Consider the following 72,089-nt stretch of genomic DNA (forward strand, 5'->3'; position numbering starts at 1 on the left):
ACTTCGTCAGCATCGTCGTGTACAGCCTCCGGGATCGCGCTTTGGCCGTCGTATTTTGTTTATCATCGCGATTTGGAGTCACTACCTTCTTGTGAGTCGATAGTCCGGCTCGTTTTTTGGCTCGATGCACGGTTGTAGACGATATACCCAGCTTATTTGCGGCATCTCGAAGGTTAGGGTTGGAAATATAATAGGCTTGAAGATGCCCTAGAGACTAGTTGCAAAACAGTTTATAATAATTTGTTTTGAAAGCAAAACAGGTTACTATATCTACATCATTTAGACACTCGCGTATACGAATTATAAAACCAAACTAAATTTAGTGTGTTACTTGGGTAAAATATTCATTCAGATTTTTTCCTTCCAGACCGGAGCACAGGTGTCCTAGAGCGCGAAATCAGGATTACGATTGTCAATTCGTAAACGTTGTTCATCGTGGTGACCATCCCATTTATTTTGTTCACAATCCAGGGAAGAAAATTGCATTCTCCAAGTCACAAATAAGCTACTTGCCTAAGAGCTTTTTCGATGCCTTCCCTGAAATGGAAACCGCTAGCTTGGAGAATATGAAAATGCACTACATAGAAAACAAAGCATTTGAAAATGCTGGTAAATTACAAAATTTGAATGTACGGAAAAACTATTTGCGAGAATTTAAGAAAAATACATTTGAAGGGGCTCAATCGATCAAAAAACTTAATGCAAACGACAATGAAATCGCATCAATTGATCCAGATGCATTAAATATATTGCCAAACCTTCGACAATTAAATATTGCCGAAAATAAACTGGAACAACTGCCTAAACTAAGCAATAATAAAGAGCTACTTAGAGTCGGAGCGTTCACTAATCAAATAAATCGCATAGAAAATGACCAATTCATTAACAACCAGAAGATACAAGAGATCATTCTTAAAGACAATCAAATAACCCATTTTGATCTTCGTCAGCTTAACAATAAACGAGACTTAGCTAAAGTAGATGTGAGCTACAATCGCCTAACAATTTTGTTTATCCCAAACAACATCAAAGTATTGAGTGCCAAAAACAATTCAATCGCCTCAATTACACACCAAGGACAGTCTAACATCGAGGAACTAGATCTATCCAATAATGCACTCGTTGAAGTTCCGCAGCTGACTGCGAATGAACTCCGAATGTTGGATCTTTCCAATAATCGAATTATAAAGCTCGACTTTAAGGTATTCTCCCAAATGCCAAAGCTGACACACCTCAATGTATCCAGCAACTATTTGTTTGAGCTTAAAATGAACCCAAAGCCAATTAGCATTACAGAACTTGACCTATCTAACAACAAACTCAATAGTGCACCAAGTGATTGTAAAAGTTTAGCAAATGTTCGAAAACTTTATCTAAACAATAATGATTTAGTACAATTCTGTGGTTTTGATTCATTGAAAAAACTTAAACATATCAGTTTATCTGGAAATAACTGGGATTGCCTTAAAATAAATCTACCTAGCGGCGTAAGTTTAATCGATGCAGACAATCCCCAAACATGTAAAACTGGAGCTTCTTTGAATGCTCAAAACATTTGCTGTAAGCGCTCATAACCTGAAACTTAAGTAGGTACCCACGTTAAGCACCCGAAGGCAACTCAAGAAAACATGTTCCAGCAATGAATTGGGTGCGAGTAGTAAAGTGAATAAGCTCCAAATGGAAATGGATCAACAAGCGCAAACAAAGTTTTTCAGCAACATATTCAGGAAAATCATCAAAACCAGCTAGAAATCAACAGAATTTTACAGTTCGAAAACAGTCACCTACAAACAAATGAATCTTTGCTTGAAATGGTGATCGATAATCAGCTCACGAAAAAACGGCATAGACAGAAAAGAAATCCACGACCCAGAGCAAACTACGCCGAACAGACTTTGAAATCAGAGTTAAAAACAATGCATGGAAAAAACCGTAAGCAACACTATCAGAATAAAATACGCATGGAATGATTGAATGACTTTTTTTTATTGAAAACAGTTCCGAACTCAAATTATGAATCTTCTTTTCAACTAAGTTCAATAAAGTCAATAAAGCATTTTTCCAATTTATCAGAATGGTATATGATTTTAATCGCCGTGATTTGTATGATTATAATTTTAATGGCATGTGCGGCGGAATGAAAACTAGAGAGAATTTATTTTATAGAAATTTGAAAGAAAGGTGGATAGACAGGCATTAGTGCGCCAATAGAAGAAAGCTTGAAAGGTGTTGAAATTTTAGGCTAGAGGGCATGTTGATGAAAAGCTCCCATGAATTGCTCCAGCCTTTGCTCTACACTAGCTAACTATACATGAGAAACTCAGAAAGAGAATTCCCATGTATAGCGAGCCCAGTGGTTTGAGAGCGTGTTTTTACGCACACTTCAAACGAGCAAAAACGTAGCAATCCATGATCATACAAATTACGGCGATTAAAATCATATAACAAACAATCATTGGCAAAAAGAAAAAATACAACAAGAAAATACGGTGACACTTGGCCAAAAAAGTAAGAACGCGGATTAGATAAAATGTGAAATGCGAAAAAATCGACAAGTAGCAACTATTCGCAGCGAATCTGAAAAGATGGCAACGTCGCTAGAACTGTTCTCGCATAAGGAAAGCTCAGTAGGCCCCAGATGGCTGCAACGTTACACGATTTGTCTATGTATCGTGTGACCAACATCTTTTAAATAAGTGGTCGTGAATCTCGTTTTTAAGCTTTTTTTCCTCAGGTTTGAGCTTTTTTTACCTTGAGAAGATAGGAGACGAAAGCTTAAATCTGAGGAAAAAAGCTTAAATCTGTCAAAACGAGGGGAAACAAAGGGGAAATCTGAGAGATGTGCTCCATACGGTTTGAATAGCGTTGCCGCCGTCTGTATACATGGGAATTCTCTTTCTGAGTTTCTCATGTATAGTTAGCTAGTGTAGAGCAAAGGCGCGAGCAATTCATGGGTGCTTTTCATCAACATGCCCTCTAGCCTTAACTTTCAACACCTTTCAAGCTTTCTTCTATTGGCGCACTAATGCCTGTCTATCCACGTTTCTTTCAAATTTCTACAAAATAAATTCTCTCTAGTTTTCATTCCGCCACACATGCCATTAAAATTATAATCAATTTATCCGAATAATTCGAAAGAAATTGACAACCTTATAAGCACAAAGAGAAAATATTTTGCCACACCCACATATCCGACTCTACTCCAATAACGAACTTCCTTGGAGGTGGAATTATCGGTATAAGATTCTATGCCGGACCGGCATGAACAAGCTTTCTAATGACTAGCATTGTCTTCCTAGCGCAACAGCAACGCATACGTCTGAAAAAAAAAACCAAACAAAACTTATTTCATATCCTATCACAAGACGAAGCAGTATGGAAAAAAATCAACCAGCAAAGATATTGAACCGCGCACTGTGTGTGTATGTAAACCGGTATTGGGAAAAAATGACAATAAACTTTCGTTTGCTAACCGCCTCAGATGGTCCACTGGATAAGATATCGGACTGGCAAGCTGCGATGATATGTTGCCATGGGTTCGATTGGGTTCGGCCCAAGAGTAAACATCGAACACAGTTGTACCGGATAGTTTTTCAATAACGATCCGCCAACTGCAACGTTGATAAAGTCGCGAATGCCATAACGATGGTAAAACGACTATAATCGAAACAAAAAAAAATTTTTTTTAATGAATAATCCTATAAAACAATTTTCTAGTATCACTTTAATGTAGTTGTCATGCTCATGCATCATTTTGCTTGGGAGCTCGAAGCTTTATTCCAGTAGTGCCTTTTCAACCATATCATGTTTGGTACAGTACACTTTTCAGCGCATTTTCGGCACGAAGATTTGCTAAATAAATAGGCATTGGATTTTTGTAACCTCCTTCTATCTAAATATCCCAACAAACATTATCCGCCAATTTTCTGAACATATGCTGTGTTAAAGTGGTGATTGCTTTGTCAGCTTGCTGGCTGAAAAAAAGAAACCCAAGCAACAAAAAGTCCCATATCTACTCAAACGCGTGCCTCTACAGTCCAAATTTTGCTGAGCAAAGGTTCCAAGGGGAGTTGGTAACGAATTCTCTCGAATGCTAGTATGAAAGTTACAAAATGTTCTCCAATAGCCTTTTTTGTGACATGTTAACTGCATCCGCTATTTCATGAATATGCAATTTGAATGATCATCATCTTGTTTTGTTGAAATGCATTATTTTAATTGAAATTTTAACTCAGAACAACTTAAAGCTAACTCGCAAAGGATTATACACATAACACACGACGTATTACAGGACACGACATATAACGATCTTACTTTACGGGAAAAGGATATAACATTACCTTTTTGTCGACCAGTTTCGGGCTCGATGTTGCCCATCTACAAGACGTCAAAAGTTAGCAAGACAGAACAAAATAGAACATAATTCAAAGTTTAATTAGTATGAAATTCCGGAAAAATATTCAGTTAGGCTTCCGCTTTTCCAAATCCGAATTGCCGAGCCTTACGCCTAACCCCTGCCTTCAGATTTTGTACAGCCACCCTGTCCACCTTCTTCGCTGCAGAAAGCCAGTTTGCCTTGAACTGCTGCTCGTCCTTAGCAGGGCGGAGCTCTGGCGTGTTGGAAGGGTTCTTGTCCTTGGGAACAACCTGCACGTTGTTGGCGGCGTACCACTCCATGGCCTTTTTACCGTAATGGCAAGATGCCAAATCCGGCCAAAACAGTACGGAACAACCGTGTTTCTTCAGGAAAGGCAGCAGACGTTTATTCAAACCAGAGGTTGTATTTGGTTGAGAATGAATTGATCAACCTTCTCTCGCTCAACGCTTTACTCGGAAGCAAAGGTTGCTTTGAGGCAGCGAAAACGACAAAACCGATGATGCATACGCTCTCAACATGGCCCGCCTTCACGAAGCAATATAAATTCGAGGCAGCGAATCCAAAAAAACCAAACGAATGGTTCTCACTCATCTCCTGTTACATTATTGAGGGAATCGTATTCAAAAGGTTTTTCTGCTATTGCTATTATTGCACAGCAACCGCACGCAGGCAGCTAGTGTTTTCGTTTCTTTTTCCTCCCCCCTCCTTGCTCCATACGTTGCGGGCCTGGGCAATGCAATAAGTTCGGTTGTTGCCTCAACCTTTGCGGCGAGGTTGAAGATGTTCTCCTCAACGACAGCTATCGGCTTGAGTCCATCAAATTCAATAACGTAAATGAGTATGTGTGCCTCGTCTTCTTCATGCATCATGTAGCAACCGAATGTTGAGAGAATTCGTTCGGGGCAGCAAACGAATAGTGTCTTTCAGAGCAGATCCTCCTCATGGGGGGAGGTTTGAATGAATGTATATGTATCGTCTCCTGTATTGCTATGCGAGGTCTCAAAGCATGTATTTTGAGAGCTTCTGATGAGAAAATTGGTGAAGATTTCAATCACTGATTCAAACACTCTTTCACGTAAATTTCTTGGTTGACAATCCCGGAAGCTATGAAAATGCTGCTTTTCAAGCCACAGGTACAGGGCTTGCCAAACCAGATTTTTCTTCGCGAACTTTGACAGTTTCATGTGCTTGAAAATATCTGCTACCTTTCCCCTTCCTTTTGCCGTATAAAACTCCTGTCCCGGAAGCTGCTTGTAGTCGGCTTTGACGTAGGTTTTGTCGTCCATTACCACGCAGTCAAACTTCGTCAGCATCGTCGTTTACAGCCTCCGGGATCGTGCTTTGGCCGTCGTATTTTGTTTATCATCGCGATTTGGAGTCACTACCTTCTTGTAAGTCGATAGTCCGGCTCGTTTTTTGGCTCGATGCACGGTTGTAGACGATACAACCAGCTTATTTGCGGCATCTCGGAGAGAGAGGTTAGGGTTTCGCTTGAAACTACCGGCAACTCTCTTTGTCGTCTCAGCGGCTTCCGGTTTTCGATTTCCCCCCGATCCAGACTTCCAGGCTGTCGACAAACGTTCCACAAACAGTTTAATTACATTTGTAACGGTTTATTTGGCAACTTTTAGCGATTTTGCCAGCTTTGCCTTTCGAGTAGCTCGGATTTCCGCGATGCGCGAGCAAAATTTTGATACGCTGCACTTCTTCCTTGGACGGCATTTTGACAACTGAAGAGTGAATTCCAAAATCATAATAGGAGCAACATTCTACACACACACACCTTCAAAATGAGGGGTGTTCAGGTTTTTCAAATGCAAAATTGAAAGAAATACGTCAAGTTGATATTGACCAAATTTTGACCGTACAACCCTTTAATAAAACAATATTCAGAACAGACGAAACAAGTTAAAACAAAGTTAGAAATACGTGAGAAGATAAAATAATTCAAAGCAAGATTAAACAAAACTTATATAGGAAAACAAAAATAAAAGATAAAAAAGTAAAATAAATAAAAAAGGTCAAAACTAAAAAACAAGATAAATTTAGGTAAAAAATGCTTTAAAAAAGCAGGTCAATCCAAAATGGTGACTTCCGTTTACATCTAAATGCTATCTTTTTCAATAAAGTTTTTTGCTTATTATATTTTACGCCTTCCAATGTTACATGAACTCTTGTTTGAAATATTCAATTTTGGTCTGGTTTGTTTCTATACTTTTAGTTTGTTTTCTTTTGTGTTGTTATATCTTGTTCAATATTGGATGATTTTATTTTGTCTTGTTTATCTTGCTTTTTTTTGTTTAAGCACATGAGCCAAAATCGAATGTTGCCAAAACCGAATGTCGCCAAAATCGAATGTTGCCATAATAATCGAATGTTGCCGAAAAAATCGAATGTTGCCGGGTTTGTATTGTGGTTTTTATGCAATTTTCAGTCATTTACAGAATCCAAAATTTGGATGAAGCTGCCATCTTGGATTACAGGATGGCGTTTGAGAGAGAAATTAGACTTCTACTCGTATAGCCCTTTAACCCAACACCCATATTTTGAGGATATCGTGAGATTTTCAGTTGTTTTTAAGTTCAGCGAAAGCCGCAATCTTGGATTTTGAAATAGTGTCAGAGAGCGAAAATCTACTTCATCTTGCTTATCCCATTTCACTAATACCCATATTTTAGAGGTTTCATGCGATATTCTATTATTTATAGCATTTTTAAAGTTAATTAAAAGCCGTTGGATGTTTCATGAGATTTTCAGTAATTTACAGCTTCGAAAAGAAAAGCTAAAGCCGCCATCTTAATTTAAGGAAGGCTTCAAATAGCGAAATTTGACTTCTTCTAGTTTAGCCCTTTCACCCAATATTCATTCAGTGGCGAATAAATGCGATTATTTGTCATTTAAAATTAACTGAAAGCCGCCAAATTGAATTTCAAGATGACGTCAGATAGCGTAATTCGACTTCTACTCGGTTAGCCCTTTTACCCTATACCAATATTATTGGGGTTTCATGCGAAATTAAGTCATTTAAATGTGTTTGTGTTTTAAGTTCAGCGGAAGCCGCCATCTTGGATTTTAAGATTAAAATTCGACTTCCACTCGTTGATCTCTTTCAACTAATACCCATAATGTAAAGGTTTTATGCGATTTTCACTCATTTACAGTATCTTCAAGTTGAGTGGTAGCTGCTATCTTGGAATTCAAAATGGCGACGGACAACAAAATTCGACTTCTACTCGTTTAGCTTTTTCACCAAATACCCATATTAAGCATGTTTCATGAGATTTTCAGTAATTTACAGCTTTGAAAATAGAAAGGGAAACCGCCATCTTGGACTAATCATGACGTCAAGCAGCAATTTTTTTCCCTACATACCACTTCCGGTAATTTGAAGTTTTCTATGATTTTTATAATTTTTTTTTTATTTTAACTCAAAACCAACACATATAATTTATCAAAAATGCGTAAAAATGGGAATTGTTATATGATTTTAATCGCCGTAATTTGTATGATTATAATTTTAATGGCATGTGCGGCGGAATGAAAACTAGAGAGAATTTATTTTATAGAATTTGAAAGAAAGGTGGATAGACAGGCATTAGTGCGCCAATAGGAGAAAGCTTGATAGGTGTTGAAATTTTAGGCTAGAGGGCATGTTGATGAAAAGCTCCCATGAATTGCTCCCGCCTTTGCTCTGCATTAGCTAACTATACATGAGAAACCCAGAAAGAGAATTCCCATGTATAGCGAGCCCAATGGTTTGAGAGCGTGTTTTTACGCACACTTCAAACGAGCAAAAACGTAGCAACCCCAGATGGCTGCAACGTTACACGATTTGTCTATGTATCGTGTGACCAACATCTTTTAAATAAGTGGTCGTGAATCTCGTTTTAAAGCTTTTTTTCCTCAGGTTTGAGCTTTTTTTACCTTGAGAAGATAGGAGACGAAAGCTTAAATCTGAGGAAAAAAGCTTAAATCTGTCAAAACGAGGGGAAACAAAGGGGAAATCTGAGAGATGTGCTCCATACGGTTTGAATAGCGTTGCCGCCGTCTGAGCAACCCATGGGCCTACTGAGCTTTCCTTATGCGAGAACAGTTCTATCGACGTTGCCATTATTTCAGATTCTGCGAATAGTTTAAAGCCTAAAATTTCAACACCTATCAAGCTTTCTCCTATTGGCGCACTAATGCCTGTCTATCCACCTTTCTTTCAAATTCTATAAAATAAATTCTCTCTAGTTTTCATTCCGCCGCACATGCCATTAAAATTATAATCAAAAAAATGGGAATTCCAATTCAAATATGTACAATCTAACCCGAGCGTGTCCTGTTTTGGCATCTTGATCGGGAACTGTGACGCAGTTTTAAGGTAGTTTTATAATCAAGCACTGCTGTTATAAAACAAGCAAAAAAGCTTGGAGTAAACTTCTAAGTTTGTGTTTTATTGTAGTTTTGACAGAGCATTCATAACTCTTTCAAAACAACTAAAACAGTATGTTTAGTAGAAGCTTTATAGGCGTTATCGAAATTGTCTGAAAACAAATGGTCGAAAAAAGAATTTAAGCATTTTGCATGACTATAATAAAAGCGTCATAAATTGAGCTACATAAAAAAAATGCTATAATAAAACTTCCTTATGCTAATTGGCCTAATCTGTGTTACTTGGGAGCATCATGGAATCTAGATATGGTGGTCTCACTTTGGCAAAAAGTAGACGAGGGTTGGATGCGGAGGAGGGGGCGAAACGCAGCCGAAATTTGACAGCTGGCTGTTTGGCTGGCTGCTGGCTGGCTGGGTGCCAGGTGTTCTGATTTTTTGTAAAACACGAAGTTTTGCCAATCATCAAGATATTGCTTAGACAAAGATTTCGCCTTGATTTTTGCAAATATAATTCATAGAATCGAATTAAAATCTTCCGACTGAGCTCCGGGCTGGTAAGCAAAGCTGGAAGAGGTTGGACCTATAAACGACGGTGCCAGCTTTGTCGGTAGCGGTGAGTAACATTGATTTTGCATTACTTATGACAAATTTATGCTTATTCAACACTTTTTTTTCAAGAGCTATCTAGAAGCAGCAGAAAGTCATCGAATCGGATGGTAACATGGCGAGGCTTTACATTTCATCGTCCGAGAAGCGGCTGGCCCTCCTGCAGGAACATCCGATCTTCATCGAGATGAAGAAGCAACTTCAGGAGGACCCCCGTCTGTTGCCATCGCTGCTCCAGAAGATCCAATCGAGTAATCCGGATCTGATGAGTAGCATTTTAGAAAACCAGATGAAGTTTTTGGCACTTTTAAACAAGGGAACCGATGAGCTGAAATAGGAAAATAGGCGCAACGTTAGGCGCCTGAGCAGCATGAAGATAAGTCCGATGAGTGGGTTGGGGAATCAGTTCGATCCACTGCCGACTGTTGATTGTCCGGAATGGATTGAGCCCCTGAAGGATTCCTGCAGGTGATGATGTCCAATTGCTAGTCATCCTCGAGTGCAGCAAAGCTCCAGCTCAGCGCTGCTCGTGGGTGGTGGTGAAGGTAGATTAACTGAATATGTTAATATTAAAAAAGGCTTAAGCAGTATTTACATGGTGCAACATTTATTTGAAAATAAAATTTCGAATCATTAAATCGTTTATCATTTAATCATGAAAATTATCAATAGCAGAATTTCTAGCATTCTTTTAGCAGAACCGATTTATTTTTATTTTCATCCAACACTTTTCGATTGAAGGGAAACAAAATAGCTCTTCGGATAAGGTAACAAGAATAAGGGGCAAGCAACATCCGGTTTAGGGTTTTGGTTGTTTGTTTCACCCTTTAAGATCCTTTCTATCATAACGGTCAATGAAAAGGTTTTCTTTTTCGGAACATACGGAAAGACCGAACTGTATTGTAATTTTGTTTAAAAACAAAAGTGTTTAGAATAGGGGAGAATGAGGATACTTGATCCCTGGGGATACTTGATTCCTTAGCTATATCTCGAAACTGGAATGTCTTACAAAGATCAAATGTTCTAGAAAAATGTGCCAAAATGAGCAAAATAACAATGCGTGTAGGTTAAAAATTTTTAACAAAATAATTGTTTGTGTAATTGAACTTTGTTTGAAAAATTTCACAAAATGAAACTTGAAGATCTTTTTTCATCACTTTAAAATGTTCCTTACATGGGAAAATTATGAAAAAAATATTTGTTCCAATGTATCAATCGTTCGAGCGTAAAATGAACTTCGTAATGCCATATTTTCAAAGCAATGGAAAACTCTCAACTTTTTTCAGAAAAAGTTTTCTAAAATGTTGATTATGGGTACAATTGATCCCCTAGAGTTGGGTACAATTGATCCCCCTTCCAAATGGCATATTCTTCTTCTGAAGTGATCGTCATGATTGCTGAATACGAAACTACTAATATTTATGCAAAAACTAATATTTATCAAACAATTGTCTGAAGAAAAGAGCAAAAACAATTAATTTTCTCTTAATTATAAAAAAATAGCGCCTTTAAGTATGCAATGTTATTAGCGCTGAGACAAAGTTATAGAATTTTCTTCTTATAACTGCTATAAATTGTGAAATGAGAACAAACATGACCAAAATAGTCAATTAACATTCTATCTTGGGGTTTTGTTTGATTTTTATACAAGGATTAGGACTTCCTGAATAAAAAATCATGTCTCCTTCAAAAGGGGATCAAGTCTCCCCTAACTTCAGAAAAATCGCAATTTTTTTACTCCCACGAAAATGCTTCTAGTTCATCAACGGGTTCAAGTATCGTTCTAATTTTTGGAGCATAGAAACTTGAAGTTACAAGCTGTCAGAAAACGTCAAAGACGGCGAGTTGCAAATTTTTTTCAAAAAGATATGGTGAAAATAAGAAAAGGGGATCAAGTATCCCCACTCTCCCCTACTAATTAATTCATTGAATATACTCATATCATTGCTTCATTTCCGAAAACTCAATTTAAATATAATATAATAAACTAAACCCCAGTACGGTTTTAAATTCTTTGATCTTTCGTTTACGATTAGCTTGTGCACATACACACACTTTTTTGCCATCTGATTTTTTATTTCTAACACCTGGCACCCCTGGACCCCTTTTTTCGTAAACACTACAGCCAGCTGTCAAAACTTTTTTCAATATGGTTGAATGGTGATTTGGCATTTGAGATCACCATCCAAGATGCATCATGCTTGGGAGAAGAGGTAGGGTAAATGATCTTGAGCGGAACCAATTGGCTCAATTCGTCGCAACTCGGAACAGTTGATCAAGCGGTACGGCTTTGGGTTATATCCCAACAAATATTTTTTTCAGTTCAGCTGATTGGTTTCTGCTTTCTAATGATGATTTTTAGAATATTTTAGAGTGAATCCTTATAACTCTAGAGCTGTTTTACTGAAGTAAGAATTCTGATCTTGAGCGGAACCACGCTGATCTTGAGCGGAACCAAAATATGATCTTGAGCGGAACCATTTTCTTCTGTCAACATCTTTTTTTTTCTTTTTTTTTTTTCTTAGCGGCCCACCACACTCCCCCACACCAAAAAGCTCGATTTGAGCCCCCTGGTAATGGACGCTAACTGTTCTCAGCATGTCTGGCAGCAAAACAAGAAAAAACTTAATATATACTTGAAAACGCGACCAAAGTTTTAATAATGCTGAGAACTTTCCAAATGATTATTTAATGCGAGGAAATGTAATGAAGGAATATAACAATATTTGTTAAAATGAATCTCAGTGGAAGAATATTCCTTTTAAGAGATCCATTATTTATCTAATGAAAAAAAACTAGGATTTAAAAGATTTATTAATATGAAGAGTAACTAAGAATACAACTAAAACTACATAATTTAAATTTAATTTATCGCTAAGAAAATAAAAAAAATAAAAGAAAGGACTGAAATAAGTGGTTGGTTGATCATCGGTTTAGGTTATCTTTGAAGTACTGCATAAGTTTGGTCTTAAAAATATTTCTGTTGGAACTGTTTTTAATTTCTTCAGGAAGGCTGTTGAATTTGGTTGGACCAATGAAGGAAATTCGACGTTGGCCAAAGCTTGTTGAACTTGTACTGCGCATCAAATGGTGAGATTGACGAGTATTGTGATATCGCAAACCCGCATTGAATCTTAAGTTTTGATTATTGTTTGAAGAGTTTAAATTATCAAAAACATAGGTTATAGTTTGATGATCACAAAGTATTGAGAGAGGTAATATATTATGAGAGCGATTAGAATAAATTAAATTGGTTGGATAGAGAAAGGGTAGATTGAATATGGTTTTCAGACAACGGTTTTGAAGGGTTTGTAGACGAGAAACAAGGGATAACGACGCTCTGCCCCATACAGCTATTAAATATTATAAACGGGAGTGTACAAAAGCAAAATAAAATTTAAGTAAAATATGACGTGGAACAAAAGCTTTCACCCTCCATAAGACTCCGCTCAGGGATGAAATTTTTTTATGTAGTTGATCAATGTGGCAGAGCCATAACAGAGTTTCGTCTAGAATTATTCCAAGATATTTGAAGTTGGTAACCCTCTCTTTAGTTGTATTGGATAGATTGAGATCGCAATTAAGTTCGATTTTTTTCCTTGGAGAGTGAAAAATCATGTACTTCGTTTTAGCAAGATTGAGGGTCAGGAGGTTAGCTGAAAAATATTTGTGAAGGAGTTTTAAATCTTCTTCCATGTTGGTTATAACAGCATTTGGACAGTTTTCAGGATAAAATAAGGCTGTATCATCAGCAAATAGACGAGGTACACCACGCAGCGGTAATTTGCTGAGATCATTGATGTATAGTAAGAACAGTAAGGGTCCTATATTGCTGCCTTGTGGGACACCAACTTCCAAGCTCTCTAGAGAGCTCTTTGCCTCACCTAAGATGACAAATTGTTTCCTGTTAGCCAAGTAGCTGCGTATAAGATTGTTGGCTAGGCCTCTTATGCCATAACACTCCAATTTTTTCAGTAATATACCATGATTAAGAGTGTCGAAGGCCTTCTTAAGGTCTAGGAAGAGTCCACCCACGATTTTTTTGGCATCTATTTTTTCAATCACAGAATCTAGCAATTCGCAGATGGCTGTAAGCGTATTTGTTCCAGATTTAAACCCATATTGAAGATTGTAGAAAACATTATTTTCGTTTAGAAAGCTGTTCATTCTGGTTATTAAGAGCTTTTCGAAAACCTATTAAGAATGCTTAAAGATGATATGGGACGGTAGTTATTAACATCGAGAGCATCTCCAGATTTAAATATTGGAATAACTCTAGCTGTCTTGAGACATTCAGGGTAGGTTCCTGTCTCTAAAATCTTGTTGAAGCATTCCGAGAGAATTTTTGCGAAATGTATACTATGATGTTTAAGCACCTGTGATGTAATATTGTCGGGGCCACTGCTTTTTTTGTTATTCAACGATTCAATGATTAAGGTGACCTCACCCACTGACGCGGGCCTCAAAAACAAAGAGTTAGAAATCCGGTCAATATACCGTAGGTGTCAAAACTTGAGTCAACGGTTATGTTATTTGCGAGAGATTTTCCGATACTGGTGAAATAATTGTTAAAGGTCTTACATACTTCATGTTGGTTTTCTAGAATGAAGTTACCCGCTCTTAGGTTAATTTCAGTTTTGTTTTGTGATCTTCCGAGTATTAAGTTTACATTTTTCCATAATTTTGAACCTGGCGTGTTACTCAGAATATTTTCATAGTAGGATCTTTTACAATTCCTTTTGCAAAGGTCTACTTTTTTGGAAATGTGGTTTAGCATTTCTTTTAAATGTAGATTTTCCGTAGCTCTTTAATAGCTCTTATTCCTAATACTTGTGTAACTTTGAAAACTTCAATTAAATTTCATCTTTGAAGATTTTAAAGTTCAAAAATTAATCTTTTTACGTGAAAAAAAAGAAACTTAGCGTTCCAAAGGTGTTCTCAAAATATCCGTTCAAATTTATTTCTTGCTTAAAAAAAGTCCAATTTTCCCTTTGATGCACTGTACCCACTGTAACCAATTTCCAGTTCGAGCTCAAGTGTAAAGTTAAACACAAGGAAATCGGATAGGTTTTCAATACCAGGTCACCAATTGAATCGTGAAGTATTATAAAATAGCTAACCCGGTGTGCTTTGCTACACTTTGTAAAACTAAAATGATGTGTGTAAAAAAACAATTTGAATTTTTGTTTATTAGATAGTATATCGTTTTCAATTGGAATGTGAACATCTGAAACAATCTCTTTAAGAGAAAGCTACTTCATAAAGTACGAATAAGAATGGCAATGAAGATTGATTCTTATTCTGAAATAATGATTTAACTTTATTGGCTTCATTAGTTCTCGAATTATGCCAAAAATTATGTATGAAAGCCTTTCTCCTCCTTCTCGTCGTCCCTCTGAAAGAAAGATTCAAAAACACATTTGGGGGCATCCATAAATTACGTAACGCTCCTAGGGGGGGGAGGGAGTAAGCTCGAGCGTTACGAATTGTGACATAGGGGAGGGGGGGAGGTATGCTCATCGTTACGTAACGATTTTTTCTTTTAAAAATTCAGTTTACTTAATCGCAGCTATTTTAATGTTATGCTATTTTTGACGAATTATAAACAAATCAAAATCAGCTTTGAATTTGTAAGCTTCAACAAGATTAAAACTGATTTGTAACCTTTCCTCTTTAAAGATTCTGAGATAGACTCCTCAAAATGTGTATTGAATATCCGTGAAATAACCATTGGAAAACCAAATATTAGGTACATTTACCCCTAAGAACTCAATCCAATCTGAAACGGAAAGTTTACTAGTTTTTCTCAATTGATTAAAAAAAAATGCATTTTTGATTATTCCGACGAATATTAGTCAGTGGAGTACATTTTGCATAAAAGTTTTGCTCCTTCAACAAAATAAAATAAGCATGGTAGATCATCAGTGAACAATCATAGAGCAACTCGTAATAAGACAATCGATTTATTTTATCAGAGATTTATGTCATCAGAGAGTTATCAATGTGTACTAAGAAGCGATTTGGGCTAGATATCAACTCCGTTTGAAAGAACGTTTAAAAGTATAATTTTAAAATCGTTTTTTGATCTTCGAAAATCAGTATTAAAAAAACATGAGAAGATAGGGCGAGGGGGGGGGGGGGGGTAATTATCAGCATTACGTAATTTTCATAGGGGGTACTTCGAAGCGTTACGATTTGTGACAGACGGGGGGGAGGGGGTCGAAAAAGTGCATTTTTTGCGTTACGTAATTTATGGATGCCGCCTTTCTTGAACCCTAAAAAATTTAACTTTTTGTGTGCCTAGTTTGGTACGCTGTGACGCCAATTAATTAGTTTTTGTTCTATTCGAACTTAATTTTACATTTTGTTAGAATAAGAAATATACAAATGTGCTGCATACATTCAGGGGTATAAACTGCGTGTTAGACATTAGGCATAAGGCAGCGCACCTAGCGGTTTATTTCGGAAGCTAGTAGTTCCGCTCAAGATCGAAGATGGTTCTACTCAAGATCATACTTTACTTTTAAAAACTACGCTATTTATTGATATTCTGATGGAAAACTTGCTACAAAAACCCGAATAATGCTTTTTTATGAGTTTTTCTACCATTTTAATCATTGAGAATTAGTTTACAACGGTCAAGGCTGACATAAATTGACGTTCAAAGTCAGCGTAGATTGATGAAAATTGCAGCGGAAATGCGTATGTTTTTAAATCTTCTAATAACATTATTTGAGTTAATAAATTTTAGCAAAAATGTTAATGCTTGTATGAAAAGATCTTGAAAAAGTGTTTTTTCAACAGTTTGGTAAGATTCATAAACAATCATTGCCTAGAACTTAGAAAAAGTAAATGGTTCCGCTCAAGATCAGATTTTGACTAGTTCCGCTCAACATCATTTACCCTATGAGTTTAATTTGAGCATCTATTGAGAGCGAAAATCTCAGCTTTCTTCGCTCTCGAACTTCAACCCAGCAAAAATGAAATCGCATTATAAATGATAAATCAGTTCATTAATAACGTTACTGCGAATCGTAATTCCAACTAACGCAAATGAAAGGTCTTAAAAATCTTTACTCGAAGTCGGATTAAATGGTTTAAATCGGATTTGATAAAAAGTACGCCGTGTTTGCAGATTTTGTAGACGATTTCGTTCCTTTTTTTTCTTCCGCGTGGGTCAAGTGAGAGAACAGCTTTGTTGTTGTAGCTGGCACACTCTGCTGATGAAGCGAAGTGAGCTGCTGTTTTATGCTGATGCTGTTTTTTTATATATTTTTCACTGTAGTATATGAACGTTTCAGAATAAAAATGCATCAAATAAACTTTTGTGTACTTTCACTTTTAATTTCAAAAAAATTGAATATGGGGGGGGGTTATTTAGCGTTACGTAACTATAGAAGGGGGGTCCTATCAAACGTTACTTATTGTTACATAGGGGGGAGGGGGTCTAAATTCTAGATTTGTTGCGTTACGTAATTTGTGTACGACGCCTAATGATGTTTTTCTTCTTTTCTGAGGCGCAAAGTTCACTAAAACAACTATTATTCTTAGAAACAGAAGGATAAATTGAATCTGAGTGAAATTTTATTTTTTTATGATTCATACAAGTTTTTATGGTAAACCAGTCTACACAGTTTGATAAAACTTCAGCTTTTCGCTTTCCACTTTCGGATGATTATATATATTCTGTAATATTTCATTAGTTTTCCACAAGTGTTGACTTAAATAATAATATCAAAATTGGAGTAGAAAGCGCGCAACATCGCGTGTTTAACGCATAAATTTTGAATGATGTTAACTTTTGAACGAAACATTGAAACTAAATGTCATTCTTTTATTTGCTGACTCTAAAATTATGATAATAATGCATAATTATAACAAATTTCGTCCTTGTTCAAGTTTAAAAAGTCCACCAATTTGTCGCGATATCAGCCGAAAAATTACATTTCGATGCTCAAGAAGGCGTTTTACCTATAAGGATATCAAAAAGTGTATTGAAAATATCAAATTTTTTGATAATTTTAGCAATTACAAACGATTTTCTGTCAAAGTGTGGAAATATAACAAGAATATGTGGAACATGTTTTTTAACCTTTGATTTTTCAATTATTATATTTCGAATAACCATTGTTTCATTTCTGACCAGCTTTTCGGTATGGTGCATTCTGTTCACTAGTTTTGGCATTCTACCTCACGGTGTGCTTACTCTTTGTTTCGGTTTTTTACAAAAATATCATGTAAATCGAGTTTTATCATTTTTTTTTTCGTTCAAGTAAGACGTAAATCAGCTCCCTGAATTGTCTTAAACGTTCATTTTGGTTCTTAAATGATTGGTAGCGTTGCAAATATCTGGATGCTTAACTGGTGCGTTTTGAACAGTTTTTCCCTGCAAAGAAAGATGTTAGATCTCATCTCAGACCTTCAACAGCCTTTAGAGAAGCATTTCCTGTCTCCAAAATTCAATGTGGCTTATTTAAAACAAAAAAAATAATCGTCTTACATCAACCCAGTTGTTCCTCTATACAATTTTACCGATCCTCTTCCAATAATTAGGAAGTTTCCATCATCATCCGGAAGCATTAGAGACCACTTCAAATTATCAAAAAAAAATGAACCGAGAATTGATCTCGCTTATCAAGTGTCGAATTTAATGAAAGTGCAAAAAAACATTTTTCTTCTTTATATTACAGAATCCTGCGACACGTCAGTAAAGCGATTTCTTACTCGAAAGTCTCGGCTCCCGTGGGGAATTCCCAAATATAGCTATCATCCAGAGACTCTAGCTACGAATAAACACATGTTTCCTATGTCTCCCGTACTTCCATCTGACTATGCTCATCAACATTGCCTTTAATCAATTCGCCAACTCGAGACGAGTTCACGATCTTGCCCTGGGGAATCCCCCATTCGTCTGTCCATCGGTTGTACAAAACGCTTAGCTCGTTAAACATTGTTTTTTGATTGCGAGTGGTTGGCAGATTCATTCATGATATGACTACTCTAAGCGGCAATCGTCGCTCTTTCCAAGCTGAAATAGTAATAATTTTACGCTTCCCGGAGCGAACTTCTTCCAAAGACTATGAACGTTTAAACCGTTTCACTCTTATCGCACTCTAGAAGGAGTCGGCGAATGGGAAGCGAAGTCCCGGCGATCGCAGAATGAGCAATGAAACGATTACAGTTCTTTGGCAGCTTTGAAGCTGTCCGGTTCGAAAAAAAAAACATTCTAACGATTGCCAATATGAAGGTGCCCGGTATCATATTCTTAAGGTAAAATAAAGTGCAACAGAATATAGTTTGTGAAAAATTTTAAGGCAACATTTTTTACTTCAGCTGGTGCATTTTGGCGGCGTCCTCGGCAAATGGGTTCGTAAAAATGTGTTTATGAATGTCTATTCAAAATTATAGAAGTTCTTTTACCTAACATTTAAGATATAGCACTCGTAGTAAAGGACAACCCCAGAATGTTTTAGATAATCAACAATCGGGTAATGACATAGACGTTCGAAACCGAACCAGCAATGGGTAAGTTAATAAAAAAAACATTATCGTCCATACTTATGTGCGCACCATTTCACTCACAATCTAGAACAAAACTGAAATTCGTTAAAATTTTACGTAGGAAGGTAGTGCATCTCACATTATCTTAGAACCTTTATTATATATTGAATATCTAGTTGTTTTTCAATATTAGGGGCATAAGGTAACAAACTAATTTCAGACCAATTTACAATTTTTTTCTAAAATTTCTTTCATAAATCAAGATAATCATGAAAAATTAAAAAAATGCAAAATGATCTCATCATCACATAAACCCTCAAGTTTCACTTTCATTTAAGTTTTGGTTTTTTCTCATTAGTTAATGTCAATACTCGTTATTTTCTCTTAAGCTTGTGGCTTGTTGACAAGGGGTAAAAAGAGCACCTTTAGTTTTAGAGGAGGCACTTTCTGCCGTAGAAACCTACATCTTATTCAGCTTGGCAGGTTTTTTGTTTGTTTACTCCATCAGTGCTTGCTTTTTTTCAATGATGGTGCAAACAAAAACAAAGAATACCGAGTAGCCATAGCACAGTGGTTTAAAACTGTAAATACGTGATCGTGGGCTTTTCGAAGTCCTAAATGTCAGAATAGCTTTATGATATGTTCTACAATGTTTCATTATTTTGAAATTATTACCGAGACCGTATTACTAGCCTAACACTCAAAATTCTGGCTTAAGTTATTCGTTAGTGATGATAAAGCTCATATAAAAGATGTTGACAGTATATCTCGAAATGAAAGATCAATTTTCAGAACACAATAAATAACAAATAAGGGATATGCAAGTAGAATAATTTCTTATGTTCAATCGTGAACGCCAAAGATCTAATTTACCTTATTCAGCAATGACTGCTTTCTGCTCGAATCTTGAAGACTCAGCTCTTCGATGTGATCGGTTCGCATGCGTTACCTCCACCTCCTCGGGATACTCGATTGCTCTATCCTGCAGTTAAATTCCAATTGGAAAAGCAGAGTGCATCACTCTACTCACGCATCAGCGCCGAATCAAAACAAAGTGACTTCCTACCCACACCAGCTGCGAGTTAGCAATCTTGCGTATATTTGTTGCACTTGCACTCTTACTCGGTATTGTAGCTCACGAGATGCTTGCTGACAGTGTGAAGTCAGGTTTTCCACACACACTTCTTCCACAGCTTTGCCACGAATACCTCCGTCGTGCACACTTCCCCAAGGTATCACTACACCCTATATTCCGGCTGATCGTGAGAGCTCACGCACACGAATAATGCTTTTCTTGCCACGAGCAAATGCTTTCTCAATACCACCTATCTTCCGTTTGACCTCCCGAATGCTACACTTTCGTAGCTAAGCACTAATTGGCTTCTTTAGACAATTGAACCGGATCAACACAACCGAATCGCACATACGCGCGGCGCACTTTGAACCGCACTCGACTGGCCAGGAGACGTTACCGCGAACGAGGAATAACAGACCGCAACTGATGCTCACCAGCAGGGTTGCCAGGTGTTTTTTAGTAAATTCTGGAAGTTGGCATTAAAAAAGTCTGGATTTTTCTGGATAGTTAAAAATGACATTTTATTTAATTCTTTTTACATAACGGTTGACAACAAGCAATATGGTTTTTTTTTACAATGTATTTATTTCAAACGGCTCATACACTGGGTTTAAAGGAGCCAAAATCAGTTTTTATTACGTTTTATAGTTATTCTCTAGTAAATACTATTGTACATAGCAGATAGAAAAGTAAAAGTATTAAAGACGTAGATCGATAGATTTAAAGAATAGGTAAAGTTCAGACATATATACTAAGTCCATCGCGGCCAACACATCTCTTACCAGTACATAAGGTTGTTTTTCCCGGGCCTTAAGGGAATCAATTAAACTCGTTCTGGCAATAATATGAATCTCACATGACCAAACCACATGTTCGATGTCTTCGTAACCTTGGCCACAGTTACAGAGATTGCTGCTAGCCAGATTTACACGATAGAGTAAAGCGTTCAAGGAACAGTGAATGAACATGAGTCGTGAAAATGTTCGTATAAAATCACGACTCAAGTTCAAACACTTGAACCATGGTTTAAGGCTTACCTGTGGGATAATTGAGTGGAGCCACCGACCCAACTCACCTTCTCTCCATTTGCGCTGCCAGTTGGCGAGAACATTTATGCGGACTAAAGAGAAAAATTCATCGAAGGCAATTTCACGTTGAAAAACTTCACCCTCAAGCGCGCCTATCTTCGCCAAAGCGTCAGCTTTCTCATTTCCAATTATGAAGCAATGTGAAGGGACCCAAACAAAGGTGATGTAAAAGCCACGTCTACATAAATTACTCAAACAATTTTGTATTTTTCCTAGAAAGAATGGAGAGTGTTTCCCTGGTCTTAAAGAACGAATGGCTTCAACAGAACTGAGGCTGTCTGTTACAATATAGTAATGTTCAATGGGACGTAGAGCGACGTTCTCCAGTGCCCAATGAATTGCCCCTAATTCCGCAATATACACTGAGCACGGAGACTGAAGACTATAAGATGCTTTCGAAATTTCATTGAACACTCCAAATCCTGTAGAGTCATTCATCAATGATCTATCAGTATAGTACACTTTTTCAGAGTTGATGTGTCCATACTTAGCACTGAAAATTCTAGAAACAACAATCGGACGAAGTTGATCCGGAATTTCACGAATTTCCTGCTGCATGGACAAATCAAACTGGACAGAGAAATTGTCATAGTCAGGGGAAAAAACACGAGTAGGGGAATACGAAGAAGGATTTAATTGCAAAGACATGAATTCATGATATATAGTCATATATCTCGTTTGAAGATTTTGCTCGAGCAGCTGTTCAAAATTTGCAATCACCAATGGGTTCATGACCTCACACCTAAGCAATATGGTTACATTGTAATTACTTCCGATCATACAGTACGCCATTGTACTTAGATTTAATAGTAGCAGCAATATTCACCAGTCCATTATCCTCAGAGTTAAGCTTAACATAGTTTTAAGTAGCCAATATTCCACGCATGGTCGAAGCGTTCAATTTATTCCTTGATTTGGTCTTATTTATATTATACCTACTCAGAAAACTGTCGCTCTACAGAAGATGGTGAGTGAGGTAAAGCTAGAAGGCTTGGAACAAACTTCCTCAGATGCGGGAAAGCCATTTTTCTAGTACATCTAGTTGTGGTCAAGATCTTGTTCCAAAACAGAACCACACTGGTTGTTTCGCCTGAAGAGTAATCCGAAAAGTCGATGTTCCGCAGCTATCTGCATTCCTGATCAATTTCTTGAATGATATAACGGCTGATAAGGTTTAGGAAACATTCGGTGAGCGGCAGACTCGATTGGTGTGTCAAATTCTTCATGACAGAGTCGTTGAAATTGATCCTCTAGCTAGAGGATTTGATGAGAAAGTGTATATAAAAGCGGATTTGGATTTCAATAGTTTTTTTTTATTAAAACGTTGAGCTTATAGAAATTTCTGGACAAATCTGGATAATTTATGAAAAGTCTGGACCAGACAACATGAGGTCTGTATTTCTGGATGACATCAAAATATCTGGAAGATTCCAGAAAAATCTGGAAGGTTGGCAACGCTGCTCACCAGCGAACGATCGAATCTCGGAATACTGGTGTGCGAGATAGATCGTTGATGATTTGTTTACAGCGGTACATAAAAACCCTCTTCGCGGGCTTTCGTCGTTCCTATGATTATTCCCTCCAACTGCACAGATCTGATTTTGGCTTGCGATCCAATAGGGTGAATCACAGTGTTGAAGGTGATTCTTATCTGGTTTTGTTGCAACGAATAGATGAACCTTGGAATACGGAGATCGTTGTATTGCACAGCTCCTCGCACGCAATTCTGATTGACAAATCAGTTGTCATGCATGCCCGCGAATATTCCAAAGTGTTGTTACTTTGCCGATTCGTTGATTGATCCGTTTTACTTCAATCGGTCAGCCGTTGTTAGGTGGAGTAAACTCTTCCAATATTTCGCTATTGCTACTTTTAATAGTCGATAATCACGTTCTGCTATTTAGACTATCCTGAGCGATGATATGCGGAGATTATTCTTCTTCATCGTAACAGTTTCTAGTTTGTCAATGTGAAATCGGTCAGATTTCAAGATTGTTTCTTGTAGTTTTGCAGCACATGTCACGTCTAATTTTCAAATTTAGACGATCTTATTTGAATTCGTTGTTTCCATTTTGCGAGCATGATAATTCAGGGTTAACCAGTAATAAAATGCGCATATTTTATTGCCGATCAATTATTGATCTATTCACCCATTTCGATAAGGGTTTGGTAAAAAAAGATATTGAGATCCAAAAATAAGCTTCTGATGGATCAATTACAAAAATACATTAATGACCGTTAATCGGCGCTTATATACCCGTTTTTGAGCCTTCTGTTTTATGATAACTTCAATTGAAATGCGTTCTTCAGATGAAATATTGTCATAATTGAAGCTTTAAAACATTCCAATTTAAAGAACAATCGCTTGATAAAGACGAAAATTATTGACGAAAAACTGTTTTTTTTTGTTCATGCCGAACAAAATCCACATAATTCCATACAAACTTCAGATTTGTTGCGCGACCCCTTTCCGTAGTATAATCTGGCTCAAATTTTGCATGGGACCTTGTGCTTGTACATATTTTAATTTGTTTAATTTTGTTATTCAGTGAAAACACTCTTTTGTGGGATTTTATGTTAACATGAGATTCGAGTTGGATTTTGTTTTAGAAACATTCTTTGAGGTGCACTCAGGCAAAATCTTATTATAATTTTCATAAGATACGTCTTATGAACCCCTTTTGTGCGTCCAAACTAAGTTTTCATAAGAGTCTTATGAAATTCTTTCAATTTTCATACGAAGTTCTTAGGAAAAATAGAAGAAACGGCATTATGGAAAAATGATGAACACATTCATTCCATCAGTCATTTTTTAACCGTCAAACGAAGTTGTGGAATTATCAGTTATATTCTTCTTAATGGTAAGTTTGAATTGAAGTTTATTTTTGTAATCGTTAAACATCTTTGTAAAGGTAAACTCTAATTTGTTTTTTGTTTACTTTTCAGCACGATGACCTGGAAAAAACCCAAGGTCAGAAGACCGTATGCGGCCGAACAAATTCTTTAGAACCGAGTGTTGATGTGCTGCTGATGGTGACCATAATGTATGCAATTCCAAACAAATAAGCCGAACAATAAAATAAATTTTTAACATCAATTGTTTTGAATTATTCTCATCAAACGTGACATTTTCTGTTTCCATATGACCCTCTTATGAAAAGCAACAACCTCTCGTTGAAGTAGGTGTTCATCTGAAGAATTCATTAGCGTCATAAGACAATCTTATGAATTTCATTGATTTTTCTTATGGCGCCAGTTCATAAGAGAATCTTATGGCATGCATAATAATTTTTTTCTGAGTGTGGAAATTCTAATACAGGAAAGTTTTTTTTTCATAATTTGATTAGATTTTTTTTTCATGAACATCGTCGAAAGAAAAAGTTAATCGCTATTCATAGCTTTATTTATCACGAATATTCTAAACTGTATTTTATTATTAAAAGCTCAAGCGTTCTAATCGTAAACTCTCAAACTATTGTTTTTGTTTCAGATTGGATGGAGAGAGAACTGATAATGATGTTGGTGGGAAGTAAGTATAATAAAGAATATGCAACTCAATAAAATCCAAGAGCAATTTAATCCACTTCGGGATGAGAATACTGAATTTCGGCTCTAGTATTTTCCAAAGAAGTTTCTGATCAAATTTTTATTTTAAAGGAGGCTAGAGCTCATATTCGAATTCCAGAATTGAGTTATCAAAATTGAATAAATTGATTTTTTTTTCGTTTGTTTTCTTACAGTAATACAGAAGAACAAAATACAGCTTCGGCCGTTTCAGCAGACGAAAGGTAAGTTGTACTTGTAATATATTTTTGTAAATATTGGGAAAAAAAACCTGACAAGCGTCATGTGAGTCTTACGGCTAAACTGGCGCAAATTTTGTGTTTTGGTTGCCGGAAGTGTTTTGTTCATATCGCAGAACCAAGATTTATTTGAAGGGCAGAATTGAGGTTACTCGATTCCTGGGGATACTTGATTTCTTTGCTATATCTCGAAACCGGAATGTCCAGTGTTCGGCATCGCCAATTGAAAAATTAGCGGCGCTAATTAAATCGCTAGCTCATTCAAATTCAGCGATCGCTAATAAAAACCGCTAAATCAGCTGAAAAAGTTATCGCTTCAAGCTTAAAGCGCTGAACGCTAATCGCTAACTATTGACTAACAATAACGTAAACAGCATGGCAACAGCATGGATTATTGTAGCATCTTAATTCGTTTGCTCAAATACTTTACATTTTTTAACCAGGTTTCACTTTTTTTTCAAACTTTCAAAATAGATGATTTATGATAAGAGCATTGCCAAACGTGAATCTATAAAAACTAAATGAAATCAAAATGCAAATTCATTCTTTGGTGATTTTATCGTATCTTTATTTTACCTGATTTGAAATATCAGTGAAAAACTGTATTGTGAAAAGTAAATACCTCATCCACTTAAAACAAGTTGTAGAAAGTGGATTTTTTAGCACGATTCGTACATGTGTCAAACAAGACTTGCCGTTAACGTTGAGATCTATAAAAAAAAACTTGGAAATTTGGAAAAGCCTCTGAAAATCCTTCAAATAACCTAAAAAGCACATTTCAACAAATCACCGCATGTGGACGACCATGCTAAAGTCATGTAAATATTCATCGAGTAGGCCGTGGACTGTACTTTTGCAGGCAATCAAACAGTATCGAAAAGTTGACCTTTTAGCTATATGAATTACATAAAGGATGTTTAAAATAGTTTAATCATGTTTAACTATATTTCTTGAATTCTTTTTCTAAGAATGTTGAGAAAAGAAGTACTAAAAAAGAAAAAAAGTTAATCTGTATGAGGCATTCCTTTCCTGTGTAACCAACGGTTCCCCAGACTGCTCAGCCGAGCAAGAACCCCCCTCTAAGCCTCAGGGTCGGCACACTCGAAGATTCGGAACAAGGAAACACCTTAAATGCGCATTAAAGAATTCCCACCTTTATTTCCTTATCTTGGCTTACAATTATGGCCACTAGCACTTCCCCTAGGAATATTGGGTTGTCCTACCTTGTGGTTGCTTCTTACAGGCGGGATCAGCCAAGGCATGGGCCTCGGAATGTCTTGTCCAAGACGACGGGTGCCGGAAGGACTCTTGAATATTGGTCCCAGGTAAGGTCAACGGTCTCTGCTGGCACTGCTTGCACGGCTTGTCCACCTATGGACGTCTAGGCCGACGATCGTTGCGGGCTGCCTGGTTGCACTACTCCAATTCCGAACACCACGAGGGGGGAATTCTGGTGCAGATGATCGGCTCCCGCGTTTAAGGTACGGGCGGTCTAAGAGCCAGGCCAGGCACAGCACGGATCCCAAGGCGTTCAGCAAATTTGACGGATGCTGGTAATGCGGCCAAACCGGTTAAAGCCCTAGAACGGCCAGCATGGGTAGACGGATGCTGACAAGGCGGTGGGCTGGAATCAAGCCTACAATGGCCGGCACGGGTTGGCGGACGCTGGCAAGGCGGCGGGATGGTTTTCTAAGCCAACAATTCGGGGTCCTGTAGGAACATGATGGGAGAAAGGATTGCACCAGCGTTAAATTCTTGCCTTTTTCGGGGTGGAGTCGGATTGCTACCTGGACGTTCGAACGCTCTTCACGACTGCTAAATGGCGTTCACAGGATTGTGTGGCTTCGTCGAGATCTTCCATCCAAATGAAGCGGATCTTGCATGTGGTCTTTGACCCCGATCTCAGGTCAAAGGCTTTGTGGTACATCCATGGATTCCTCCCATCATGCCCTCTTGTCATTCTTGGTAATGGTGCTACCAAGAAGTACAGCACCATCTATCCGCCAAATACGCTCTCGTTGACCTAATCGCGCTGGTTGTTGGTGCGCTAGGAAATGTCAGGTGGTCCTCCTTCGTTGCTCACTAAGGCGCTTCCTAGCATAGTACGCGCTTTTATCAAAGATCCCTACTAAACTAGGCAGCACAGGTTATGCTGGTTACACCTGAGACCATTCGAAGTAACCACATTCACTTGGAGCACATATTGGTGTAAGAATGATACCCGATGTCCGCTTAACTTGTCAAACGACAAAAAGTTTAGTTAATAATTCGTGAATTTGAAACAAGTAAATGGAAGTTAGCGGTCTTCATTTAGCGGAACCAAAAAATAGCGGAACTTTTTTAATTCGCTAGCTCGATCAAATTTTAGCAGCAAAATTTAACCGCTAACAAAAAGTTATCGGACTAACTAGCGATTAGCGGATTAGCGTTTTTGTGCCGAACACTGGGAATGTCTCACAAATATCAATTGTTCTAGACCATGGGTGGCCAAACCATGGCCCGCAGGCCACATGTGGCCCTCATCCAACTTTTTGTGGCCCGCGAAGCTCTTTTTTCAAAACCATGTTTGTTGGACGTTTATCTTGGTCTGTATGAATCATTTGGATAAATACAAAGATCAGAAAATATCTTTGAATTGATATGAGACAAAAAGCGAAAAGTGTAAAAAACTAATTTCGATAAAACACGCTTTTGAATCGTTGTGTTTGGTAATTTTCCATTCATTTTTCGATCATTTGCCACATTCTTTCGATTGTTAAAGTATGCGAATATAATTGAAAAAATCTGAAAAATCACAAAATATTATTTGAAACATATAATTTAACAAAAAGGCTTACCGTCACTGAATAAAAAAAATAATCCCTATTAAATTTTTTTTATGATCAAAATTGTACGGCATTTGACACATGATAATTTCGGCATACATTTTTCAGTGTTTTAAGGTTGGGTTTTGGTGACTAAAATCATTGATATAAAGAACATTCAAGTGGGCTCTAGTTTTAATATTGAATAGTTTAGATATCCTCAGAGAGATAGTAAGATCGTATCAAAATCGTTTAAACATCGTAAAACAAACACCGAATTTTTATCAATATCATAATTAAAACTATACTTTCAACTTCAACCATTCGTAACTGGAATTCGTGCATCCATCAAAATTCAATAACTTTTGCAAATCATTTAAAATATCAAAAGTTTGCTCTATTAATTTTTCCATTTTTTTTTGCAAAGCTTTAACCGAGAAGGGTAATTTAATGAAAATTAAACCATATCCAAATATATTTAAATTGGCAACGTCTTCTGTATTTATATACATCAATAATGAAAAACTAGATAGAATTTACAGTTGAGTTGTAGAATTCAACTGGAACCGGTTTGGTACTGACAAATCTCTCAGAAGAACGTATTTTTTTAAGCAAAATTTCTACTTAAGAAGGTGCCATGATTGTAAAACAATCAAATTCGTATTAATCCTGTTTATAGGAGTCCACAGTACACTTGTCAAATCGAGAAACTGCAAAAATTGAAAGGAGTTGGATTGAGTTGAGGTCCGTTCTTTTAAATGTCAAAAGCTTGTGAACGTTACTTTTCTTCAGAGTTCTTTTTAATTGTCTATCAAATTTTTCTAAGAAGAACTGTGAACTTGAAAGCTTTGGATAATGGGCGGTCATTTTTTTTATATTCGGAAACCATTAAATTGACCTAATGTCCATTATAGTCACGCAAATAGACATGTTTGGAATGAGTAAACCGTGAAGATTTTTAATCCCTTGAAATGATTTACGTACACATTAGCTGGGAGGAATAATTCATTCCGTATTGCATAATATTTCTACTATTTTTCCATTGAAGCAAATTTGTAAAAAAATATGCATGTAACAAAAACAACTTATAAAGATAAATCGATACACAATATGACAAAAGGCAAATGGTTTTAATAGCGTTCTTAAAAATCTGTTATTATTTGTTTTCTTTGAAAACTCCAGAACAATTTGCTTTTTTGGCCCGCCAGTCAATCTCATTTTCGAAATTTGGCCCGCCTGTTGAAAATGTTGGCCACCCATGTTCTAGACTAATGTGCCCTAAAGTATGCAATGACTTTATGGTAGTAGAAAAACTTTTAGAATTCACTTTGTCTGATACTTACAAACTGTGCAATGAGAACTTATATGGCAAAAAATAGTCAATTGACCTTTTATCTTTGGATTTTGTCAAATTTTTGCCTAGAGTCAGGGCAACCTGAATTAACAATCAAGTCTTCTTGAGTAAAGGAGCAAGAATCCTTTAACTTCAAAAATATCAAAAAAATTTCGTTCCTCGAAAATGCTTTTTATTCATCTACGCGTTCATGTATCGTTCTATCTTTTGCAGCATATGAAATTGAAGTAACACGCTGTCAGAAAATGCAAAAAACGGCGATTTGCAAAATTTTTCCAAAAAAAAATTATGAAAATGAGAAAAAAAACAAAAAAGGATCAAGTAACCCTTATTCTTTCTATAGATCTTTGCATTTCGTGAAATTCACAAAAGCGGGAGAGCTGGAATGCCAAAATAAACCCTTTTTTGTACATCTTTCAATATTTAAAAAAAATCTAAAAGACGTCCTAACTCTTTTTCCCAAACTTGTGTATATAGATCAAATAAACAAATGATTAAGAATTCAAAATCAAAAATCTTCATTCAACTGAAGCAAAAACTAAAATGTTAATCTATTTTTAAAACAATCAAATTTTATGGTAGGCCGAATTTCACTTGGCCAAAATACCGTATTCATTAAGCCGAAGGATTGAAAAAGCTTTTTTGAAAAAGAATGCTCTGTTTGGGATCCTTTAACTATTTTCTCGCTACTCCTACCGCTTTGCAGTTTTCGGTGAAGTTGTAGTAAGAATATTTTCCAGTTTGCTCCATATATTGGAATTATTTTTCGATTATTTTTTCTGTTAAGGGGAATGTAGCATGTTTCAAATTTTTCAACCAGTACTGGACTCCTATGAACGTAAACATGATTGCAGAAATATATCAGATCACTTTAAACTTGATTTAGAAATCGATTTCGTCTTTGTTTAGAATTTGATGCTTTGAGGTAATAATGATAAGTCTTTATTTTGACGGTGTTAACGAGTTTTCTTGATCATAAAGGATACAAAACACCTTCATAATATTTACAAATTCTAGTGATTGATAAAACAAGGCAGTTCGTGTGATAAGGCCGAGGCCGAACAACAATTAAAATCGAATGACGGACCATGGTGCATAAATTAAAGGGCTAAATTTTTTAACCTTAGGGAAGAATGGGGACACTTGATCCCCTTTTCGTATTTTCACCATATCTTTTTGTGAAAATTTAGCAACTGGCCGCCTTTTGCATTTTTTGACAGCGTGTAATTTAAAGTTTATATGCTCCAAAAGTTAGAACGATACATATACTCGTAGCCCAAGTAACAATTTAAGTTGTATGCCAACCTTGACAGTTTGCTTAAGACTATTTCCTAAAGCTACTTTATAAGCCAAAGCGCATTCTACGCTTTAGCACAACTACTATAAAGCTAACATATGAACTAGTTGGCCTTGTTTTGTTAGCGTCTTTAAAGTTAATTCCATAAGCTATAATAAAATATCCAACAGAATAGTTTTATTCGACCTTACAGACATAGCTTTAAGAAACCTTTCAGAGCCTTCTTAAGACTATTCACAGCTCTTTTAAAACTACGTCATGAAATCTGATAGAAATTTTACTGTGGGAACTGTGAAATCTGATAGGAATTTTACTGTGGCAGCTGTGGAATCTGATAGAAATATTACTGTGGGAGCTTTCTGTTCCGTGTTTTTTTCTCTCGTGTTATGACTTACTCTCCCAAGCATTTGGTGATTGGTAAAGATTCCATTAAAATATTTTAAAAATATTCTCATTTTCATTTTCAATATATCTTAGCATGAAACTTCCTGCAACCTCAGATTTCTGGTGAAATACAGTGAGCGAAATAACAATAGCACCACTATGTGTTTTGCTTGTTAAAATATGAATGCTTGAAAAATACGAAAATTTTCTTCCACAGTTTGTTTTGCATTGCTTAACGGATAAATCAAGCATAAGTTTACTTTTTTTGGATATAGCAATTGGCGTTGAGGACCAAAAATGTGAAAAAAGGGTGCGAAATAAGAATAGCACCACTTCTTCTTCTTCTTCTTTTTCTAACACCAACATGGCCAAAACTTGTATGCATCCTGGAAAACGAAAAACTTGCGTTCTTAATTTTTCTTTTCAACATAGTATCTGATACATAGAAACAGCATTGCAAATACTACTACGGCCAGGCCAACCATGTGATGAAAACGCAAAAGATACAGGAACAAGGGAGAGATGAAGCGTGGAGTTCCCTGCCAAATGCTTCTTATGATTATGTAGGGTTAGGTTTTAAAGTGATAATGTTTTAAAATGTACAGTTAAAATCAGAAATAAAAACAAAAAATGGATTGATCTCACCAGAAACTTCTTAGGTTTTCCAGAGAGGTCTGGGACGCTGACCTCTTCCATCAGTATTTTTGAACCGGTAATTCCTGTTCTCCTACTCCGGTAAAATCCCATTCGCCACTTTTCACTTCGTACCCCAAATAATGCTTGTACTCCTCAAAACACCAACATTTTTTAACACAAAAAAAAAACAATTTATAAATACATATATTTTTTCCAGGAGTTAAAATTAGTAGCGAAAAAATTCCCAACTGTCGTTTACAGACGCAGCCTACTCCTTCTCGAGAATAGCACCACTTGAGGTTTGCAGCAAAAACAAGATTGTTTTTCAAACTTTACTGTGTAAAAGTGAATAATAATGCTTCTACGAATTATTTGAATAGATAACTGCATTTAAAGGAGTTTTCCAGAATTCCAAAGGTTTTCAAAGGTTTTAAAAGGGGGTTTAAAGAGATGCTCGTCTAGCGTTAAGGAATTTTATATTTGAGCTGTAATTCTTTAACAAACTACTTACTTTCTTCATAAAAATGACGTCAAATGATGAAACAAACATACGGGGTTTATTTTGAATCAGAAAAAAAAGGTTGGAAATCAAAAACTTTGATTTTGTTCAGAAAACCACACTTTTTCCAGTTTCAAGTCGTAGATGGCAGCACTATCTTGCAGTTAAAACTAAATTTAGTCTCAGTATTGATTTTCCAAGTTTATTTGGGCCCATATTTATCATTTTGAGGTATTTTCCCATCACAGTTTTGTGGAAGTTCACGCTGCAGAAAGCTTTTCCGGATTTGCAAAAGAATCACCAGCACAAAAATGTATAACCGAAAAAATTCCTGCTCATCTCACTTCCGATTCAATTGCAAATCATACCAATAATAATGCTAGCCGTCTTCTCCATCAAGCTCCATCGCAAAGTATAACTTTATTCTGATAATCGGCCATAAAAATTCACTTTTAGTGACCTTGATGCAATTCTAATTTTTTTGGATTTAGTGATCTTAGAATTTCCAAAGCGTTCACACGGTACATGTATTTATTTCTTGACCAAAATAATCCAGCCCTTCCTAATTAATCCCGGATATTCAAGAATGGGCATGAATTTGGATAAATGGCAAGATAGTGCTGCCATCTATGACTTAAAACTAGAGAAATAGTGTTTGACTATTAAAAAATATTAGTATTTTTGAATTCCAACCAGCTTTTTGGATTCAAACTCAGCCTCACATCTATGTTTCATAATTTTGCATCATACTTATGAATGTAAATGAAGAAATCAAGCAGTTTGATAAAGTTTTAGAGAGGCTCATATATCGAATTCCTTAACGCTAGAGGAGCATCTCTTAAAACCCCCTTTTAATACCTTTGAAAAATTTTGAAAAATAATCTTGTTTTTGATGAAAAACTCAAGTGGTGCTATTCTTATTTCGCACCCTTTTTTCACATTTTTGGTCCTCAACGCCAATTGCTACGTCCAGAAAAAGTAAACTTATGCTTGATTTATCCGCTAAACAATTCAGAACAAACTGTGGGAGAAAATTTTCGTATTTTTCAAGTATTCATATTTTAGCAAGCAAAACACATAGTAGTGCTATTCTTATTTCGCTCACTGTATATACGAAAAAGCCTCAAAACATAAGCGCGCCTAAAAAAAATCAAGGTTAACCACATTTTAAGCATTTTTTAATAAAAAAAATTATAATTTAAGGAAAATATAAATTTACTACAATAATGCAATTTTTGTTTTGCATTGAAATTTATTACTCATACAACAAATAGCACCGCCAACTTTGTCAAATTTGTGAAGAATGTCTAGTTTTTAATATTATATTTTTTCCAGCAAGATGGCGTCAGTAATTTAGATTCAATTTCACAATCAACATGGCGTTCAATAAGTTAAAATTGAAAATCTTTTAAACAGTAAAACAGTTTTAAAATGTTTTATAAACGAACACAAACACATACAGGATCTCAATGAAACATGATGTTTCCTCGAAGAGATTCCTTTTTTTCTTAACTCTATGCGTACATCTTTCGAGGATATGATGGTTAGCATCTTACAAATGCTAAAACCTCCAACCCACCGAAAGTGTACTATGTATGCCGTGACCGGGATTCGATCTCATACCCCCTGGCTTAGAAGACTTGAAGGCTATCCTCTACGCCACGGGCGGCGGCGCCGGTTAGAAAACTGTTGTGATAAAACAATTTCAATAAACAGTTTCAAAATGGTTTTAAGAGACCTTGAATCACAGCTTCGTTCGACGTTTCCCTAAATGGAATACACGCTCATGATGGATTTATCCAGTATTCCGAAAATCAATCAAAACAAACACTCAGGATGCGTTTCCTGTTGGAAACATTCTGATTGTATAATGGGATAGCGCCTCTCGCAACTGCTTCGCCTGGCTGGTATGCAATCTCGATCAGCGCTCCAATCAGCTATGCAAACCGAGTCGCATCATCGGTTTAGCAAACATCGCATATCAGAGATGAGTGAGATACAAACTGATCCATTCTGAATGTAGCTCATTCAGTATCTGCCTTAATTATATGAAATTCAAAATTATTTTTTGCAGGACGAGAAAATTCAAACAGTTGTGCGGGACACCATAAATTCTCAGTAGTTTTAACTTGACGGGCGACAGTTTAATAAGAGAACTTGTAAAAATTGAAAAACACGGCGAAAGTGAAAATCTTTCGCTCACAAACACAACTACAATTTGATTTTGATCATACTGATACTAAAAAAAGTTATAACAACAAATAAATTTATTAATTTGCTACGTATCAAATCAAACAAAATACGCTAATTATCGGCTTCATGTATCACTCACTCACTGCCTGATCCATTCACTCCTGATCGAAGACCAATATGATTCGCCATATGCATTGCGCATTGGTAAGATTCCAATTTGATGATGGTGCTGCACTATTTTGACAGCAAGCATCGTGCGAGGTGATCTGTAATTTTGCGATGAATTGAACGATCGATGATCGGGTAGGTCCAGTAGCAATCAATAACGAAACCCAACCGCTGTACGTTCAGGTGCGAAGTGCAATCAGAAACATTCATTGAAAATGAGTGATTTTCAGAACACTGGATTTATCCATTTTTGAGAAAGAGAAGTTTTTCGCAATAAATGAGAACATTTCGATTTGTTGCTTGGCAAAAGGCATTCATGCTACTCTTTGTTTTGTTTCCTTTTGACTTTGATTAGAGGATACACAGCAAAAATAATTTCCTGGAGCAGGACATTTATCGTAATTTTACAGGTCGAAAACATGATTACGTGACATTTAATTTTTAGTGTACAACTTTTTTACAGGACATTTGCTGTAATTATAAATGAATATCCGTTAACTTTCAAGGAAAACAAGTTTGCAGTTTTTAGTGACACGTAAATGTCAAAAAAATTTCTGTGTAGTCAATTATCTTTAAATAATCTCAGACTGTTTTGGAATAGATCATTTTCTGTCATCAAAAGTCTAGCCTCAAAGCTAAATAATACCCTACATAAAATAGGATTATTACCAAACGATTTCTTAAATCGTCAAACGACGATTTATAAATCGTTATAAAACGTTTAGAAATCGATTATAGAAATTGTAAAATACATTGCCTGAATCGTGAATTCCGAAAAGATTGAGTTTTGAATATGTAGTTAGGTTATGTAACTGTTAAGGTTTATGCAAACAGTATGCTAACGGTTTAGGAAACGCTATAATTAATAATAAGCAACATATTAAACTATATTGGTTATTGTTGCAATTGGAAGCGATGAAATGATTCTCTATTTATAACGTTCTTCAGATGTTTTGATTACAATAATCAAAACTGCGTTTCGCTTTAAATAAATCGTAATTTTCATTGATCGGCCAATGCTAGTGGTCTTCATTCTGAATATATCATCTGCAACTTGATGAAGCTCAATTTCTCCGTCTTTGCTGAGGAGAAGCCGGTGGCTGCAGCCTTCTAGAAATTTTCAAGGGCGGTTTATTTGGAAAGAATTTCGTTAACTCTGGATTTGATGACGTTAATATAGATTAACTTCGCATTGAGAGACAGAGATGGATCAATAAAACATGTACTTTATTCGTCCTACTAGAAAATCAATTGTCTAATACATTTTTTCTTATCGAATCACAAAAAACGTTTATTCACAGTGTGCTTTTATTCGAACCCTAAAAATTGAGCGAATAAATGTGGACTGATTTGTGGTTGTTTTGAAATTTCAAAGCGGATGAAACAAAGTTTTTTTTTATTTTTCAGATGAATTTGGCTGTGTTAATTTACATCATTTTGATAGCACGGTTTGCTCAATTTTGATTGATAATCCTTTAAAAACAGGTTTTCTATCTCAAAAAGAGGTAAAAAAGTTTAAGCGTGTAAACATTCTCTCGATTGTCAAATCATCTGTCACTTAGTTTTACCATGCCTCCAATAAAACAGTTTATCAAGTTGGCTTGAACCGCAGACACCAGATACCCAGACTAACCACTGAAGGCTGATTTTGGCGCTTGTTCCGCAGCGCTATCTACGGGTTATCGTGAAACTAACGGCCACATACACAAAAGGAAAAATCTCGATATATCACACACACATTTGCATTGTGCTATTTATTTTTTTACATCTATGAATGATGAACACGGTCGTTTTTGATTACCTACTTTTGATAGAAAAAAAATAACACGATATATTTCGAAAACCACTAAAGAACCGTTTTTGAATTGGAGCGTATTAACCAAATGTGGTTAGAATTCAACCATAAAGCTTATAAAAAATACATCGACTTCGACAGAAATGAAAATTGAACGAAAACTTGGGGTTTTTATGCTCCACTTCCTTATTGCGTTGTGGTTGAAAAATAACCATTTTATGATATCTTTGGCTTCATTTGTGAAGATCACTTTCAACTGCAAGATTTCGTTAACCCCGAAACCTCCATCAAGGGTAAGTTCAAGTTTCCCGAGTAGAAAAATATTGTGACAAACCCAATTATTTGTAAATAGTTATAAAACGATCTAGAACTTGTTGAGAAAACGACAAATGACATCGTAAAAACATGTCACTAATTGTATATTGCAAAACTACAGTATATTGAATGTGGCTTCAAATTATATTACTGTTTAGAACTGTCAAATCAGTTGAATGGACGAGATTCTTACAAAATTTTAATGAACAATCTGTTTCAGTTAGAGTTTCTCAAAACCCTTCACCTAGCCGAATTGCCGCATTTGTAGAGGTTTACAAAAACTGAATAAAACAAAGGTAGAGGTGATATTTACAAAATTTGTAAAGCAATGTTCTGTTAACAGAAGAAGCTTAATGAAAATCGCAACAACGAAATATACATACCATCCAGTCACCATCTACAACAAGAAACCGGTGACAGATTTTTATTTACCTTTTTCTCCAATAAACCCTTTAACTTCCCTTTCTATGAAAAATTTAGTCACATTTGAGAAATGTCATCTTTTTCAAAATATCTAACTAAACTTGGATATCAAACTAGTCCTTTTACCGCCCAATGGAAGAGGCAATTGTGGAAACAATATTTTTGGCTTAGAGATGATGCATTTTCCTGCAAAATTTATACAATTTCTAACAAAGTGCGTTGGTTGACATAATGATGGTTCTTAACAAACAATCTTAATCATCCGAGTCTGTTTAGTAAGAATAGCTTAGCTCTTCCTGTTTTATTATTAAGTTATTTTTTCATTATTATTTTTTCGGTTAAATTTCGAACCATTTTTTGAATATCGCACGTGTAATTGATTTTATCCATGGGTAAAATAAAACAAACGTGAATTCGTCACATCAAAATCAAAACATTAAATGAATTTACGCACACAGACATACGATATTTGACAGTCCATTAAACGACAAGAAAATAAAAATGACTTTCGTTTGCGTCAAGCTAGTACTGTTCTTTTACCATTCAAAATTCGTTTTGGTGGTGTGGAAAAGCATTGAAATCGATATATAAGTTTAGCTACAGCGAAATTATTTCTTATTTACTGAGCAGCGGTTAAGGAACATTAAAATTACCCTTATTAAAAATTATAGTTTCTTGAAGAATGGATTCATTTAGTAAACTAATTACTTTAGAAATATGGTTTTAACAAAACTTTGAATCAAAGAATTTGGATGAATGTCAAAAGTGAAAAAAATTCGGAAGCAAAGAGAAATGGATTTGAAACATACATTTTGAAATATTCAAAATTCATTGCAATTTTTCAACAATTTTTTTTCGAATAAAAGATTTTTAAGTTGACATTTCTCACGCACACTTGCTCTCGTGTACGGATTAAGATGGGGAAAAAAGTCTAAAAACATGGTCGCTTTTAAGGTTAATTTTCCAGTCCAGTCCAGAATTATGCCAAAATCTCGCGTGAGCCTTCATTACGTCGTATGAAACAAAATGTAAACAAACAGTTTTATTACGAAAAAAAACAAAAAATGACATAAACTAGCAGCAACTTCTTTCCATTTAGAATATTTGTAGCCTGGACAACATATTCTATATGTGAAATACAAATTTCAAAGTTGTTTTGATAACTTTTGAAGCAATTTTCTGTGAATTTTCAAGATGTTTCATGCAACGTAATGAAAGCTCACGCGAAATGGTCATTACAGTTGTTTTTTTTTGACATTTCTCACGCACATTTGAGCAGTGAAAAATACCAAACACGGTCGTTTCTGATGTTATTTTTCCAAAAATTTATAAATTTTAGTGAAATTACCAGCCTTATATCACGAACACTTCCAGCGGCAAATAGGGTTTAAGGACTTATCAATACATTTATCATATTTAAATATTATTCAATATATGTCAATAACTTATTTCACTCCTCAAACCTATCTAGGTACGAGCCAAGAAACAGTTAAGATAAATTCGAATTCAAGTTTTTTAAGGAGTTGTAATAGTTTGTCTTTTTGGTTGCAGTCAACCTGTCAGATTAAGGCGAACAATTCCGGACTCAATGAATTATTTATAACAGACATTATAATTTTCAAACTTTTACTCAGCCAGATAAATTAATTTTGAAATCAAAACTGAATCTCAAAATAAATTGGCTCAGAACTAAGGACCGCTATAACGTTGCGTTTGTTTTTTTTTTCATCTCAATCGATCAACAGTCATTGTTTGTATAACATTCATCTCTTATTATGATACAGTAAATTAAAGTAAACAATCAACATTGAAGATAAAAACGATAATGAAAATATTTGAGATAGAATTTCAAATACTAATAGGTGATTCAATCAAGACGGTTTTCATTTGGCTTGTTAATTATCAAGTGTGATTTTTTTTCTTGATGAAGCACAGTAGTTTCACGATGCCCCGACAGATGGCGTATGATTCTGGACGACTTGTAGTTGTATGGATTCAAGCGCCACTGATCAGTCTGGGTATCTGGTGTCTGCGCTTGAACGCTAGTATTAAAACGTTCGTCGCCACGGCACCCATATTCGGGTGACGGGTGTGTTTCCTGGGGGGCCCCGTCACATCAAAAAGCGGGTGACGCTCTCTTACTTGAGTTTACCGCTCAGCTTCGCCACACGTTTCAAATATGGGAGTTCTCCCTCTTTGCTTCCTCGCTCTGAAAATTTCTTTGGGCCCAGATAGTAAAACTACCAAAATGAGCGTGGCGACGAACGTGTTAAAAGCACATTGAGCGCATTTTTAAAACTGGAAGCAAAGCTCTAACAAAAACAGGAAAGTATGTGTTTTATTGAATCTTTAGCAATACTTTTGCAACTTTTTTAGAACACTCTCAAGATAGTGTTTTATTCAAGTTTTAGCAAAACTTTCAGGGGTCTTTTAAAACACACGATAAAGAAGCATTTCCTATGTTACAATAAAACCGTTTTTAAAATTGGATGCCATGGAAAAGTCTACATAAAACAATATTGAAACCCAAAAAAGCCAGTTGGCTTATTCTGTGTTACTTGGGAGATGAACTAGTAGAGATGTACCGAATATTCGGTCGGCCGAATATCGCCGAAAAACCGTTAAGCCGAATATTCGGCTCACCGAATAGTTGAGCTAAGTATTCGGCCGAATATCTACTACAGACTTGTAAATTTTTCAAATAAGTTTGGATAATTTATAAAATATCCAAAAGTAATATTGTAAAAGCTACACAATCATTGAAAACTTATGGTTCTAGCAAAACATCTAAGGTGTATCTGCATATCTTTCATTGTAGATCGTACAGGAGAATGCTGAACGGTATCGCTTAATACTTTGATAATAGCTTATTCCAGATTTTCTGGATATATTCAGGCTTGCTCATAAATCCAGTATAGAATCCAGAAAAGTCAGACCTGGTCGGGATGTCCGGGATGTTCAGTACTACCCGAGTTTTGCTCGGGTTTATACAGATTATTTACTTAATAAAAAAAATTTAAATTCCTTTTTAAACTTATTTAGATTTTGTGTTCAATTTTTCAAAAATTTCAAAAAATACATAAATTTTGCCCTATTTTATTTTTTTACAAAAATCGTTCTGAATGCCTGACCGCCTGGATACGTGTGGTTGGAAGTATGGTATGCTTAAGGTTAAAGATCACCTATTTATCTTTTCAACAACTTTTTTAAAGATATCTTGCTCAAATTCGACTTTCAACTAATTCAATATCAGAGAAGCAATTTCAAATAGCTTGACACCTGTTTCGACATGTTTTATCCCAGATTTCATAGGAACGCAATCTCTTTGGAGATAAAGGCCCTAGAAGCGACAAGTCATCTGATTTCTTTTCAGTTATTGGTGAAATTTTAAAAATTAGAAAGAAGGAGACTCGATGCTTAATTCAGGGTGCCCTAACTCTAGGCAAAAATCTAGTAAAATCCGAAGATAAAAGGCCCGTTGACTATTTTTTCCATATTAGTTCTCATTTGACAGTTTGTAAGCATCAGACGAAGAAAATTCTAAATGGTTAGTCTACTACCAAAAATTCATTGCAATATTCTAGTTTTAAGATAAATACAGTATCATTAGTCCATTTTAACAGATAGTTACTAGATAAACAATAGTTATTGGACAGATATTAGTTATTTCATGAATCTTGAATGATCACGAATACATATTTATGTATATATGTATTTATTGAGTCTAGAATTTTCCAAAAATTTTATTGCAATTTTTGGCAGTAAAAACCACCATACATCGTTTTGGAGGAAAACAAATTGATAAATTTTGAAATTTCCATACAAATCTTGCAGCGTACTTATTTTCAACATTGGGACGATCCGATATTTTCTCTGGTTGTGTATAGATCGTAATTTTTTCCCAAAATCTTGATGTTAAAAATTGTCCAACAAACGTTTTTTAAAGAAAACCGATACGCAATATGTTTTGTTCTGATGTGAAACCTTATTTGCCGAAGAAGGAATCTTAAGGTTTTTGTTAAACAATTAGTACAAAAATCGTGCGAAAAAAACAATAAAAATTAAAACTGTCGTTAGATGCATATTTAACAGCAGAAAACATCGTTAAAAGCTTCAATTCGTCAGTACACATTCCAATTAATATACTCCTTTGAAAAAAAAAATCTCAACGTACTCTTTTAGACGTTGCGGGATATGGTAACCCTATGCTAGGCCGAATGTAAGTTAAGGGGGGGGTAGGGTCTAACGCGTAGAAAAAAACCATTTTCACGATTTTTTTCTAGAGCTATTGTTCAAACAAATGCAATCAAATTTTTTGCATTATACAAAGCATTGTTAAAAGAACATTTCGTAATTTTTTCGTAGAAAAAATTTAAAAATGAGCCGGTGACGGAGCACTTTCGAGGATGCCTTTTAGAAAACAGGATTTGCGGTGGACACTGTATCTCAGCACAGAATAATCTGAAGTCAAAAAATCACAGCAAAATATTTTTAATAGATGTTTTTCTGGACCCCAACGTTTTTATTTAACTTAAAAAAAATTTTATGAAATTTTTTTGGCTGTTTGAAGGAAAAACTACGATTTTTCACGAAAAAATCCGCCATTTTTCACCTGTAAAATCTCCCCAAATAAAAAAAAACAAAAAAGAAAAACGTTGGGGTCTGGTATTTTATATGTAGAAAATATGTTCCAAATTTGAAAAGAATCGGATAAGTAGTTTTCAAATGACGATGTTCACGGACTTTAAAAATGTGCTTTCGAGAAAAACGCGTTTGAAGTTTTTGCTCTTGCTTTCTTGCACTATTAGATAGGAGGAGATAAAGGCCTATAACTTCTACAGTTTTGCTTCAATTGACTTGAAAATTTGACACAACATTCTTGAAATGTTTTACAATAAGAAAATAAAAAAATAAAAATATCGATTTTTTGAAAGTGTTAAACCCCCCCCCCCCCCCCCCCCCACCCCTTAAGTCGGAAAGATGGTATAAGATTTTTGTGCGATTGAATTCTGAGCCAAAGTTTAACATCTATTTGATATCGCATCCATTCGATCTAATGTCTATTCGGCCCGACAATCATTCGGCCTACCATCCCTACTTGGCCTAATGACCTTTAGTCGAACGACTTTCAGCTTAGCGGCCTTCGGCCGAATGACCAAATATAAAAAAAAATTAATAGCACTTGTTAGGTAAATGAAACTATAACTAAGTCATTTCGATTCCGTCCGACAGAAATTCGGTAGCGAGCACTGAAGCACCGGAAATCTCAGAAGAAAACGGGCCACACAATAACACAACACCCATCAACACAACACAAACGACAGAAAAGTAAGTTAATTGTTCTACGTAAGAATTACTTATCATTTTACAACTTCCATCACAGACAGAAAGCATCATGCATATATAGTCTTCCTTCATACTTTGATGAAAAAGATTGTTTCAACTTATCCAATCATAATCTTATGATTTTCGGAACATATTGAACGGAAAGGATCAATCTTATACACATTATTAAGGTTTCTCAATTTGTTTAAACTGCTATCGATAATTTATTTGTCATTTAAACAAAAATACTCATAGTTTTCTACTTTTCTTTTCAGTTCCCGAGAAGGAAGAGCAAACTGGAAACCCACTCGCAGGTAACTAAGAAGAAGGGTATGCGTTCAAGCCTGAGAGCAAACATCCAACACAAAAAGATTGAAGCTCAGTAAGAATTCCAAAATGCTTCGTAAATTATTGAAAAAAAAAATTGCCGCGACTACCCAAAAAAATACATACTAGCTTCTCTCTAAAGATAATAAGTTTGGGCCAAATTTCGGTTGCCAACTCATTCTTTGAACGTCTTTTTAGTACATTAATTTTACATCTTCTCCTTACAGACCAGATCATATTTGTAGAGCGCGAAATCAGGAATACGATTGTCAGTTCGAAAATATTCTGTTTCGGGGTGACCATCCGATTTACTTCGGCCAGCAAAATGGAGGGAAGAAAATTTCAATCACCAAATCCGAACTGAACAATTTGCCGAAGAGCTTTTTCGATGCCTTTCCTGAAATGGAATCCGCTAACTTGGAATCCCTTAAAATAAATTACATCGAACCCAAAGCATTCCAAAATGCTGGCAAATTACAAAATTTATTTATTCGGAAAAACAGATTGCGGCAAATCGAAGGGGGTGCTTTTCAAGGAGCCCAATCATTGAAAATGATAATGGCAACTGAGAATGAAATCGAATCCATTGATCCAGATGCATTAAATGTATTGCCAAACCTTCAACAATTATATATTGGCAGAAATAAGCTGAAAAATCTCCCTATATTAGGCAGTAATGGAGAATTACTAAAAATCGGTGCGGCCGCTAATCAAATAAATCTTATCGAAGATGACCAATTTAGCAATAACTATAAGATACAAGAGATATTTCTTAAAGAAAATCAAATATCGCATTTTGATCTTCGTCAGCTTAACAATAAACAAAACTTGACAAAAGTAGATGTGAGCTACAATCGCATGACAACTTTGTTTATTCCAAACTACATCAAAGTATTGAGTGCCAAAAACAATTCAATCACCTCAATAACACACCATGGACAGTCTAGCATTGAGAAACTAGATTTATCTAACAATGAACTAATTGAGGTTCCTCAGCTAACTGCAGAGGAACTCCAAAGTTTGGATCTTTCCAACAATCGTATTGAAATGCTCGACTTCAGGGTGTTCTCCAAAATGCCAAAGCTGACACAGCTCAATGTAAAGGACAATAAATTGTTCGAGCTGAACTCATTAAGGGCTCCAACAAGCATTACAGAATTGAACCTATCAAACAACAAACTCATTTATGCGCCTAAAGATTGTAAAAGTTTAGAAAATGTTCAACAACTATATCTAGACCATAATGATCTCGTACATTTCTGCAATTTTGACACTTTGAAAAACGTTAAGCAAGTTAGTTTATCTAAAAATAACTGGGATTGCACTAAAATAAATATAGAATATAGTGTAATTATAACTGATACAGACAGCCGAAATGCATGTAAAACTGGAGCTTTTTTGAATGCTCGAAATATTTGCTGTAGGAATTTTAGGCGCCCATATAATGAAATTTATAATGAACTCTTAACCAACACCAAAGATTCTGAGTACAGCAACCAAGAAGAGCTCAAGAGATCATGTCTTAAACAAACGTCATCACACACCAATGGTAATAATCTTAATCATGTAAAAAACGAAATTAATAAACAAGCACAATCTGCCGACAAAGCTTCTCAGAAACATGGACAGGCAATGCAACAAAAACAATCCGAAATTTACAGAATCAATCAGGAGACCTCACAGTTGGAAGACATTCATCGACAAACTAATGAAACGTTGCGCCAGCTCAAGTTGGAGATCGATAAACAACGCAGCAAGTACGGCGTCATCAAGCAAGGTTTACAGGATCCGCAGGATGAACTGACGAGGGTTGTAAAGTTCGTCAAAGAACGCAACACATTCAAGCAGTCGCTCATTGGTGAACGAGATCAGGAAATTAAACAACATGAAAACAAGAAAGAAGATCTATCGGACGAAATTGAGGAGAAAAAAATCAAAATCGAAGCACTGAAAAAGGAAATCAGAGACAAGAAGGATGCTATCAAAGCGAAAAAAGCTGACACAAAGTTATTAGATAAAAAGCTCAAAGCAAACGCACCAGCCATTCATGGTAGGACTGGAACTGTTACTAAGTAATTTGTTATTAAAATAAAATTCAACCTAACGCATACTTTTCTATACTTCAAAAAACTGTTCCGAAATAACCGGATTGCGGTTCATCCATTTTAAAATTTGAAATTTTCCAAATAATATCGATTGAAGAAAAAAAACGAGATTTAGTGGCTGATAAGCTCCATTGTCAGATGTATTTCATTCAAATATCCAAAGGAAAAAACTTGATTGACTACTGTACTAGACTGAGTTTTCCAGTGTTTTTCAAAAACTTTGCATTCATTCGTGTTAAAATTGCTGCGAATTTATCAGACTTCAGTTTAACTCATTATCTATTACGAATACGAGGATAGTTTCAACCAAAAGTTTGCTGGATTCCAAGACAAAGATAAAGACTTCTTCCGGGAACATCTTTCTAGGTGATAAACGAAAACAGTGGTATTGAAATTGAAAAAATCTCGGTCGACGGTCGGTTTTTCAATGGTTTTGGGATTTTTTCGGATCAAAACGGTGAGTGGTATCTAAACCACAGCTAAACCAAGAGAAAAACATTTTTTTAAACATTTTTTTTTGTAATTTCAGCGACACAAACACTCGAGGGGATGAGTGGCGCAGGATGCAGTTGTCAATGCTGGAGGCCTCCCACAAGGTTGAAAGACCGGAAAGATGCTATCAGAAGGTCTGATACGAGTCCAATACCCCAAACCGCCATGTAAAAGTCCAGCCCAGGTGAATGAAACCAATGCCTCCGGCCTCAGTATGGGTTCAACCTATCAGCGGTCCGGAACAAGACTTTATTTTAGAAATGATTAAGGGGTGAATTCACTCTTCAAAATGCCGTCCAAGGAAGAAGAGCAGCGTATCAAAATTTTGCTCGCGCGTCGCAAAAATCCGAGCTACTCGCAAGCAAAGCTGGAAAAATCGCTAAAAGTTGCCAATTCAACCGTTACAAATGTAATTAAAGTGTTTGGGGAACGTTTGTCGACAGCCAGGAAGTCTGGATCGGGGGGACATCGAAAACCGGAAGCCGCTGAGACGACAATGAGAGTTGCCGGTAGTTTCAAGCAAAACCCTAACCTCTCTCTCCAAGATGCCGCAAATAAAAGACATACACCGTCTTAGCCGATTTAGGCTTTACAGACTGAATAAATGACGTGGACAACTTAAGATTAACATTTAACATCCAGTACCGAGATGGGAAAGCACCACTATTGTTTCCAACTGGAAAACAGCGGAGGGAGCACCTCAGGAAAAAAGATTCATTGAACCAAGCGCACGACTCTCAAAAAACATGTTGAACTTAAGTAAGCACGAACTAAGTACTTACACAGGTCTCTTGACCGGACATTGTCCAACAAAACAGCATCTCAAAAGGATAAACATTATTCAAAACGACGACTGTCGGTTCTGCGGGTTCGAAAAAGAAACTGCAGAGCATCTTCTATGCAACTGCTGCGCCCTCCTAAATAGGAGAGAGCGTGTACTTGGGGCAAAGTTAAGACATATGGTTGCATATCAGCCCTAAGAAGGTTATATCATACATCTTTGATATCATACCCGATTGGGATAAAATGCTTAGTCAGCAATCAACTGTCACTCCAATCAATAGTGCAGGTGAACCTGACAGCATATAGTAACGCGGGGTAAACACCACAATAGATCAACTACTAGTCGCAGTGGGCTCTCCCCTACAGGAAAAAAAAAGAGATGGGAATCGAACCCATGCCATCAGTGGACCTAGCGATTACCGTCTTACCACGCTAACCACTCGACCACCGAGACGTACAAATAAGCTGAGTGTATCGTCTAAAACCTTGCATCGAGCCAAAAAACGAGCCGGACTATCGACTTACAAGAAGGTAGTGACTCCAGATCGCGATGATAAACAAAATACGACGGCCAAAGCACGATCCCGGAGGCTGTACACGACGATGCTGACGAAGTTTGACTGCGTGGTAATGGACGACGAAACCTACGTCAAAGCCGACTACAAGCAGCTTCCGGGACAGGAGTTTTATACGGCAAAAGGAAGGGGAAAGGTAGCAGATATTTTCAAGCACATGAAACTGTCAAAATTCGCGAAGAAATATCTGGTTTGGCAAGCCATCTGTACCTGTGGCTTGAAAAGCAGAATTTTCATAGCTTCCGGGACTGTCAACCAACAAATTTACGTGAAAGAGTTTTTGAATAAACGTCTTCTGCCTTTCCTGAAGAAACACGGTTGTTCCGTATTGTTTTGGCTGGATTTGGCATCTTGCCATTACGGTAAAAAGGCCATGGATTGGTACCCCGCCAACAACGTGCAGGTGGTTCCCAAGGACAAGAACCCTCCCAACACGCCAGAGCTCCACCCAATTGAGAAATACTGGGCTATTGTCAAGCGGAACCTAAAGAAGACCAGAAAACTGCTAAGGACGAGCAGCAGTTCAAAGCAAACTGGCTTTCTGCGGCGAATAAGGTGGACAAGGTGGCTATACAAAATCTGATGGCAGCGGTTAAGCGTAAGGCCCGGCAATTCGGATTTGGAAAAGCGGAAGCCTAACTGAATATTTTTCCTGAATTTTATACTAATTAAACTTGAATAAGAAATTTAATTTGATTTAAAAAAAACGATTTTACCGATTTACACGCGTTTTCCCTTGACCAAATTTTGACCGTATCACCCTTTAACTAAAGTTAAATAATTAAAGTAACAAACAACAACAAAAAATAAAACTGGTTTCTTTTTTTTTTCAATTACAAAAAAAAACGTATTTTCTAGATTCAAGAATACATTATCACAATGACTTTCGTCTTCCTAGAAACAATGAAAATTCTTTCAAAAACAATGTTATCCACAGTTTCTATTAGAAAAACTGGAAGCTATAATAACCGTCAACTTTATAGTTTTGTGTTTTCAAATGTATGGGAAAAAGTTCATTTTTTCATGGTAAAAAAAAACCCCTTTTTCATGGTAAATTTGGCCAAACCCATACATTTTAATGTCGAAAACGATAAATTTAAAAGTGCCTTCAAGGTTTCATGTACGATAATATTCAAAGTGTCAACCATGAAATATATGGTAGTGTGGCAATAAAATTCATAGTTTTTTCACAATGTTTTTCTATTCGGGATGTTACTCAACCAAAGTCATAAAAAGTTAAACATTCTGATGCTGAATTTGAAAAGATTTTCTTTTTATTGCTCATACATTAATTGATATTCAAATGTATAAGCTTTCCTATGGTTTTTCACTATTTACCGCAGCAAAATGCAGATCGATCATGCATGCATGCAAATGAACATGTAATAACATGTTAGCTTCCATTTTTGATGAAATTCCAGCTGGACTCGTTCCTTCAAACAGTTTAATTACTGGAATGACTCTGCATAGTGCAGCCTGTGGGCATCAATTACGGCAAATACTGCGAAGGATGGTAATCAGAGATCGAGCACAGTTTTGACCAAGACCAGTGCCCCCCAATATGATGGTGTCAGCAACGAGTTGGAATCAATCTTAGGCAAGTTTTCCGTAGTCGATCACTTCCAGGGGCTATTCGGATTACACCCGCACTCGCCCAGAGGCTCAGCCAGCTGTTGTTGAAAAGAAAGTTAATTTTGATCCTCGACCGATGGCATTTGGGGTTTCAAAAACGATTGATTATCAGGAAATGGGATTTAATAAAAAGCTGATAATGAAAATTTTTTCAAAACTTTTTTTTAACCCACCGAAAGTTTCATGAAATAGAACAAAAAAGAAGAAATATCCTGAAAACCCATTCACAAGCGAGCTATGGAATATTCTATGTTAGTTTAATTCAAATACTACATTAAACAATAGAGTAAACAATGACCAGGTTTGGTCAAGTAGTTATCAGGGGGGTTTCTTTGCAGATCTATTCTCAAAGATAGACAAACTACAGTCAGAGAGTTGTCAGAGAAATCTATCAACTGTGATTTTTTTTTCAGCGGGTAGAATAGTTTTTGATATTTCCAAAGAATTCACTTCAGCAACTGAAACTTCGAAGTCTCTTTAGGAACTTAAATATTAGGCTGATTAGCATTCTCTAGCAACACCTACAGAAGCTGATAAGGCTTCTACATATGGTACCTTTTTAGGGAACTTTTGGTTGCTTGGGATGTTACACATGATAGCGTGTATCATTAGACTGAGTCGATTTGGGGTCATTTTTGAATTTCTCAAACCCTGGGCTCTTAACAACTTCGTTTTGGTCCAAAACTCATCCATGGTTTTTTGCAGAATTTTTAAGTAACGTTTACATGAGTAAATTTGAACTTTAAAGTTTGTATGGTAAAATTGAATATTTTGTAAATACTGAAAAATCAACATCATTTTTATTTCTCCTGTGGAACCGAGCCTGCTGATGGTTTTTGTGCCAATTTATAAATTTCCTAAAGGAAATTTTACGCTGAACAACTTTGTCGAATATCATAACTTCTTATCTTTTTAGACAAAAAAGTTATTAGCTGTTTAACAGGTGTATGTCTTTTTGCATTGATAAACAATAAATTCAATTGACACCACTACTTGTGCCCCACCAAGTATTGCATGAAAAGTGGTCTTGCAATACCTCGCTTAGCACCCAGCAGTGGTGCCAATTGAATTCATTGTTTATCAATGCAAAAAGACATACACCTGTTAAACAGCTAATAACTTTTTTGTCTAAAAAAATATGAAGTTATGATATTCGACAAAGTATCGAACAGATATCGAACAGAGAACTCGGAAGACAGTTCAAATCTTGGCCGAAGAATTTTTTTTTTCGTTCTACTCAAATTACTTAAAATCGTTTATTTTGCTTTTTGTTGAGAAATCGAATAGTTGGAATCTTGTTATTGTAGATATATCGCTTCCACTTTTGTAGCTATATGCTATTTTGGTAAGTTGAAAACAATCTTGTCATCTAGTATATTTGTTTGAATAATTCTGTTGTTCCTGCTATATGCCTTCTTAAATATTTGCTGGGAATTGACAAACACACTGTTTTCCCAAAGTTTAACATTCCTCCAATATGATAAATTAAGACCTCCATGTCGTAATGTGTTCATGAATATACCCATAAATCATTGATCGAAAAAAGACTCAACGAACTCATGTTGTCAGATAAAATGGAGCTTGTAACCGATGGAATGGTGATATCGAAAGGTAAAGATGATTTTTGGTTGGTGATTGATCTCCGTGGTCCTAATCAATATATAGGTACTGAGAACACATTTTTCTATGCCTACGCTAGAGGAAATTCTGGCTGAATTAAACGGTGCAGAACGGTTTTCTACGATTGATTTATCGAATGCAATTTTCACATTGAGCTACGTAGAGACTCGCAACATCTTAAAAAATATCGATTCCAGAGTGCGCATCGATCGATTTGAAGAAATGCTATCCCAGTTAGGAAATGCCACCCAACTTTAAAATAAAAACAGGCAATTTCTACGATAAAATAGGGGTAAACAGGTCCATTTTTCCAAAAGGGCATTTTTTGTCGAATTTTTCAGGTTTGCCACCGGCCGTCGATATTGCGAACCTACAAAATCTGACAAAAAAAAACTAGACAGAAAATGGTTGAATTTTTGTTCAAAGTTTCAAGTCAGTGTGGTCAGTGGTTTAAGGCTTACCTTTGGGATAATCGAGTGGAGCCACCGACTCAACTCATCCTCGTCCCATTTAAGCTGCCAGTTGACAAGAGAGTTCCTTCGTACCAAGAAGTAAAATTCGTTGAAGACGATTTCACGGCAGTGTTCCGAAAATCACTCATTTTCAATTAATCTTTCTGATTGCACTTCGCACCTGAACGTACAGCGGTCGGGTTTCGTTATTGATTGCTACTGGACCTACCCGATCATCGATCGTTCAATTCATCGCTAAAATACAGATCACCTCGCACGATGCTTGCTGTAAAAACAGTGCAGTACCATCATCAAATTGGAATCTCACCAATGCGCAATGCATATGGCGAATCATGTTGGTCTTCGAGTGAGTGATACATGAAACCGATCATTAGCGTATTTTGTTTGATTTGAAACATAGCAAATTAATAAATTTATTTGTTCTTATAACGTTTTTTAACATCAAAATCAAACTGTAGTTGTGTTTGTGAGGGAAAGATGTTCACTTTCGTCGTGTTTTGCAATTTTTACAAGTTCTCTTATTAAACTGTCGTCCGTCACGTTAAAATTACTGAGAATTAATGGTGTCCCGCACAACTGTTTGATTTTTCTCGTCCTGCATAAAATAATTTTTAATTTCATATAATTCAGGCAGATACTGAGTGAGCTACATTCAGAATGGATCAGTTTGTATCTCACTCATCTCCGATATGCGGTGTTTGCTAAACCGATGATTCTGAATGATGCGACTCGGTTTGCATAGCTGATTGGAGCGCTGATCGAGATTGCATACCAACCAGGCGAAACAGTTGCGAGAGGCGCTATCCCATTATACAATCAGAATGTTTTCAACAGGAAACGCATCCTGAGTGTTTGTTTTGATTGATTTTCGGAACACTGTTTCACGGTGATACGTGTCGCCTTCTATCGCCCCCACCTTTGCCAGAGAGTCTGCCCTCTCATTGCCCATTATCGAGCAATGTGAGGGGACCCAAACGAAGGTGATGGCAAAGCAACGTCTTGATAAAGCACTCAGAATATCCTGTATCTTCCCGAGGAAATACGGTGAGTGCTTTCCCGGTCTTATTGAACGGATTGCTTCAACAGAACTGAGACTGTCCGTTACAATATAGTAGTGTTCTGCTGGCCGTGATGCGACGCTATCCAACGCCCAATAAATGGCAGCTAACTCTGCAATGTATACAGAGCATGGTGACTGGAGGTTATATGAGGCGCTAGCTATTTCGTTAAAAAATCCAAATCCCGTTGATTCCTCTATCAAGGACCCATCGGTAAAGAACATTATATCAGCATCGACGTGTCTATATTAAGCTTCGAAAATTCTTGGGATCAGAAGAGAGCGATGCGAGACCGGGATTCCACGAGTTTCCTGCTGCATAGACAATTCAAACTGGACAGAAGAGGTGTCGTAGTCATGGATGAAACACGAGTTGGAGAGTACGAAGAAGGGTTTACCTGCATGGACATGATGACATGATATATAGACATAAATCTGGTTTGAAGGTTTTGCTCAAGTAACCTTTCAAAATTTACAATCACCAATGCACACTGGTACAGAACATCAATCTAATTATTTCTTATTCTCAAATTCTGCAAGTTAATTGCATCAAAGAAACTAAGAAACTAATAAAGTGTCTAAAAAATGTGATATTTGTGAACAAAATACTAGATTTTCAATCTTAAAATTGCTTCGAGTTCCACCGAGTTCCACGCTAGTTTTATATGGTAATGATTCCTCTTAATATCAAAAATAAAATCCATATTGGCTGATGGTGCGAAAATTTGCGCAATTCGATAAACTTTTCCTTGAAAATCGTTAATATATTACACTAAATGCTTTCTACAGCGCTTCAGCAATTTCAAAACACATCATAATGTACTAAACAATTGTAGATTTTAACTTTTTTCAACTTTGTTTCGAAGACTGAAAATTGTTTTGTCTTACCTACAACGTGTCAGATTAAAAAAACTGTTTTTTCATGGTTTTTATTTTAATTTCATTGTAACTCCTTAGGATGAAATTGTAGAACTTTGGCTTGTTCAGCAAAGTTATGTATTATGTTAAGATAAACAACTTTGTAGAAGAAACCAAAGCTCTAAAATGCTTAACAAAAAAGTTAGCTTTTTTATCTTGCTATTGGTGGACCCCTCGACTCTATATTTTATTTCAAAGTATGCGCCTTGTAAAACTATGCAATGTTGTCGAAGACATCAAAAGTCTATCTTTTCATCCCTGGGCGCTATTAATTTAGTTCCGCTAGATTGATGTTCTGTACCAGTGTGCAATGGGTTCATGACCTCACACCTGATGAGGAACCGGAGTGATTATAAATTGAATCGATCTTTTAGTGGGAGTATGCCTGCCAAAACTTCAAGACTCATTTTATGCATTGAGGGCATACAGCCCAGAGCGATACGGAGACCACGGTATTGAATACGCTCGAGTTTTATAAGGTGAGTTTTGGCAGCTGACTGGAAACAGAAGCTACCATATATTCCATCACTAAGAGAATAGTCGCTCGATACAATTTTAAAAGATCTTCTGGATGGGCTCCCCATCAGGTACCAGTGATTGATCGAAGAAAATTGATTCTTTGCTGGCATTTTCCATTCAGATACTCAATGTGGGCTCTCCAGGTACACTTGGAATCAAACCAAACCCCAAGATACTTAAAACACCTCGATTGAGTGATCGTTCTGTCTAGGAGTTGAAGCTTATGTTGAGCAGGTCTATGTTTCTTAGAGAAAATAACCATCTCCATTACCTGAGGGGAAAACTCAATCCCAAGCCCCAAAGCCCAGGAAGACAATCTGTCTAAAGTATCTTGTAAAGGTCTGTGCAGATGAGACTCAGTAGATCCTGTGACAGACACTGCGATGTCATCTGCAAGTTGTCTAAGAGTGCAGTCTTCAGAGAGACAACTTTCGATGTCACTTACGTAAAAGTTGTACAAAAGTGGACTCAAACATGAACCCTGCGGGAGGCCCATGTAAGAAGTTCTTCTAACTTCAATGTCTCCGTGAGCAAAGTTCAGATGTTTCTCAAAAAGCAAGCTGTATAAGATGTTGTTCAATAGAGGAGGCAGACCCCGGGAGTACAACTTGTCTGACAACACCTCTATTGAGACTGCATCAAAAGCTCCCTTTATGTCTAGAAACACTGAAGCCATTTGCTCACGTTTTGCTTACGCCATTTGTATCTCTGAAGACAGCAAAGCAAGACAATCGTTTGCTCCTTTGCCCCTTCGGAACCCAAATTGAGTATCTGAAAGGAGACCATTTGTTTCTACCCATTTGTCTAAATGAAGCAAGATCATTTTCTCCATCAATTTGCGTATACAAGACAACATCGCTTTTGGACGGTTCGAATTGGGATCTGACGCTGGTTTTCCGGGCTTTTGGATAGCAATGACTCTCACTTGTCTCCACTCTTAAGGAACAATGTTGCGCTCCAAGAATCGATTAAATAAATTAAATGCGTTGAAAAGAGCACAATATAAAGATAAATACCACGAAAAGCGTATTTGGCAGCCAGACCGTTAAGTTTTTAGGGTTCACTCTTACAGCACAAGGCTAAAAAAAATCGAGGAGGAAAAATAAGGCGCGATTAAATTTTTTCGTAAACCAACGTCTAGTTCAGAAGTGCTTCCTTCCAAGCAACAGAATGTTTCTGGTTTTTAAAATGTCCTAGAATATTCCCCAATTCGGTTGCAATAAAACACAGGCTTGTTACTAGATACACAATCAGAATCTAACTGGCGATTTATTCAAAACCCAGTTTGTTCTAAGATATGGTGTTGACACACGTTCAACGCGATTGTCAGACACTACAGTTCTCACCCATTTGAGTTTTTTTTTATGCGGCAGCTTGTGAGAAATCACAGAGCCCTTTTGAGGCTTTAACTTCTCACCGCGGGGGAAAGCTAGGTACATGAATTGGGAAGGAGTTGGACGAGACCGTAATACACCAGAGGGACTAAGCACTGGCACTCAATTGAACACTGGTTGCTCCCTGATAGGTTAGAAGGTCAGAGAGCTGTATTACGAGCAAAAGTGGTTTACATTTCATTGCTTTTGTGATGTGAAGTGCTGTGTTGTGTAATGTAACAGACAAATAATAGCCACTGTGGGCTGAGTTTTGTTGTTACGATGTCTAATGCTGTGTTGTGTAGTGTAACAGACAAATAGTAGCCACTGTGGGCTGAGTTTTGTTGTTACAATGTGTTATACTGTGTTGTGTAATGTAACAGACAAATAAAAGCCACTGTGGGCTGAGTTTTGTTGTAACAATGTGTTATACTGCACAGAAAAAAATATGGACAATTACGTGTCATTGAAAATGGTTACCTTTAAAATAATTCAACCTGTAATTTCGAAATCACGTAATTTTCAATTGATTGGTTGAAAAGTAAATGATAAATCATTTGATATTACAGCAAATGTCCTGTAACAAAAAGGAGCAGGACATGTACTGTAGCTTTACTGGTGGAAGCATTATTTTTAAGTGAGAACTTTATTTACAGGCTGGTTTGAATTTTAGGACTGTAAAATTCGAGTGATTGTGGCCAGTGTTTGTGGCACCACACACAAAATTTCGAGGCTCAACTTATTAAAAATATTCGGTTACTTCCAGTTAGCAAAAATTAAATATTTTTTTACTGTCAAGTTAGCACTTCCTCATCGAATCTGGTTGGTTGCTCTATTTGAGTAAAAATAACCCATTTGCTACTAATTTTAGTAATAAATGTTAGCATGGACACAAACCGTTGTCATTTTCTGGTTTCATTTGTTTTTGTTTTTCCTGCGTTCGGTCGGTCCGGTCGGTCGGTTCGGTTGCGATTTTTAAACGGGAAAAAAGTGATGAAAAGAAAAGTTCCACCTAAAAAAACTTCAATAGTGGACAATCGGCATTAAGGTAGGGAGCGCATCCTACCAGCATGCGAAGATAAAATCTCATCTCATCCGAGGACTTACTGGTTAACAAAATCAGAAGGTGATTCTTTTTGCTGTACCCGGGAAGTTCTGCCCAGGTACGCCGAGAAAGCGGCTCATTTGAAATCGACATGAGTGGAGAAATTTTCGATCAACGAAAGTCAAGCGGCAAGGCCTACAAAGTCGCTGGAAAGGTGAGTCCCATTTACTGTGTTCAAAATAATCGGACACCGAAATCCTTCCTCTGGGAGGTTGCTACTATAGAGAGGTAGTACCATTCGATTAATGCAATCTGATGGTATTGGTTTGTCTTGCTTCCCAAAAAACTATAATGCAGGATACGAAATCAAACTTCCGGATGAGAAAAAAAGGATAACAAATTTAGAAATACGTTGGGCCAATTGATACTAGCGAGATTTATGTAAGTTATTGATTTTGAAATCTTTACTCTACCGTTTTTTTTAGATAGAACATAGCGGATAAGGAACTGAATGCGCTGCCAAGAAAGGCGGAAATCTAAAGAAGAGGACGGAAACGCCCGAAAGCTGCACGGATATATACGTTATGATTACTACTTTCTGAGGGTTGGAATCATCTTCTGGTTTGACGAGCGATCTTCTTGCATGGAAATAGCGAAGACTAAAGAGGGTCGCAAGAAGACGGCGGTAAAAGGATAATCAAACAAAACCCTTACTGTACCAGATTCGGACCAGGCTTGACGTAGCTCTGCGGCGGCTTACAATGCTTCGAACGCAAGTTCGTATGGAAAATATCACTGTCGTTTTTATTTTGATTAATTACACTTTTATTACAGATAGTTGCGAGAAAAATTAAATGGACTAAACTAATCAGTTACCGAATCGGCTAAAATGACCAACATTGAAAGGTCTGTTGCGCAGTGCCGAATAACTGGTAAGCATTTATGTAAATTGTTTAAGCTTTTTAAAACAACTGTTTCTGAGTTTTGCAATTAATTTTCTATACTTAACCATCCTTGAGTCAATTTTTTTTATCAAAAATGTTAGATTTATAACTGGTTTCTCTAGTAGCTGTTTGTTTTTATTCAAAACATCGAGATTTTAAATTCCAAGAAATTGAAAATAAAATAAAACTAACATCAAATTGAATACGCATTCATTATCAAAATCGGCTTTTTGAAACCTGAAATTTCAATTCAGATTTAGTTTCTAAAATGAGATGGTTGTGTAAATCTAAAATTCGAAACATGGTTGTAAGTCGCGAATGCCATAAAGATGGTAAAACGACTATAATCGAAACAAAAAAAAAAAAGAAACATGGTTGTAAAATCTGAAATAAGAATCTTAATAAATATTTGATATTATTTAAAAACCATTCAAAAGCCAATATTTATTCTAAAACCTTTCAGCTTCATCGTTGAACGCAAATATGTGATGTACATTGCGGCAATCAATATTGTTACGGACAAGTACCTCATACGTGTAATGAACGGGAGGAAAGGTTTAGGTGTGCGGAGGACAATGATGGGCAACTGGACACTAAGTTGAAAACAAAATTGCAATGGTAAGAAGAATAAAATGTGATTTTAATATGAAAAATAAAACTAATGTTTATTTATTTTTCAATTTTCAGGGTACCGTGAACCAGGTGAGCAGGTTCTTTGGTTTTCATGAAACACCATCTGCGAATGTTTCGGCAAGCATAGCGGAAGCTGTCATTATGCTTCTGTGCGGTTCCATCCCCTCTTCAATTCCACGCCAGATGGAACTCAAAATGTGAAAATCTAAGTAAATCCGGCGTGTACGTAATAAATTAAAAATCAATCCAAAAAATGTATTTCTCATTTACTTATTGGAAAATCACAATAAACCTTACACGGGTAATTTAAAATCTGAATTTTACAAAATTCTAGTAATTTTATGAAATTTTCGGTTTTGCTCAAATTTATAATGAATCAAAACAATAAAATTACGTGCAGATTATTTTACTGGTCGCTGAAATTACAGGTCGCTTGTAATTACAGTTTGCTTGCAATTACAGGTCGCCTGCAATTACAGGCCTGTAATTTTAAACTTGCCTGTGAATTGCATGTCCTCGACCTGTAAAATTATGGTAAATGTCCTGCTCCTTTTTGTTACAGGACATTTGCTGTAAATTTACAGAAAATAATTTTTTCTGTGTACTATGCTTTTTTTGTGTGTACAATGTGTTATACTGTGTTGTGTAATGTAACAGACAAATCTGTGGGCTGCAGGGAGATGGCATCCCTATCCTTTGTCATTGAATTTGACAACCATCAAAATTACGGGCCCACGATTTTGTGGGCCCATAACAAACCTGACATTTTGCTGTCAAGGACCCGAACTAAATGTCAAATGCTAGAGAAGTATGGTTGATAGCACACTAACACATCAATCATTCTGATTCCTCATTGGTTGAAATTTTGACTTTTTAGGCTTCGTACTGCTTTGAGAGGAAAACACCATAAACGTCTCTCCCGATGGATAGAAAAAAAGAAGTAGATTCTTGTTCGAAAGAAGAACTAGATTGCCACCTCCCTGGTGGGCTGAGTTTTGTTGTTACAATGTGTCATACTGTGTTGTGTAATGTAACAGACAAATAATAGCCACTGTGGGCTGAGTTTTGTTTTTACTAAGTGTAGTGTTATGTTGTGTAATGTAACAGACAAATAATAGCCTCTATGGGCTGAGTTTTGTTGTTACTAAGTGTTTTACTGTGTTGTGTTATGTAACAGACAAATAACAGCCACTGTGGGCTGTGGTTTGTTGTTACGATGTCTAATGCTGTGTTGTGTAATGTAACAGACAAATAGTAGCCACTGTATGCTGAGTTTTGTTGTTACTAAGTGTAATCCTGTATTACGTGATGCAGCAGCCAAATAATATCCACTGAGGGCTGAGATTAGTTGCAACAATGGTTGTTACAATTGTGTAATGAGACAGACAGTGGGCTGAGGTTTGTTGTTACCAAGTGTACTACTGTATTGTGTGATGCAGTAGACAAATAATAGCCACTGTAGGCTGTGGTTTGTTGCTGTAATGTGCAATGCTGATGTGTGTTATGCAACAATCAAATGATAGCCACCATGGGCTGGGGTTTGTTGTTACAAAGTGTAATACAAATGCAGACAAATGATAACACACGTACCCACCAACATAATGACTGTTTGGAATAATACTACAGAATAGCAGAGGATATAATAATAGTAAATAAAAATAAATAAAAGTAAATAACACTAAAAAAAATAATAATAATGATAATAAAAAATAAATAAATAAATAAATAAATAAATAAATAAATAAATAAATAAATAAATTGGCTTTTTCTTACCTTCACATTTAGAGAGACGGTTTAAGGGGGTTTATGGTTGTGTGTTTAATTTCCGGAATCAAAACCATCAAAAGTATCCTTTTGGTCCGAGAAGCCGTAGAATATTGATGGTAACACAGAGCTTCCATCACTGTCCTCATCGGAGTCACTTGACACTTCATACTCCGATTCGATCATTTTGTCGTACAGTTGTTTTGTGTGCTCATCCATCCTGTGCTTGTTTTCAGCTCGTTCTTGCCAGATGTCTATCGGTATCCCGCTTCTTTCAATGTCTTGGCGTATACAAGTTTTCCAGCTGGTCTTCCTATTTTTTTATTTAAAGGTACTTTGTACCTCAAGGCATCTTTTAAGATCCCGTCTTCCGGGCTTCTTAGGATATGCCCGTAGTATTTTATTCGAGCGACTCTTATTTTATTATTAATGGTTCGACCAGCAAGCCAATTTGGAGGTAAGTGTGGGGATTCCAGTATCGAGATGTTATCTTCTAGGGTTTCTGATTCCTCTTCGTTTTTACTTAGACTTTTTAGAATTAGAAGCATATTTTCCTCCATATGCCTTAAGGATGTTCTGTTTCTTATTACTAGGGTTACGACCTCCAGCTGATACGTGACCACTGGGGTGATAGTGGCATGGTACAATTTCCTCACTGTTTCCCAGGGGAGTTTGTGCTCTTTTAAGAACTCGCAAAGCTGATAGAATGATTTGTGGGCCTTCCTTATTCTTTCCATCGTTGTAAGTTGTCTTGTGAGACTACTCGTGATCGTCGCTCCAAGGTACTTGATGGACGAAGCAAGAGGGAGTTCGTACTTCCCAAAGGAGCATATTGTTTCATCGTTGGTGTTGTCTGTCACAGAAGGATCTCTGATGATTATTTTTGTTTTCAGAGTGTTGATTTCCAGTCCGATTGACGCTAGTAGTGGCCCTAGCACATCTATGAGCTGCTCCACTTCTTCTTCTAGTCTACACAGATAGAGGAGATCGTCCGCATAACCTAGCAGACATGATATTCTTATTTGGGATGTTTGCACCAGCGTTATCTCTGGCAAAAAATGCTCGAGGGAGGATAGAACTTGGTGCAACATAAAAACAAAAAGTTGTGGGCTGAGAGGGCATTCTTGCTTGATTCCTCTTTTTTTTCGAATGATGTTGTTCTTTGTCCGTACCATAGTATCGAAGTTTTCTCGTGGAGGCAGGCTGTTATGATCCTGTTTACCAAAGAGCTTGTTGCGCCTAATTGCGTAAGGATTACTGCAGTTTTGGTAATGTCAATCCTATCAAACGCTTGTTTAAGGTCGAGGGATACGAGGATCGTTTTGCATCCTTTTCTCCAGCGTTCGTCTAGGATTCTTCTCAAGATAATGATCTGATCGTTAGCGCTTCTTTTGTTCTGGAATCCCATCTGGTACTCAGGAATGGGTCCGACTTGCTCTCTCAGCCTGTCCAGAAGAAGTTTCGCATATACTGGTACTGAGCAAAGTGTTATGCACCTGTAGTCATCGATGTTTGCTGGATTTGTTTTCTTTGGGATTGGGATCTGTACAGTTTCGGTCCAACTGTCCGGTATGACGTTTTCCTTTAAGGCGATAGAAAGCACTTCAAATAATTTGTCCATCGAACTTTCCGTTCCATATTTAAAAAATTCATTGTGGATTTTGTCAATGCCGGGGGCTGCATTGTTTTTGAATGACCAGATTATAGTGCGTATTTCTTCTTTCGTCGGTTTCCTCACAATTGAACCGTCCTCCTCAATAAGCAGACCAATGGAGTTGTTAGTAGCGCTGATGATCAGCTTTTCATTCCATTTTTGGATGTTAATAAATTTCCGATTTCTAAGCTGTTTTTGCCGTTTATTTTTCTTCAAAAAGCGATATGTTTCAGTCATTTTTGCTAAGGGGTTTTTCTCGTCCAAATCTTCTAAAAATTTCTTGACCTTGTCCGCAAAGTGTTCCTCATAAGCTTTAAATTTTTGTTTTCTAGCCATTCTAGCTTTCGCTTTCAATGCGGGGTTATGTCTATCTTTAAGCAGTTCAAGATTGGCTATTTTATATTTTTTCCCCGCTTCGGAACGCCTAGGTGTTGGGGGCGAACGGGTTGCTACTATAGTAGAGGTTGCCGCAGAGATTATGCAAGTTTCCATTTTTTTCCATTTCTGGTTGATATTATCCGTTTCTACGAAGGTGGTTTTATTGAGGTTGCTGTCCAGTCTATTATGGAAGGCGTCCCGTGCATCCTGGTCTATTCTAAGCAATTCAACATTGAATTTAATTCGTGCACTGTTAACGCAACTGTTCCCTTGAGATCGTACATCTTCGCTAATTTCCGCAAGTGCGTTCTTTTTCAGCTCTACTTTTATTATCTTATGGTCGCTCTTTAAAATGTCATGGAAGTAAGCTTTAATTGATGGTAGTTTTAAAAACCTCATATGTGACATGATCACGTGATCAATTTGGGACGACGTTTTTCCATTGGTCCAAGTAATTGATACTGATTGTGATTTACTGAATGTGAGATAGTCTTTCAACCTTAGCGTATCCAGAAAGTTCCTCAGTCCTAGTCCATTTGGATTTGAGTGATCGTGGTATAAGTTGCTACCGAACAAGTTTTTATCAACATCTCCCATGTTATTTTTGCCAACTCTAGCATTGAGGTCACCCAATATGATAATATTTTTGCGTAGGACGCCCTTCAGTTGTGTAATATACCCTGCTAGGATACCAAACTCTTGGTTGGTCACATTTCGCTCCGTTCTTACGTAAGAGGAGATCAGGACAATTTTATTGTTGAATACATTCGCTGTGTACAGGCAGGAATTGGCCGATATTTTTTTGAAATTGTTCACAGAGCAGGACTGTTTTAGCACCAGGATGGCAGTGCCTCCACCAATTCTGTCCTGTGTTCTGTTTTCGTTGACGTTGAACCAGAAGTAGTTTTTTGTTTCTAACGTACATTCTGCGAGTCTCGTTTCCTGTAAAGCTATAACTTTGTAGCCACATGAGACAAAGTGATTGTCCATAGCGTTTCTTCTTTCTTCATCCGAACATCCTCGGACGTTCCAACTGGCTACGGTGTACCGGTCTTCCAGGAGGTGGATAGGCGAACCATTTCCGCTGTAATTTGCCTCTGTGTGCGTTGTTAATTGCGATGCGTTCTCTGTGGCGTATCTTTGCAACTCGACTAACCTCTCGATAGGAACAGAAGGTCCTACTTCTGTAGTTTCTGTGGTCGACCTATGGAGGATTTGCACCACTACGTCGTAGTGATTACGATACGAAGATCTCGACGATCTGTTTGCTAATCTGTACGCCAGTCTTATGATTCCGTTGTTCGCAGCCCTGCTGTTGAACTGAATGAGTGGTCCATTTTCGTAGAATACGTCGATTCTGCGGTTCAATATTTAAGATGCAGCCGCGATCGACTCTTCTCCTCCCCACTCGTTAGAACAGCGCAGTCTCTCCAAAAAGTTCAAAATTTTTTCTCGGGAGCTATTCCCTTTTAAGATCCCGTACCGTATCTGAGAGGGATGGTTCAAAATCCGTCAAATTGGATAGTATATGGTCCCCTATTCTTGCCCTCAGTTCCATTATTTGCTCCAACGTGGTTATCATGTTGTTGGGTTCACAACAAGATGTTACTGCTGCAAACAGGCCATGTCCGTCACCTTTTATTTTGCGGACCAAAACCACTCCTTCATCATATCTCACTTGTTCCATGTTATTTTTCGAATTCAGATTATCACTCACTCGAGAGACTCTTTTAAATGTCACTTCTTCAAAAACTTCGCTTTAGAGTTCTTTTTAACGCTATACCGGTCTGTTATTAGTATAGGAAACACCTGGATCTGGCCTAAGACATGTAAGATAGATTAAGAAAATATAGACAAACGTTTTAGGAAAGCTATTCGTTTGAATCATTTAGTTGCACATTCGTCGAGAGTTGTGTGATCTACCCGTGTTCACTTCGTTCCAACCAATCCTTCCAATAACGTTGAACTTAGTTTGATATTACTTATAATAGTTTACCGCAGCGCACCTCAGAAGAAGTACTAAGTTGGTGACTGATGAATTTTGACAAATGTATTATGGGTGGATTATGATAAATTTGGTTATAACTCAGTTACAATATTGCGAAACGCAGCTTTATGCTCTGTTTAAAGCGACATAACGGCCGATAGAGGGACGAAGAGCTGTATACCAGCCAGGGATGGAAACGAAAGGATTTTGATCCGACAAACGTTTAGTCGTCAAGTGTACAAGTCGCGATCTGTACAAACCGAGAGCAAAATCATATCCCCTCGATAGAAGATCTTTATTGAAACGATGATGGTTGAATACCGACAAACACATTTTGAGACTGTGTGTAGCTCGGGGAGAAGAGCTACCCTTTTTGCTAGCGAACTTTAACCAATCGCAACGTACGCTTGGCTCGCTGAGAGTGAGTGTCTTACATACACAGATCCATGCGGATCCGAATCGGATGGCGCAAACGAAGCAACAACATATGACAGACGACGTGGATGGAAGTTCAACTGTCGGCCGGCACATGTTGAAGAATTTTTTTTGGCTTAGCGTTTTTAACTGATTGATTCAAAATTTATTACTTTGTTTTAGATCACCATAGCGCTTATAATTAGTTTGAATTGGTATTAATATGATTTTTTTTAACTTTTGTATTGGAAGCTCCAAGCAGAAGCTGATAAAACTGGAATTAAATCAAGTTGGCTAAAATGAGGTGATTGGGAATAAGGAAAAATCCGGAAAATTTCTGGAATTTCAAAGCTTTGCCAGGAAGCTGGAAGATTCCACAAATCACCGGGAAAGTGTTCTTTTTTTTTTAATGTTCATTTAATTGATATTTAATGATATTTCATTAAATCTTTGAACAGGTATCACCACCAGTTCGCTACATATGAACATAAAGATAAAGTTTTGCTCATTTTGTTGTAAACTGTTAACAGTTTGAAAACTCAATTAAATTTTTCTGAGTTAAATAAGGATGATTTAAAGATTCCGTGATAGGAAGTGATATTAAACGTCTAAACTTGAAGAACATATTCGTTTTTTTCTAAACGCAGTTTGTGTTTGATATTTTTAGTTTTTCTTTATCAAAACCTTGATTTGATACCTCAAATATACCTTTTTACTATACTATTATTTTAAATGTCAAGTCTGTTTAGATTTCATAAACCATTTTCATGAAACTCCCATATTTATTAAAATCTACCGCCAAACTTCACAGATTTTTTTTTCGAGGCGTGAAACCCTTATCAATTAAAATACATACTAATGAAAATGTTTTTTTTTGTTGAATGTTTTGTGTTTTTTGTTTATTGTATACTAGCACACCCGATGCGCTTTGCTACACTTTCTTGGAATAATTAAATTTTTTTTAAAATATTTTTGATTTAATAAATTTGCATCTTCTTATAACATGATCAATCAGAAGCACACTTTTGAAAATGAAAGCTGCTGCTTACTTTTGTAATGTTAATGCGAATATGAATTAAAATCTTAAATTGTATATTGTTCATTGTATTCTGAACATGGATTTTTTTACAAATATATGAATGTGTGAATATTTTGCAAAAAACTGTTTGACTTTGATATTTTCAGTATGGCATGTTCTTTTTAATTTTCATTTCGAATTTCCTACGACCACGACAATTTTTCTTCTGAAACAAATTACTTTTAATGTAGAATTTAAGTTTTTGGTCCATCAAAATTTTAAATTAGTTAAAATTCAAATAAATGTTTAAATTTTCAATATTGAAAGTTAACATTAAAGTGATTTTTGGGCTACAATCATGTCTACATGCCTGTATCTGATTTTCTTTCTTAGTGCATTCGCCAAGACTTCGTGATTTTCAAGATTCTCCGATATATGATTTTAAAGAAAGGTCCAATACGGACCTATGTCCACATAAAAAATAAGATTTTTTTTATAAATAATCTGAAACTGCCAAAAAAAGTCGTTTATTCTGTTCAATAAAAGGTTAAATTTTGATTCAATTTAAACAATTTCATTCCAATGACATCCAGAAGTTCATAATGAAAGTGGATATTCGAGTATGAGAACTCGTCTTACAAAATTGATAAACAAAAGTTCGAAAAAATGAATAATCTAGATCTGCAAAAACCAAAATTATCAAATAAAAAATTTTATTAGACTTTTTTTGTTTGAATACAAACACATCAATTTCGAAGAATCCTTTAAGTTATTATTCATTTCTTTTTAATATGTATTTTTAATTCATTATTCTAGCATAAAAGATTCAAAATCTTGTCAGATTATGAATTATAAAATTAAATTGAGATATTTCATATTGATTTTTAATCCTCACACAAATAAGGGCACAATTTTAATTGCTTGATTGATTCCTAACTCTTTTTTGTGGAAATATCTCCGTTTATTTTACGATATTCAATCGAAATTACCTTTAACTGATAAAACCCAAAAATCAGCTCAAACCTGATATGTTATTATATAAATTAAATGAGATACCCAACGCTACCAAATTCTCCTTCCTTCGAAGTGTCAAGAATAATTAAAAAGCGCTGAATGGACAATTAGTTATTTTCTACTAGATCTGGAAACTGGAATTCAAAGTTCAACACTTGAAAAAAAAACAAGTAAAATTATTTAAATTTCATTTGGACTTTTTGGTAAAACTATAGAATAATTCGAAGAAGCTCAAATAAAAGGTTTTAATTGAATTATAAAATTTCTCTAAGAACGCGGGTAGTTTTGACTTCTTAGAAAAAGTTGGAAAGGGTCTCTCTTGCATGATTTTCCTTAGTTTGGTTTATATGTTAATGTTGAAAAAATGTTCAACCAGGCTTATTTGAAGGCATAAATCAAAATATTCGTAGTTCTTTACTTGTTCTGAAAATTAAAAAGTTATGCAGAATTTAAATTCTTTTTTAAATTAAGTACAACTACTTAGTTTGAATTTACTTCATGTTTTTTTAAAGATTGTTGTTTCATAAGTTATGATTGATTGATTTCATCAATATCCCACACATGATTTGGATTCAGGATGCAAAATTCTATCTAAATAGAATCAGGTTATCAGGGTTTTCACATAGACACTGATAATGTTGTTCCCATGTATTATTTAAATGGAACAGAATTTAAAACATTTACAAAAAAATCATGCATCGAAGTGTTAAATTAAAAACTGCAGTTTTAAAGATTTACAAACAACAGTTTTTTACAATTACTAAAAATATCCTGGAGCGTATAACATATAACCAGTCAATACTAATGATTAGATATGGAAAAAGCAGTGTTGAAAAGAAGCACTTTTCAACACTGTTTTTAGCTAAATTTTACTAATTAAAAAATGCCTCTGAAATCTTTAAACAGAATGATGTAACTAACATTCTGCACCTAAGCCAACGTAAATGTGTAGTTCAGAAATTGAAAACTCAATGATTTTTTCAAATAGATATATCTTTTTTTATTTATGCTACAAGTTGCGAAAAGTAGATTTTCCAGCACAAGTCGAGGATTTATCTAACGAGGGTTACCGTGTGGTGAAAAATTCGATTTTTGCAACGAGTTGTATGCAATTTTATTCTTGCAATTTCGTCGGTAACCATCGGGCATCAAACAGAAAGGAAGTCTAAAAACAGTGCTGAAATTTAGCACACCGTTTCAACACATAATATCAAAAAAGTCAATAAATTCAATAGATTCTGAATGTAATTTTTTTTTTAAACTATTTCAATTTTTTTCGAAATTTCTTTCATTTTTGTGGATTTTTTTACTTCTTGCAACAGTTTTCCCCCAGTTTTCCACCCACAACCTTCCGCCAACCCCCCCTCATCGTTTGAATTGTTTTCCATCTTTTACTATATTACATTCCAAGGCTTATCTAATTAATTGCCGTTGCGTACTTTTCCAAACAAACGACCAAGCAACACACAAATGTTGTTGCGAGCAAGAGCTACTCTTTGAATCTTCCGAAAAATCACAATCTTAACGCTATGATGGGATCCGATCGCATGTTGTACATATCGCGATCTGGGCTAAGTCAGGATCTGTACGTTTAGAGATTCGCATTTTGTTGCAACCACTCACAACAATCCGTATGTACGATATTGGAAGACATAGCGAGTGCGCTCATCAAGGACTTTCTTTTTATCTTGCTTTTTTAAGATTGTGGTAACTCGTCACTCTCGGAGATCTCCCTACATAACAGTAACAGAGCAGAGAGTATCGCTTGCTAGGGCGATTTGAATGTGTCCTACGGTTGGTCGCTCCCTGCTCAAAAGTCGCTAGAAGAGATTTTTTTCCATCCCTGATACCAGCCGCTTTTTTAGGCCTAAATAAATAAATAAATAAATAAATCAAAATAATAATATTAAACAAATAAATAAATAAATATATAAATAAATAAAATTAATACTATGAGTGTCTCTGGCTTTGAACAAGGCCGGTCTCAAATGGCAAGGCAAGGGAAACAATAGAACTTACCTGGAAATAGAGGCCTTGAAATAGTTTTACCTACATTCCCACGTCACCAGTGGTTGAACTTTGAAATATTCCGCTTTGATGAAGCTGTTTTGATTCCTTCTCCATAGAAATACAGGCCTTTGTTTTGCTGCAAGATAGAAACTTATTAACACACATTGTTAATTTAATAAAATAAAAGGTCAAACAATCATTGCTGATCGGACCATTAAGCATTTGGATGGGCGTTCGTTTAAAGCCGTGGAACCAGTACCATAGTTTTCCGTTTCACTTATGCTTGTAGTGATCCGTTAGTACTTATGAGAGTTACATTGTGATATTTTACTATCAGAATATAAATTTCTCATACGACAAGGTAAACCCATTTATATAAAGGTGCAGATATAAATGAGCCCCCACCCTCGTCCACGGCAGTTCTCACCCATTTGAGTTTAAAACTAAATTAATTCTGATGTGTGATGTATATCAAAACGATCTTTCTTTTTAAAACACTTCAAAACTTTTCAAAACACTTCCATAATCCAAAATCCAATAAATTTTCATATGCCTTGCACTAACTAGATGATGACTACCGATGTCTTGAATATACTGTAGATGTCTTCTCAGCATCAACCAGCTGACGGTGCCTTTTTATGCGTTCGGACCTCCTAATGCCTACACCGAATTTATTAGATTGTGTTTCATTATCCCTGGAAATTGGATTGTTGGTACTGGTTTCTTCAGGGAAGCCTAAAAAGTCGGGTTCGTCGTCGTCGTCGTCTTCACAGCACCTTTTCAGGTTAACAACTTTAGTCAAACAATTCAAAAATTTCGTGCTTGATCGTATCCTTAGTTGATTCCGGTGTGCAGACAAAACATGACTGTTTCGGATTTTTTCGTAGAAAAGGTCCTTGAAATCTACTTTGGAACTTTTATGTAGATCAAAGCTAAAAGATATACAAATTGTTACAAATTGTACTAATAATAGGATGAATTTTAGACTTACATTAAGATTCCCGATCCTCTTGCGGGAGTAGCTTTAGGTAACTTTTTCCAATATTACTAGTAGTGTGAGCTCTGTGCAAATTATCTAAGTATTAATTGCATGTTTTTGCATGATTTAGGATAATTCAACTTACTGTTAGAAGTGATGTAGATATTCTATTTAGTTTATCACTTCTGTACTCTAGAATTCTCACGTGGTTTTACCACCGAATGGTTCTACAATAATTGTGCATAGAAATGTAATATTTCGTTTAGGTACGTTCTATAATGCTACTTACAGCTTTTCCGCATAAAAACACTTTTAGATACAAGCTGTGTACAAACTGTGATAACCACTGTGATACTAGTTTTAAGTAGGAATTTAACTGTGATAATTTAATTTACTAATTTTAAGACAATATAGTGTGCACGTTTCTAGGAATATTTGCAAATTAACCAAAAAAATGATGACTTTCAATTCTCCTCTCTTCTACGTCTGACATTCGTTGTCATAGTATGCCTACACTACACATAAGCGTCTCTACTCCACCTTATCGAGGGGGCGCATTCTTCAGTGGTGCCCAACATATCCCCGACCCGTAAATCTGGTCCGGAAGTCACTTCCGGTTCGGTTTTACCTTAACTTATCTCGAGCACCGCTAGCTTAGCCACACCTCGTTTCAACCTTCCATCGTTCGTACGAATCCAAGCTTGACGAATTCTTCCATCAGCAGACACCACAGGCTCGTCAACGATTCCACGGACCCAGCACTTCCGATTCTTTCTGCACAGGGTTCGTTTCATCATGCCACTTAGTGCGCGGGTTCAAACTGGGAACGTATTCCTTGATCCAGCGGTCCCACATCTTGTACGCCAACTGCTGGGAACGCTGATATGAATTGCGCAAAGAAACTGCATCTTGAGGATACGGTGGTACTGAATCAATTTCATTCGTAGGAGAACTTCGAAGAAAGTGATTTGGGCTTAAAGCTTCTTCTTCTGCTACGTCTCCGGATACACTTGTTAAAGGGCGAGCGTTGATCATATCCTCAGCTTCAATCATGGAAGTTTGCAGTATTTCATCCGTTAGGCGTCTTCCATCATGTAGTGCGAACAGAGCTTCCTTCACCGACCTTACTAGCCTCTCCCATATGGGGTGTGGCAGGGGGATTGAACTTCCATCCTGTTAGAACAGTAGTTGTTTCGTTGGCACACTCCATGTTGACGTCTCGAATCTGTTTCTGCAGCTCTTTGAAAGCACCTTTAAAATTGGTCCCGTTGTCGGACAAAAACTCTCGTGGTGGGCCCCTGCGACCGACAAACCGTCTTATAGCCATCAAGCATGATTCACTCGTCAGAGAATGAGCAACCTCTAAGTGGACAGCCCGAATCACCAAGCATGTAAATAGACAAATCCAACGCTTTTCCGTGCGCCGTCCAACAGTGACCTCAACAGGCCCGAGATAGTCCACACCGACGTAGCTGAATGGTCGTAGATATGGTGTAACACGTTGGTAAGGCAATGGTGCCATTCTTGGGACTTGAGGACGATTGTGATTTACTTTACACCAGACACACTCTTTGGATACCTTTCGAATAACTGCTCCTACGTTGGGAATCCAAAAGCGCTGCTTCAATTCGTTCTTCACGGTATCACGGTAACCGTGACCGTACTTCTCATGAAAGCTGTGCGTCAATTTAGCAGTGATCAGATGTTCTTTGGGCAAAATTATAGGGAATCGCATATCAAAAGGCAACAGTTCGCCGTGTTCTGTTCGGCCTTCCATTCGAATAAGACCTTCTTCGTCTAATAATGGCGTTAACTTATACAGTGGACTACACTTCTCTATGGTGATCCAATCTCTAACAGATCGATCTCTATTTTTCAGTAAAATTCGTATTTCATCTGCGTAGACTTCAGATTGAGCTATCTTAAACAAAACAATTTCAGCCTTTTGCAATTCTTCCCTCCTAAGCGGTGCTAATTGACTTACGAATGTTTTTATAATTAATTTTGCTTGCCTATCTGTTGCTTTTAGGGTTTCGATTGGGAGATTTAGTCGTTTCTTCCTACAATTGGATACAAATCTAAAAACGCACGCTAAGGTTCGTAGCAGTACCAACCATTTGGAAAATCTTGAGACATCGATAATAGGTTCCGGAATAAACACATCATGGTACAAGAACTGAGCCCTTAATTTTTCGGAAACATTTGCTTTGGGCGGCCGCTGAGAAGGCCACCTTTCTTCGGTTTCATACAAAAATTGCGGTCCAACGAACCACACACTATCATCTGTCAGCTTGGAACCTACACTCCATTTGGTCAGCAGGTCGGCCACATTGGATTTTGTCGGGACCCAACGCCACTCCGAAAGCTTCGTGTTGCTCAAAATTTCTCCGATGCGATGACCCACGAATTGTGAGTATTTTCGTTGATCGGATCTGATCCACGAGAGAACTGTTTGTGAATCAGTCCAAAAATATCGTTGAGTTATTGGAAGACGATGGTTCTTTTGCACTGTATCAGCTAATCTCGCCCCCAGCACTGCTGCCTGCAGCTATTTCGAGGGATCGACAACTGCTGGATGGGTGACACCTTAGAACGGCTCATGGCTAAGGAACATCGCACGGTCTCGTCCACGACCACACGGAGATAAGCCACGCAACCATAGGCGGCTTCGCTTGCATCAGTGAAGACATGTAGTTCCACAGCGTCATACTGATGCGATCTCACACCACCAAAATAGCTCCTCGGTATTTTCAGCTTTTCTATCTCAGGTAGAAGATTCGTCCACCGGTCCCATTTCGAATTTGAAGCTTCATCGATCGGCTCGTCCCAGCTGCACCCCGTCCTCCACAGGTCTTGGATCAGGAGCTTCCCGTGCACCGTAAATGGGGTGAGCAGACCCAAAGGATCGAACATGGACATTACGCAGCTGAGGATTATTCTTTTCGTTGGTCTTTTCGCACCATTTACGGCTTTCACCAGTTCCGGCTTGAAGTTAGCAGAGAAGCCAAAAACATCTTCCATTGGGTTCCAAGCAATGCCTAGAACACGTTCGGTTCCAGATTCCTTGTCTGCGTTAAAGTGCACTGCGCTGTTATTTTTCGGCTCGCCCATTCTTACCAGAAATTCTTCGGAGTTCGCAACGAAATTCCTTATGTGAAACCCGCCTCTGGAGTGAACCAACTTCACCTCGCTGGCTAGTCTAACGGCTTCGTCTACGCTGTCGGTGCTATCGAAATAATCATCGACATAATGTTGGAGCTCGATCGCGCTCGCCGCCCTTGGGAATTCAGCTGCATGCTTTTGAGCGTTCAAATTTTTAATAAATTGCGCCGCACAAGGGGAGCAAGTAGCGCCAAATGTGGCGACGTCCATGACGTACACCGTGAGCTCTTAGGACAGGTCCTGGCGAAAAAGGAAGCGCTGAGCCTGTCTATCTTCTGGCCGAATTTTTAACTGGTGGTACATCTCCATGATGTCCCCGCCAAAAGCTACGGGTTTCTCACGAAATCGACATATCACACCTTGGAGAGGCACTAGCAAATCTGGTCCACAGAGGAGTTGCGAATTCAGGGAAATTCCGCCAACCGACGCCGCCGCGTCCCACACTAGCCGTATCTTGCCTGGTTTGCGGGGATTCACAACAACATTCAACGGTAGATACCAGACGTCTGTGTGTTGTTCAGCTCTTCTGTTGTCGCCGGATGTGCGTATCCTTTCTCGAGATACTGTTGGATTTCAAGGTTAACTTTTGCTTGAAGATCTGGGTCCTTGGAGAGTTTTCGTTCTAGAGCTAACGCCCGCTTGTAGGCCATGCCGTAGCTATCGGGAAATCCTCTGGAGTCGTTCCGCCAGAGTAACCCAGTTTGGTAGCGATCCCCGGTGAACACGGTAGAACTTTTCAAAATAGCGAGGGCTCGCTGGTCTTCATCAGATTCTGGAACGCACGACGGATTTCGGACTTCTTCTAACAAGTACTGGTTTCGAAGCATATCGTGAAGTTGTTGATTACTCAACTCGTCCACTCCGTGGAAGTTGAGGGCAACCTGGGGGCACGGCCCTTTCCTGCAAGGTCCATAAACCGTCCACCCAAGCAAAGACTTAACTCCAACCGGTTGACCTGGTTTGCCGATTCGGGATTCGATCGGAGCGAAAACGTGTAGATTGTCGAGTCCAATCATGATCCTGGGTTCTTCGAGAGAGTGATCCATGACTGGCAGGTCTTGGAGATGAGTGTACTGCTTACAAACTTCGCCGAACTTAACCTTTTGCTGTGGCAGCTGGAGTTCTGTAACAGTTCGCACATTGTTCAATGGCAGTTTCTGGTCGGAGTCTCTGGGCGAAATGAACAGATTAA

The 72,089-nt window shown here is 36.8% G+C and overlaps 4 protein-coding genes and 1 long non-coding RNA gene across 7 annotated transcripts in view; 3 read left to right on the top strand and 2 right to left on the bottom strand.

Moving 5' to 3' along the window:
- The window catches only part of LOC129754488 (nephrocan-like), an 18,589-nt gene extending 16,631 nt beyond the window's left edge, over nt 1–1,958 (top strand). The window contains exon 4 of the mRNA XM_055750593.1: nt 368–1,958. Within this exon, the coding sequence (XP_055606568.1) occupies nt 368–1,574 (1,207 nt within the window). The 3' untranslated portion in view covers nt 1,575–1,958. The remainder of the gene's footprint in view (nt 1–367) is intronic.
- Nucleotides 1,959–18,510: 16,552 nt separating this feature from the next.
- LOC129754485 (putative leucine-rich repeat-containing protein DDB_G0290503) lies at nt 18,511–44,452 on the top strand. 3 transcript variants are annotated; one of them, XM_055750590.1, is made up of 8 exons: nt 18,511–18,631; nt 18,695–18,727; nt 18,794–18,886; nt 24,516–24,554; nt 24,766–24,813; nt 41,929–42,024; nt 42,297–42,335; nt 42,576–44,452. In XM_055750590.1, exons 1-8 carry the CDS (start codon nt 18,528–18,530, stop codon nt 44,422–44,424), a joined length of 2,301 nt encoding a protein of 766 aa, XP_055606565.1. In that variant the 5' UTR covers nt 18,511–18,527; the 3' UTR covers nt 44,425–44,452. The 3 variants fall into 3 exon arrangements, with proteins under 3 accessions (XP_055606565.1, XP_055606567.1, XP_055606566.1); XM_055750591.1 differs by having other exon boundaries at nt 18,514–18,631; nt 18,800–18,886; XM_055750592.1 differs by lacking the exon at nt 41,929–42,024.
- A 9,914-nt stretch (nt 44,453–54,366) lies between these two features.
- LOC129756894 (uncharacterized) lies at nt 54,367–57,020 on the top strand. The gene is made up of 3 exons (XR_008739563.1): nt 54,367–55,716; nt 55,775–55,872; nt 56,348–57,020. It is a non-coding gene; the product is annotated as an uncharacterized LOC129756894 (long non-coding RNA).
- An 11,805-nt stretch (nt 57,021–68,825) lies between these two features.
- Nucleotides 68,826–71,107, bottom strand: LOC129752596 (uncharacterized). Its single transcript, XM_055748371.1, has 3 exons — nt 70,263–71,107; nt 69,850–70,167; nt 68,826–69,795 (listed from the first exon to the last, which is right to left on the bottom strand). Exons 1-3 carry the CDS (start codon nt 71,105–71,107, stop codon nt 68,826–68,828), a joined length of 2,133 nt encoding a protein of 710 aa, XP_055604346.1.
- An 18-nt stretch (nt 71,108–71,125) lies between these two features.
- The window catches only part of LOC129752597 (uncharacterized), a 2,510-nt gene continuing 1,546 nt past the window's right edge, over nt 71,126–72,089 (bottom strand). The window contains exons 1-2 of the mRNA XM_055748372.1: nt 71,397–72,089; nt 71,126–71,355 (exon numbers count right to left, since the gene is read on the bottom strand). The exon at nt 71,397–72,089 is cut by the window's right edge and continues 1,546 nt beyond it. Coding sequence (XP_055604347.1) covers nt 71,126–71,355; nt 71,397–72,089 — 923 coding nt within the window. The remainder of the gene's footprint in view (nt 71,356–71,396) is intronic.

Source organism: Uranotaenia lowii, chromosome 3, assembly GCF_029784155.1.
Source record: "Uranotaenia lowii strain MFRU-FL chromosome 3, ASM2978415v1, whole genome shotgun sequence".
In the NCBI taxonomy this organism is placed as follows: Eukaryota; Metazoa; Arthropoda; class Insecta; order Diptera; family Culicidae; genus Uranotaenia; species Uranotaenia lowii.

Coding starts and splice junctions, on each gene's coding strand:
- LOC129754485 (XM_055750590.1), top strand. CDS start 18,528: ATGAAACGATTACAGTTCTTTGGCAGCTTTGAAGCTGTCCGGTTCGAA. Junction 18,728..18,793: donor GCGGCGTCCTCGGCAAATGG/GTTCGTAAAAAT, acceptor CTAACATTTAAG/ATATAGCACTCGTAGTAAAG. Junction 24,555..24,765: donor GATAATGATGTTGGTGGGAA/GTAAGTATAATA, acceptor GTTTTCTTACAG/TAATACAGAAGAACAAAATA.
- LOC129752596 (XM_055748371.1), bottom strand. CDS start 71,107: ATGGACGTCGCCACATTTGGCGCTACTTGCTCCCCTTGTGCGGCGCAA. Junction 70,168..70,262: donor TGCAGGCAGCAGTGCTGGGG/GCGAGATTAGCT, acceptor CTCGTGGATCAG/ATCCGATCAACGAAAATACT. Junction 69,796..69,849: donor GTCTCAAGATTTTCCAAATG/GTTGGTACTGCT, acceptor ATCCAATTGTAG/GAAGAAACGACTAAATCTCC.